Source organism: Pinus tabuliformis, chromosome 2_2 (genome assembly GCF_031772625.1).
Source record: "Pinus tabuliformis cultivar Carrire ecotype Pingquan chromosome 2_2, CPIR1, whole genome shotgun sequence".
Classification (NCBI taxonomy): domain Eukaryota; kingdom Viridiplantae; phylum Streptophyta; class Pinopsida; order Pinales; family Pinaceae; genus Pinus; species Pinus tabuliformis.
Window position 1 is genome coordinate 319841514 of NC_142300.1, and position 72089 is coordinate 319913602.

The 72089-nt window shown below is 38.7% G+C and overlaps 1 protein-coding gene across 1 annotated transcript; it reads left to right on the forward strand.

Annotated features, from left to right (window-relative positions):
- Positions 1 to 3428: 3428 nt before the first annotated feature.
- LOC149192572 (glycine--tRNA ligase, mitochondrial 1-like) lies at positions 3429 to 59006 on the forward strand. Its single transcript, XM_089404646.1, has 9 exons — positions 3429 to 4245; positions 24329 to 24433; positions 56024 to 56406; positions 56714 to 56831; positions 56967 to 57161; positions 57361 to 57585; positions 57694 to 57753; positions 57831 to 57911; positions 58193 to 59006. Exons 1-9 carry the CDS (start codon positions 3724 to 3726, stop codon positions 58829 to 58831), a joined length of 2328 nt encoding a protein of 775 aa, XP_089260772.1. The 5' UTR covers positions 3429 to 3723; the 3' UTR covers positions 58832 to 59006.
- Positions 59007 to 72089: the final 13083 nt, after the last annotated feature.

Genomic DNA, 72089 nt, shown 5'->3' on the forward strand with positions numbered 1-72089 from the left:
TGGAGTCTCTATAAGAAGAACAATTCATTTGGGTTTTCCTCTCAATTTGGAGAGGTTTTAGCCCTGGCTTATCGCCTACATTATGTGTCTCTTGTCTCTTTATTGTTTATGCTATGATAATTGTTTGATGAAGAAGAACACTATAATAATCTAAGTAAAGAAACGATCCTAATCTAAAGAAGTAAAAAAACATTCACAAACAGTTATCATTGATAGAGAAATCTCCTAATTCTGATGCCCTATATTTCTCAACATCCTCCTCATGCAAACCTGTGACCTTTCATCTCCAGTTTCTACTATTTTCCTTTATTTTCATAAGTAAATGCCAATAATTGCCACTTTGCCTTTCCAAAGCCTTTGCCAATTTCCTTAGCCATAATAAACAAGTGATGCCCACTAGGATGCTTTTGCCCAACATTTAACTTGGAATAAGTGTCCCATGACATTGGTCTTATTTTGCCTTTATTACCTTTATTACATGAGATTTTAACCCGTGGCTGTTACATTAGAACCCAAATCTATAGATAGTTTGTGCCTATTGTCACACCTAATCCACAGATCTCATCTAGTTAATAAATTCCTACCATTACCAATTTCCCATGTGATCCTTTTTTCCATAACCTATATCCCTGAGACCACATTTCTCCAAATCATTGACCCACCCCTAGTCAATTTTGATTGTTGTCTTAACCATACCTCCACTGACTTATCCTTTAGGTATTTTAACCTCATGATTGAGCTCCATAAGTTGTTTTCAAAAAGCATCCACCATCCACTTTTTGCAGTAAGGGCTAAAGCAAACAACTCCTAAATTTCTTAGGCACTAGCCTCCAATTTATTTATTTTATTTTATTTTATTCTGATTTATATATATATATATATATTATTTTATTTTATTATTTTATTTTATTTTTATTTTTATTTTATTTATTTATTTTATTTTATTTATTTTATTTTATTTTTATTTTTATTTATTTATTTATTTTGCTGGAATTGCCAATATTTCCCATTTCACCAGAGACAAACCTCTTTTTTGATTATGGCCATTCCATAAAACCAAGAGCTCTCAATTTCCTTATTGACATTAAAACACTTTTGGGAATTTTGGCTTAGATTAGCCAAAAGTTTAGTTGTAAGTTGGTTGCTATCTTTGGGGAGAAGCATAAATCGATTATAAGACCTCCTCTCCATGATTGGACTCAAATCAAGCATGGAAGTATAGCCACTTCCTTCCATGTGAATCATCACTAACATGTCGATTGACAAGAAGCTTTTTAAGGTGTTGGCAAAGAGGAAGCACTGCTACAAGCTTGCATATTCATTGTCTCCTTATTAATAACATGCCATAGGTTTATCACACTATTGTGGTCCAATTCATGGAATTTAAGAACTATTCTAATCCCAAGGCTAGCTTGTTTTCATATCTTACAAGTTGGAAACTATGGTACTTAGTTGCCACAATTTATCTACTTCTCCTCAGTCTTGACAACAAACTCTACTAGAGGCTAAGTTCATAATTGAGCTTGAGCAACAAACTACAATGTAAATGAGTTTGGGTGTATGCATTCATTATCTTGGCAAAGATCGACATGGGAAAATTGAATTTATGGGAACCCTCTCTTGTTTAGAGGAAATTTCTTCTAATAAATGAATGCTGGTTACACCTGTGGACAAGAAAAGGTTTTCGACTATCTAATGGGGTGAATACAAATGCGATGTGGCATGGGAATGATACTCTGCATGACAATGCTATGTTTGCTAGTTTTGAGGGTTGAAACATGCATTTAAGTGCCACAAGATTAACATCCACCAACCAAATAAAAGTCTACACACTGGTGTAAATCAAATTTATTTTGCTAGGAGCTCAAGCCCTTTTGATGCATTTTCTTTAGCTAATTCATGAATATCTTAGGTGATTACACCTTGATCCCATCATTGAATCCATATTTGTATTGTTAGAGATGAATCATCTAGTATGATAATTGATCTTTATCACCCTAAAAATTGGGTTTGATAATGATAAAAGAGAGTCTTTGCTTTCCATCGCATTAAATGAACTTCAACAATGAAATATAACTGATAAATCCACATCCCCTATGATAAAGGAAGGCATTGAGTCATTTGTCTCTCCATGGTGGAGAAATATACTTTCTGGCATGATATATGGTTCCTGTAGCAGAGAAATGATTGTTGAGAAAGTAACATCTTGAGTGACACAAAGCTTGTTGTGGAGCTCAAGACTCCCTAAATTTAATGATCCCATCCTTACACTCGTCAATGAGCTATAATGTGGGAAAAGAAATCTAATCCCAACTTAGAAGCTCAATAATTTTTTCCTCGAAAGCCATTTAGGGGCTAGGTTTGTTACAAAGGTTGTGGGGTCAAGTTTCAAAACTAGCTTTGTGAATATTGTGGGTCTTACTTGATGTCTCCATTATATTAAGTTGTGAAAATTACAATTTGTTGGTTTACTCTAGGTACCATTCTTAGATTAAGGGGAGATGCTTGATAGGTTTCTTTGAAATGTGCATTTCATTGGAAAATATGTTCTCTATCTCACACACACATACACACATGGACATCTCTCTCTCTCACACACATACACGCATGGATATCTCTCTCTCTCTCACACACATGCATGCACACCCAAGCTCGTTAACATCATAAACTATTATTACAATTAGAGATTGCTCTATCAATAAGCCATTCTCCTTTTTGATCTGTCCCCTTCTTCACCTATTAAATTGTATGATAATAAAAACTTAAAATTGCTCGTTCTCCATAATAATTAACCAACCATTACCCAATAACACTATAGGTTTTGATTATTTAAAATAGAAACTTGAAGTTGAAAACAATTTTAAAACCTTGCTTGAGAGATTGCATAATCTTAATTACTAGTACTTTAATCTCAATTTTGTTAGCATTTTTCATTCCCCACAAATTCGTAAGAGACAACAATAACTTCCTTTCCCAGTCCTCAAAGACGGTGCCAACCTAATATGTCCTAAATGACCTTTGGATGCACATTAATATTAAATTTATTTACAAGTTTCCAAATTATTATCAATTATTTTTGTTAATTATTCATTTCTCGGACAATTAATAATTATTTTTTTAATAATAATTATTATGATTTGTATTAAACATAAGAGGTTGCAACCACATTATTTTAGCTTGCTATAGAAATAGTTTTTTTTAAGGTCATTCTTTCTATTGACCCTAATTCATGTGGAGTATTGACCCTAATTCATATGGAGTTGGAGTTTAGGTTGAGAGGAGAGTGATTTTTATAACAATATCTTTTGGTAAAAACCATATAAGAGATATTCTCGAACAATAGTGTGGTTCATCTTTTCGACAAGAAAAAAATAATTTAGAGTGATTTCTTTAATAATTTCTTAGAACAACTAAATTGAGTGGTTGTAAATTTTTTTACATGATGCATCAAAAGAAAAATGCATCAAAAGTGATTAACTGTGCCTCATTTAGAGCTTCCGAGGGGTAGCCAGGGATTCCGATATGGCGATATGTTGCTGCTCTAAAACTCGGCTCACCGATATGGTTGATATGCCGATGGGACCATTCCATCGACTCCCGATATTGCGATGTTCTGCTAGGGGCATAATTCGATATGCTGATATTTAAGAGAATCCAATCTTTTCAAGCCAGGAAGCCCTAGCTCAGCTTCATATACGCTGATGAAGCCGAAGCCTGGGTTGCATGCATCTAATTGAAGCCTCATGTAGATTCTTCAAATTTGCCATCCAAAGCCCACCTCGCACCCATTTTCAGATCCTAAATCGCCTCATCAGAAACCCGATTTCTGGATTTGAGAGGGTTTATAGTACTGGAGCAGCGACAATGGGAACAGCGGAGACCGACGCTGAAACACTGAGAAAATCAGTTATTGAAAAACAGAACATAGTGGACAAGCAAGGCGACGAAGTTCGCGCCCTCAAGGCTTCCAAAGCTTCAAAGGAGGCCATTGAGAATGCTGTCAATCAGCTGAAGGAATTGAAGTTGGAGCTGCAATCTTTTTCCAAAGAGCTTCAGTCTAGGCTCTCGGAGGATAGCGGAGCCGCTATGAGCAAAGAGGCTTTCAGGCAGGCCGTCAACAATACGTTGGAGAGGAGGTTATTTTACATACCCTCCTTCAAGATTTACAGAGGTGTTGCTGGGTTGTATGATTATGGGCCTCCCGGCTGTGCCATCAAGGCTAATGTCATTGCCTTTTGGCGACAGGTTAGTTATCGTTTCTCTGTACGTTAGTTGTTAGGCACGTAACATAGGTTTGATCCTTGCCCAAATGTTCAAATGATGTCCACACTAGCTTCCAAGGAGTGTGGCATTACCATTGATAATAAGAACTGATAAACATAAAAAATCGAATGTGCTATACAAGTCTCATGTAGTGTGCCCTCCACTGATGAAAAATACAGAAATTAGAAACCCATGTGTACACTGAGTTTATCTTTAAATAACTACTGGAGCGGTTGTCGTATCTGCATTTTAAGATGTTGATTTTATTCAGAAGTGGAACATCTATTTTGCTGAGTAATGGGTCAAACACAAACCAGAGACATGCTAAAATCGGAACCCATGTTCATAGTGATGTAGAACCAAAGGATGAGTGAAAGAACGCAAAGCAGTCTCAAAAACAGTACACCACTTATAAACTCGTCCAAAGCCTCCTTCACCAAGGAGACATTCAGGTCCAAAGTTTTTGGTAGTTGCTGCAATCTCCAGAACTGTAAAAGTTTGAGCAACAATATTAGCAGAGGGGTCATTCTTGATAGATAAGGATCCCCTCCTTTTGAGGCACATAACACTTATCTGGAGTATGACTCCAGTCCCTGCCCTTCGACAGAAACCCTGCACTAACTCCCGGCTTGGATAGTCCAGTAGCATGGCACAGCCATCCTGACATGTCTTCACTCTACAGGTTTGCAAAATTTCGAGAGAGACCACAGCCCTAGTATGATTTGAGGTGCAACAAGCTTTGAGTCTGAAATAAAGATCATTACATCAGCCAAAGAATTTGCTCCAGATCTATACATTATTTTTTTTAAGAAAATGCCTTACTCAAAAGCAATGGATTGGGGTATGGCATTCTAGATCTAGCCACCACCACCACGGCAGATTCCTTGAGCGTCTCCTCCTTTTGGAAGTTGATTACACTTGGGAGGTTGAGGCATTGAGCTATTTTGAGGAGAAGAGCTACTTGGAGGGTCTATATATATTATAGAGGTCTGTTCACATTTTCGAGGCATCATCCCTTTTCTTCAAGCATATATATAGCAAATCACTGTCATAACTGGCAGGGTGATGGAAAGAATAGATATTGCGTTTCTTCTCTGGCACTATGTTTTGGAATTTATCACAACAAATATCTGACATACATTAATGGTTGTTTGTACATTGTTTCCAGATTTACTAAACTAAAAAAAATCAGAAAACCACAAGAGCTTCCCATTTTCATTGGCACTTCGATTTGCATATTTCTCTTCCATTGAATCTAACCCCCATGCATCTCCTACATGGGTCTCCTCAACTTTAGTTCTATCAGTGCAATCTTTGTTGACTTCATTGCCCTCATGATTGTCGATAGTTTCAATTGTGTCAATTTTGAACACAGATGTCATTTGTTACTCCATCCTGACCCCCTTTTTTTTCGCAACATGAAATACAAATTATGTAGTGGGGTTATGACACATATAGAAGCAATTTGTCTCTCCAAGAATCAATGCCACTGGTATTGAACAGAATCACATTGAAGTCCTCAATATATCTGTTTTCCTAATAACTAAATTTCCTGATAGATAATCTATGAAAGAATTAGATATTGAGCAAGGAACCATTTAGAAGTCAATGCAAAATGCCTTCCACTAAATACCTTGTTGAACTGACCCACAAGTGAGAGGCATTTGTCATGTAATGTATAAGTAACATTTGGATTGGAAAACTGTGCTTCCTTTCTATAGTGCACAAACACCAAGTTGTCAATTCAGATGGGAGCCAAGGGTACTATACGAAAGGTTTGTCTCTTACTGTCATGACCTAACTTTCCATTGAGGTTTTTCCTCACAGAACCCATGAAGAAAATAGATAATAGAAAATTGTTGCATTTGTCAAACATGAAGACAAAACTTCCAAGAAAATTTCTAGGAATTAGAAGTCGGAAGCTTCCAGAAAAAATTGTCCACTGTAGCAATGAGAAGGATCACATTTACTAATCTTCAAAATAATGCTTTCTTCTTGTGATTGGATTGACTAGGGAAGAAGAAGTTGTCATGTTAACATGAAATCCAGTCACCCGATGAAAATTTGGAGACAGAGGTTTATCATACCCATTCTATGATGTAACGAGTCTCCCCTAACTTGGATCTGCTAGCAGAGATATGCTTAGTTTGCCAAACCCTACTGCTTTTAGCCTCTCTTGGCAGAGGGAATTTGCATTGGCTGCATCTCTGTGAATCTTGCATCAACTGAGATGATCATTGGACCTGAAATATTTACAGAACTCTAATTGCTAAGGATTAGGTTCACTCCAAATTTATCTTGGCATTCCCTAATAGTTTTAGCAAGGTTTTAGCACTAGGTAGGAACACTAACTTGTTATGAGTGCACCTCCATGCCTCCTATTCCATTCATGCTGATATACTATTGTGTGAAGTACTGAAATCTTACTCCAATGCTATATAAAACCTCATAATACTGGCTGTGGATAATTGCTGATCCAACACAAGTATTGTTTCATTTACTAAGCATCTCCTTAAACTCTTACTACATCGTACTATTGATAAGTTTCAGCTCAAAACCAATAGTTTAAGCACTGTTAAACATAATATTTCTAATTTATATTTTGTTGTCCTTGAGATCTGATTTATAACAGCAATGACATCTTTTATACTGAACTATAAATTTGCCACATCTCTGAGTTATCATTACTTGTTTCATGAGTATGATGAGAATGATAAACTCCTAGCATAGTTTCATGGGATACTTCTACCACTTAAGGTGGCTAAGCAATTTTATTTTATTGCTTGCCAAATGTATAATAAGCAAGTTCTACGTTTCATCTCACTTGTCACTTTAATCCTCCAACAAAATAACAAGGTACACAACACATGTCATGCTCTTTAAAGACTTTTTAAATTGGAGTGGAGTATTGCATGCCTCATTTGTATTTGAATTTCAAGAGACTAAACAACTCAATCACTTGTCAATCCAAATTAAAGCGCTTTGAGTTTGATTAGTTTAGGGTTGTGTTGCACCTTTAATCTTTATTCCTTTCGTGATAGAGTCCATTAGGTCCACAATGTTGAACATGAGGGCTCTGATACCACTTGTAACATGACCCCCTTACATAACTAGGGATGTTAATTACGTTAACCCGAGAATCATTGTGTGGTTAAGAGAACGATCATCAAGAGAGAGGTGGTTACTACGAAGAACTGATACCCAATGTACCACAAGACCCGTGAGGACCAAATGTACCTCCCTAATTGTTGGACCATAATAATTGGATTGTAGATTTTATGATTGTCCAGACTACTTTATAAAATTTCCATAGTGAGAAGAGACTCATGCTACAGGATGGTCATCAGGACCATCAAGAATGTACTACGGAGGGGTACTAGGACCCATGCAAGAAGGTGCCTTGACAGAGGTACATTGAGAACCTTTCATTTCAAGCATCAAAACCATGCACCATGACACTAGCTTGAGTAAATAAACCATGCAAGTGCTTTACATGAGGTCATTTTAATATGTCAAGTCATTATTTGTCATCTGGTGGCCCAGGCTTATGGAACATTCAACTTTCATTTCCTAGGAGCAGTATTGTCCCAAAGGTCTACATGTTGTTATTGTCCCAGAGGTTTGTATGCTATATACCATGGTGTGTAAACCATCCGACTTGTGGATGCACATTTAGCATATGGGCTAACAACTATGCCTAATGTATAACATTGTCTATGGCTATAGAATCCACCTCCACCTTGCATGTGATTGTTCAGCTATAAGATTGTACTGGGGTTCTAGAGATAATTCTCCTCCACCCAACAACTCCCAGGAATTCCAAAGATTCCTGAGATTTGATGTAACAAACAATCCAAGTATGTTTGATTATCATAGACAATACGTCCCTCAGTATTGTAGAATTTAGGATGGGCACTGTGGCACAATTGACGATTCCTTGCCCAACCATTGACAGACTGCTATTGTAGTTGTCATCCCTTAGCTCATGAAGACTGTCCCAATGACTGAATATTAAGGGATTCTAGAGATCTAATTCGACCTCCTCCCTTTTTAGCTTAACAATGTTCAAGTACAGGGATTCTAGATCTAATCCGATCTCCACCCTCCTGGCACAACAATGTTCAGGTAGAGGGATTCCAGAGATCTAATCCGATCTCTACCCTTCTGGCACAACAGTGCTCAGGTACAGGGACTCCAAAGATCTAATCCGATCTCCACCCTTTTGTCACAACAGTGCTCAGGTACTGGGACTCAAAAGATCTAATCTGATCTCCACCCTTATGGCAGATCAATGCTTAGGTACATGGACTCCAGAGATCTAATCTGATCTCCACCTTGTTATCGTTCTGTGATTTTGAAGATTGGCAAGACAAAATTCAAAAGATACATCAAACCGCTTAGGAGTCTAGGATCTAGCCCTCCTAGATTCAGGGAGGTCTCTCTTTGTATTTTTAGGATTTGACTTTATTTTCAGTGTTCTAATGTGTTAGGCTAGATGTAAAAATGAAGGAGATTTATTAATTGATTGCTTCGTTGGGGTAGATCATATATGAATCCTTTCCATTGGGCTATGGAGTCAAAGGCTGGGTGGTAACATCAATTTTCCAGAGCATTTACAAGGCAAGCTAACTGTTTATACTGGATCTAAAAGTAGAATGAGAAATGAGATGACAGAAAAGTGATATCAGTAATGATTAAAAAGCAGTTAAGTATTTCTTAATCATACATCAAAAGAAAACATTTAGATTGTAAACACAGATAGAAATAAGGTGCTCCAACAACATATCTTAATCTATAATTTCTGCTTTACAATAAGACTTAATGATGCATAAATGAATAAAACATAGATACATTCAGCACAGAAGGGAAGACATCACCAGGTCAAAATAGATCAAGTATCTTGCAAACGGTCCTTTTTTATTGATGCTCTAGCTCAAGATTACAATACTCCAATGAGAAAAGATAGTTCAAATGACTTGGGTCCAACCCCTAATACTTCCAATGCATGAAGTATTTAACTCAAAACCTACAACGATTTGCCTTATACACTTGGCAATATGTTATTAATTACAACAAAAGAAAATTGACTAGTGTAACCACGAAGTGGCCATGCTGAGAAAACTGGGACACCTGGTCCTCTTTTTCAGGGATGCTGTTGCTGAGAAATTAATTTTGTTGTAGTGGCTCTGCTGACATGGCTGGTGCTGACTTAGATTTATGTTGTCACTTCAATCATCTTTGTCTCGTTCCTCCTGATAATCACACAGGTCACTCCACGCTTCTTCATCTGGAATCTTGATCTTCATTAGCCTCCTGTATATTTCATCAGCTTCAGTGTATTTTGCAAAGGTGGGTTTAACTACAAAAACATGTTTCAGCTCATGCTCAATGTAGATTTGATTGCTGATAGCTTCCAACAATGCCTTTCCTGTTATGCTGCCTTTGATGTTGGAAAGATTTGCAACATCCGTGGCTATACCTTGGAGTTTCTTGACATAGTCCTCTCTGGCCATGAGTTTGTCATTTATGACAAACAGAGAGGGGAGACCTTTCTGATTTAAAGGCTGAATTCTGTTGAAGAACCTGTTCACTGTTAGCTCCAGATTTTGACATTTTTCTTCTAGCTACACATTCAAGCTCTTCTTAGTCAGCACCTTCTTCACTTGAAGTATAGTCTCTGTCTTGTCTGCTACTCCCAACTCTTCTAGCTCATACTTGTTTCTTGAATTTAAAAATTTGATTATCCTGTTAGCTGTTGTTGGCATGTCTCCCAGCTCTTCATTAGTAGCTGAAATAGCTTCTCTAGCCTTTTCAACTAATTCCTTCTGTTCAAAGATAATTTGGATGTTGGGCCAAATTTCATTCATACCATTGATTATATTATTCCAAATAATCTCCTTCACTCTTCCTAGAGTGTTCCCAATAGATGATTCTTTCTTTGATTTTTGTAGCCTTTCAATCAAGGTCCTTGCCCTCTGCATCTCTACTGAGTGGTCACTTTCGGCCCTTTTGATTTGATCTTGCAGCACATTAACTTGAGTTTCCAGTCTTTTAATCTCCTCAGTCTGCAGATTCATGCCTTCCATTGATCTGGCCAGTTGTTCTGTGCTGCTTCCTGCTCCTGTGGCAGCACTTGCTGGAGTGGTTATGGGAAGAGCTGTTAGAGGAAGGGCCTCTATTGTTGTGTTGGCCATCTGTGCTGCCTTTTCTTTCTCTTGCACCATCTTCTCCATCTCTGCTTCCATTTGTTTGATCTAGAGAGACTGCTCCACTATTAATTTCATCATATCAACCTTTTGGCTCTCTGTTTCCTCTATCTCCTTGGTCAGTGGGTCATGTGTAGCAGGCATCTTGAGCTGCTTCTTCAAAGCTGCTATATCCATCTCTTTTTCTTTATTATTTCTTCAATTGCTTTCACATATGAGGGATCATACCCAATCTTCACTACTAAGTCTTCTAATGACCTTTGATTGTGATGAAATCCTTTCCAGCTTTCACTGGGATTGAGCATTTGATAGGGCCACCTACATTTTAAACAAGTTCATAGAAGTTTTGGTTAGAGTAGATGAAATCATTTCACATGTATGCTTGTGCATTTCCAACTGATCAATTGGATAAACACTTCTGGCATCAAACTCAAAAGAAGTTTGCTTGTAATTTGCTGGAATTTAGGCTATGTTGTTTGTGCTTCCAAAAATGCCATATGCATTTTTCCTTTTTCTGAATCAAAGGTAGAGAGAAGTCTGCCTTGTGCAGTTGCACTATGTTTCCAAAATTGAGCATAAGTGTTCTTTTTCAATATCTCATTCCTGATTTTAATCTCCATGAATGTGTCAAAGACTGTCTCTTCCTTTTCTCTAGTCACATTTGTAGATGATGACACTTGAAGAGACTGCTGCCTTTCTGAAATCGGAGTGGCAGGAAAGGATTGCCCCCCAGTTGGGGATGAATCTGGAATATCAATGATATTGATGATTGTTTGCTGTGGTGATCCTTTGTCTATGTCCATGTGCTTTCTGGGCTTTTTCCTGTATTTCAACTTGAATTCCCTCATAGAAGTATCAGTCCCTGGTGACTGATCTTCTCTAGGCCTTTTCCCGGTTATTCCCTGTTCTTGTTCTTTTCCCTTTTCAGTTCTATCTTTAGTGGTCTGTTTTTCCTGCTGTCTTGGAGTCTGTGCACTGGAAGAAGAAATCACTTGTTCCTCAGCCTCCTGCAATGTATCAGGCATCCACTCAATCTGGTTCATGTATTTTTCAATTTCAGGCCTTTGCGTGTGAATATAGGCTGTTGACTTGTTCTCCACCCTTTTCTTGGAGATGATACCCCATGGGTCATAGGACCATGTAAAACTGTGGGTGAAATTCATTTCCTTCAATCTTTTATCTGCCTCCTCCCCTGCTGCTCTGCTGTTACAAATGAAGGGACCAATCTGAGATTTGATCCTGAACTGGGACTTTTTCTTAGCTGCTACAAAATGCACTTCATCTGCATTAATCATTTGTCTGATGTATTCAAGTGCAAAGATCCTCATGGGGAGGAACTTTGGTAGCTTATAAGGGGCCAACTCACAGCCATATACTCTTAATTCAGTGTAATTTTGGTACAAGTACCAGTCACCTGTTCTTGCTTGGTCAGTCAACTGCATAATTCTTCTTATTTCTTCACTGATCTTGGGTTCTGTAGTCCCACTGAGGAGGCTCATTGCTGGGTGAACAAACATTTCTACAAATGTCTTGTAGCTGAAGTCCTTTTGGTCTTTCATCACTAATGTTGTCCAGAAAATCACAGATTGGGGTTCACCTTCTTCATTCATCTTGCTCATTGTAAACTGGAACCTGTCTGCCTGAAAATAAACAAACATATACACCAAAACTGAGGAGTATTGAAACACTTCCTCTGTGAAGAAATTGACAAACTACTCATGAATGGCATCTGCTAAAAATTGGCTGAAATTGAAGAGGATAGAGGGCTTGGATTCTGTTGACAGAATAGATAGGAAAGCTATGATAGCTTCATCAAGCCATTGATCTGAATAATAGCCAAGTAAATAAGAAAGAACAGTGACAATGTGTCTAGTTCTGTCAGGGAAAACAGAGGAGGAATAAGGAGGATTCTTGTTTGGCAGAGGTGTGTGCTCAGTCATGAAGAGTTTTAAGGTTTTAGCTCTTTTAGAAAAATCAAGCTTCTGATACATTTCAGTGAGAATCTCATGGGAAAACGGAGTAGTTCCTTCAATAACAGGAGCCTGCATCATCTGCATAATGGACTTGGCATCAATGGTAAACAATATATGTCCTGTTGGGGCCATCACTGCCCTTTGCTGTGGATTGTAGCAGGAGTGGCATTTCCTGATTAGTTCTAGGCAACTATGTGTTTTAGGAAAAATGTAAAAAGGTAGATTAGTGTCCCAGAGGCTTATGTCATCCATCTCCTCCACAAATTTATCCTCCCACCAGCAATATATGTCGAATAAATCGAACTCTGAGAGTGTTTCATGTATCTTAAAATCCCTGTCTGCAAGTGGTATGTGATCCAAATCCAATGGTGGGTGCACCATTGGATTAAATACTCCTTGTTCCTTTTTCTTTGGTGCCATGGTTGTCTTCTAAAAAAAAACCTCTAAAAACTGACCTGTGTTGAATTTGTAACAGAAGGGGATAAGAAGAAAAGGGAATTCAGAGAGGGAGAAAGAAAAGGAGTAAACCAAAAGTGGGATTCGAGAATGGGAATGTTTGATCACTGTAGAAAAATAGATCTTTTTGCGACTATACTGTTGTTTTTGTATGCACTGTGCGTTCTCTGTGTATGTCTAGAGGGAGATGAATTATGCCTGCAAACAGTGAGAGCTCATTAAAATTTGAAATGGATATGAAATGGTGCTTTTGTAGCTTTGGAGTGATGCCGTTGGATTGGCCTTAGTTGGCGCGGGTCCATTGGCTAACGGTCTAGCCAATTAAATGCAGAACGGTGGGAACAAAGGTGATAGGCGGATGGGACGGGTTGGCGTCGTGAGGTGGCGGGAGCGACAAACGGTCACAACGGCAAAGTGGTTTGACTAATGGCATAAACCATTTTTTCGGGGGGCCTGGGGAGTGGTAAGCGGTATGAGAGGGGGGGTGCGAAATCATGAGAGTGCGACATGTCAGAGGTTTGAAACCACTGATTTCGGACCCCCCCGGGATTAACTTTCGGAGAGTTGGGGGGGGGGAACACACGGGCCGTCGGATCATATGGAGTGAGCGGGGATTTGGTAAGAGATGGGGGTAGGTAAGATGGGATGTGACGGGTAAGCGCGTGGTGGGGTAGGGAAATAAAGAGGGGGGCGGACTATAGGAAAATAGGGGTATAGAGTAAGGTTAAGGGATATGATATTGGAAAATAACTCCTTCCCCTTTTAATTTCTTCTCCTAACCTTAGAAAAACAATGGGATATTTCTTCCAACCTTAAAAGAGAGTTTCATGTTTTTCTTTCTTTGAATTTTCTCAGTCTACCTACCCTTATTTTCTAGTCCAACATTTTTTCTTTTTCATTTGCAGGGTGCATTTGTTCTTGCAGTCCCGTTCACTTTTCTTTCATTTCTGACTTACTCTATCACTTATTTCTCCCATTTGTCCAGATTAAACAGTTGAACCAATTTTATTTCTACCTAGCTACTGATTTTATTTCTTCCCCTCAAAGAGCATAGCGAAGGGTTCTCCCTTTCCCGTAGCGATAAGGTTATCCCATCATAGCCAGTAGCTACGGTTCCAGTCCTATACTAAGTAGAATATCCAGTCCCAGCAGCATAGCCAGCATCTTAACCAGATCATGATCCAAATCCATAGCCTGTTGAAGCACTACCTGTAGAAGCACCAATTTTTTAAGCACCATTACTAGTCGTAGCATAGTTTAGTTCTTTTGATCCATATCCAGTGCCAGTAGCTTATCCAGTAGTATCAGTAGCAAGAGCAAAGCTAGATACGGAGGTAGAAGCAACAGGAAAGGCAACAAAAGCACATGTCCTAGCTAAGGTGGTATGGAAAGGCCAAGATTACACTGTTGGGCAGATCTTTATTTTCTACCCTATCAACAGAAATTGAAATTTGTTCAATCATCCTTAGACTGTATGATTTGAACAACATTTGGGGTTTTCTTTTTGTTCTTATTTTTTCTCTTTTGTTCTTTTTCCTCTTTTTTATTTTATATACCCTCTTTTCATTTCTTTTCTTTTCTCTCTTTTCTTTTTATGAAATCAATTTAATATTGAAATCTGTGAACAATTTGAAATCTGCAGATTGTGAAATACTCAATCACCTTGAGATCCTATAAATTATAGGACCCTAACACACCCTTCTAGCACATCAGTGCTCAGGTACAGGGACTCTAGAGATCTAACTCGATCTCCACCCTTTTGGCACATCAGTGCTCAGGTACAAGGACTCTAGAGATCTAACTCGATCTCCATCCTTCTGGCACAATAGTGCTTAGGTATAAGGACTCTAGAGATCTAATTCGATCTCCACCCTTCTGGCACAACAATACTCAGGTACAGGGACTCCAGAGATCTAATCTAATCTCCACCCTTCTGGCACAATAGTGTTCATGTATAGGGAGTCTAGAGATCTAATCCAATGTCCACCCTTCTGGCACAACAATATTTAGGTACAGGGACTATAGAGATCTAATCTGATCTCCACCCTTCTGGCACAACAATGCTTCAGGTACCGAGACTCTAGAGATCTAAGTTGATCTCCACCCTTCTGGCACAACAATGTTCAGGTACAGGGATTCGAGAGATCTAACCCGATCTCCACCTTGTTGGCATAATAATAACCAACTACAAGTTTGTATAGGGACTCTATAAGTAATCTCCTCCATTCTTATGCTATTAACGACCTCTAGAGGCAAAACCCTCCACCCTTAGGTTGTAGTGACTCCACCCTACAAAGGGAATCCAGAGTCTACTGAAGTCCTCATCGAGGAAGGTTAATCTGGGGTAGCCAATATCCTCTACCCTTTAGCCAATGAGGGGTTCTAGAGGTAAGGCCTCCACCCTCAATCAATTCTAGATCTGCTTATCCACTGAACATAAGTTAACCAACCCTAGTTTAGGAACCAGTGCTCGGACATTCACTTCGATAAATACAATAATGGAAGTCACTCAAGCCGTCTCGTGGAAATCGAGCACATAGTAGTAGTCTAATATCCCAACTACTATAGTGAAGAGGCTATACAATTGTTTGATCTTACGGTTCTGTGTTTCAATGATGTCTCCAACTGGGAACAACGTCATTGCGATAACAACTGATTTAAATGTGCACAAAACTGGTTTAGAATCGTTGCAGTTGGTTTTCTATGTCAAGAAATGCTACAAATGTCCCATTTCTGGCCCTAACCTTGATTTGCCCATCAAGACCACTGTAAAATCCCACCTTGACAAACTTATGGTTTTTCTTCAAAATTTATGAGTTTTTTAGCTTGAGTTTCAGTGAAGTAATTTGTCAGACAGTTTGGTTGAATACTGCCATAGGTGCCTTATCATAGATTTCATGCCCAAAATAATTCACTCAAAATTTTAATATACCCAAACAAGCATAAATGGCCAGCATCAGCCCAGGAAATTAACACATCATGGATATATGGTAATAACACTCACAGGAAATGTAGTTTCTCATTTGGAAAATAAATACATAGTGAGTAAGTAAGAAAGAGTGAACCTGGTCATAGGCAACTGTAGGGATATGTGCTTATATATATATATATATATATATATATATATATAAAGAACACCCCTCTGGAAATAATATATATAAATATCAATCCCTTGATTTGAGGAACGTTGCCCAGGTGTCAACGCTATGTACAATGCCTCTGAAACATGGTTTTGGCTTCATTCATTGCAGAGAAGGAGAGCCACGATGGGATTTATATCACTTCACTGCTATACGCTGCCCATTGCACCCTCAAGAGGCTACAACACTTGCATGCAAACCCAGAAAGAGAAAACAATAACTCGTTCTTAGCTATAAGTCACCTTTGGAGTATCCCCAAACAAAATAGAGAGGAATAATTAATATGACCAATAGAGATAAGCCACATCCTGTCCAGGGGTTATCAACTTATCAACACTTCCCACAGAGAGGCAAACTACCACATTGTTTGTTGAGTACTTCACAAATCGAACCCTTCTACGCAAAATATATCCAACAATGAAACCCAAAAGTATTATATTTGTAGTACAGAGAGAACTCAACTCTCATCAACAGAGATTCAACCCATGAACAAGTGTCTTGTCCAACACAAGAAAGATGGTTTTCCTTTCTCCCTTCCTTGAGAACTTCCAATTTGATTAGCTAGGTTCCCCCCCCCCCCCCCCCCCATAGTTAGGGTTAGTCCTATAAGGTTAAAAGTAATATAGAGCGGAGTATGGTGGAGATGTTGTAGTGTAAATGTTTAAATCTTGGCTCAATGAAAAGTAAAAAGTAATAAAAATAATAAAATTTGATTTGTTATATTACCAACGTAGATTCGTCTTAACCCCTGATCTATCAGCGTCGAGAGGGATCAAATCATTTAAGATGCAAACCTCTTTTAAAGTGAAAAAGAATTGATCCCTCTCGGCGCTTGATAGATCCGGGGTTAAGATGGATATAAACCGGTTATTACTAATAACTATAAAATATTTAATATACGAGTTAAACATACACACATTTAAAAAAACATGTAACACAATTCTTAACCATGGAGATTCACCCCCACTTTACCATGGAGATTCTTGACCCACAAATAGGCTTTGTTACAATACTATGACTTATCAATACTAGATACCTTAAAAACGATAACTCATTTCATATATATATATATTATGTTATGTTAATTTAATTTTTTAACATTTTTTTAATTAAATAAAAAAGTAAAAGAGTAATAACTACTTTCGAGATAATATTCAACATTTCTTAATATTATATAGAGGTTAAATCCATACCATCCACCTATCAATTATTCATAATTAAATTAAAATTTGGGAAGCCCTATGTCAATATAAATATGCTTGTAAACGTAATAAGAAAGATACTAAATTTCAGTGACCTTGTTATTTGCCCACATTTCCTCTATAAAAATAAGGGCTTTCTTCTTGGAAGATGGGGCATAATCTTGCCCTTCAAAACCTTTGTAAGCTTTCTCATGAAGCATTCATTGTTGGTTCTAAGGCGTTTGCAATGAGGCATTGATAATATACACCTTCACTCTCAAAATCTTATGTGCTAATTCCCTAATTTATGATACTATGGTAATAAAATCACACATTCAAACACTTAGGGACTATTATATTATTGTAGTGATTAGTGTCGAGTCTTAATGATAACAAGATGGTGGATTTTGATCCAATTGTGTATATGAGGAGCGCATTGCAAGTATCACATATTCCACGATTACTTCTAAATATCCCCCTGAATCCCTTGACAACTTCAAGGGAATTTACAAACCTTCACAAAATTAAACCCTACTTAATAAGAAGAAACTCAACGTTCCTCACCATTAAATCTAACCATTGGATAGAATTTAATATTTCTAAATATATATTTAACAAGTATAAATTAATTAAACCAACCTAGATCTATCTTAACTTCAGATCTACGAAGTGTCGAGAGAGATCAAATCCCTCTCTTGAGGTGCAAACTTCTTTTAGCGCTTCCGGAGTTAAGATGGATCTAGGCTGGTTTAATTACTTTTAAACATGCCACATTAGAAAATAATAGCATGGGAAAAAATCATAGGTTAAGAATACCATAGGGAAAAAACCATAGGTTAAGAATAACTGGAAAAAACCATGGGTTAGGAATACAATGGGAAAAACCATGAGTTGGACTTTGAAAATGTTAAACAAGACATTACAACATCTCTACTATAAATTTTTTATATTTTATATTTTATTTATTTATTTATTTTTAATTTTATTTTGACTAAGTCAAAATATTAAACATTACAATATCGCTACCATACTCTGAGTCGCTACCATACGAGAGACTCTAGAAAACCTTATGAACCATGATTACAAAATTGATATTCAAGTGGTAATTGTTTTTGTGTAAAGGGGTCATTTCAATTCTATTAAAAATCCAATATTGCGACTTATCAGGTATCTAGAATTTAAAATAAATATTATAATTGTTGATAATAGACATATTGGTCACAATATGATGAGAGATACAGACGACAATACATTGAAATTGAAACTGAATGCTTCACGGTTGAAAATTTGCCCCATAAATAAATAAAAAAATGCATTTTATCTAGTGTTCTACGGGGACTCGCCCCCCCCTAGGGGTCGAGTTTCCTAGCTCCCCCACGCTCCGGGGACTTGGGGACGAGAGGGGGTCGTTTCCCCACGCTCCCAAAAAACAGGGTACGCAGGGGGATGTGCCAGGGGGTCGTTTCCGTAAAAGGGGTCGTGGGGGGTCCGATTTTTGTAAATGATTTTTTTTTTGTTATATATATATATATATATTTTTTTTTTTTTTTTAATCACAAATTTAATTTTTGTTTATTGCAAGGGTTTCATTTAACTTTTAAGTGTGTTTGGCATTTGCTGCCCTCCCTCCCTCACTCCATTCGCAACAGACGCCATCACGCCGCCGAGCAACACTCCTCGTCGTCATCCCGTCGCCATCGTTGCTGGTCCGCTGGAAGGCTGAAGCCACGCTGCACTGTCACCATCATTGCTGGTCCATTCGAAGGCCGAAGCTGCAACCTGCACCTGAAGGATGAAACTTCAAACACCGTGGATGCCTGTCACCTGAACCGTCCGCTGACGCTGGTCCGCTGAACGCTGAAGCACCGTGGACGCTAGTCTGCTGAACGCTGAAGCACTGTGGATGCTAGTCCGCTGAATGCTAAAGCACCGTGCTGACTGTTGCCCGACCACTGCACCGTGTTCACTGTTACTGCTGCTTGACTAGTGACCACCGCACCGTGCTACCGCTGCCTCCCCACCCCCCATCGACAGTCCTGAGTCAAGCTGTAGCCTGTAACGGTAAGTACCCACAGTCTAAATTTTTTCCATTTTTTTGTAATTCTCAATCTTGTAGCTGCGTTATTTTTTTTTAAACTTGACTGTGTTTTTAAAAAAAAATTGAAACTTGACTGTTTTTTTTCATTTTTTTGGTTGTAATTATTATTATTATTATTTATTTATTTATTTGTTTTGGTTGTTGTTGTTGTTGTTGTTTTATATTTTATTTTATTTTATACCTTGTTGTTTAAATTTTTTAGAAATTAGTTTGACTGTGTATTAATTTTAGGCTGCGTTTTTTAAATTTTTTTTTTCTTTTTTTTTTTTTAAACTTGACTGTGTTTTAAAAAAAAATGAAACCTGACTGCTTTTTTCATTTTTTGTTGTTGTAAATTTTAATTTTTTAGTTTTGACTGTGTATTAATTTTAATTTTTTTCTTGTAAATTAAAAAATAAAAATAAAAATTCAGTGTTCAATTGTGTGCTGTAGCTTGTTAGTATTAGTCAATCTGTGTAATGTTTTTAAATTTTTTTATTTTCATTATAGGCTGCAGCCTGCAACCTATATTTTGATTTGTCATTCAACTTAGAAAGTTACAACTATGAGTCAGAGTCAAACTTCTTCTGGGAACAATGAGAACAGTGACAGCAGCTACAGTGGTAGTGAGCCACAAGATGTACAAGAAGAAGTTGAAAGCGGTCACAAGGAGGCAAGAAACCAAAATAGGCATGGTGTAGATTTTGGAGGCCCACCAAGAGAGTTGGAAAAATTTGCAAAGGGGACATTTAATCCTCTAAAACCACTTCTAATCTATGCAACCAGACTGCTGAAAAAGAATCCAAAAGTTGGTGGTGGCTCACGTGATTGGGTCTGCAATATTTGTGGGCGTCAATTTGTTGGCAGATATACCAGGTGAAGCAACACATTTTGGCTATTACACGTAAAGAAGTCAATATGTGTCCCTCAAAGAACCTGAATTCAGCTCAAAGAGAGCAACTTTGGAGGTTAGAAAGGGTAGCCACTGGAAAATGATTGTTTTCTAGTAGACATGTTGATCCATCCACAAATATTCCTCCATCCAGTGCTTCATCAAAAAAGACAAATGTTTCTACTGGTGCATCTTGTTCTTGTGCAATGAGTGGTACAGTGTCTGGGATGTACAACATTTTAGATCGAGATGACATAGATGATGCAATTGGCAAATTTCTTTTTTCCAGTGGAATTCCCTTCCATGTTGTTCGTTCTCCTTATTACAAGGAAATGGTCCAAGCAATTGCAAGAATAGGGCCTTCATATGTACCACCTGGAGAACATAAACTACGAACAACAATTTTAGATAGACAAGTGTCTAAAATTAATGTGCAAAAAGAGAGAATGAGACAAACATGGTTGAGGTTTGGTTGCTCTATTGTTATGGATGGATGGACTGACATCCGAAAACGCCCACTAATCAACATCATAGTGACATCTTCAGAAGGTCCATTCTTTCTTAAAGTTGTTGACTGTTCTGGAAAGCGCAAGGATGCATCTTTCCAATTTGAGCTTCTTCGAGAAGCTATAGAGGATGTTGGGCTTGATAGTGTGGTGCAGGTTGTGACAGATGCAACAAGTTACAACAATTTGTAAATTAGTTGGGTTATTGATTCAAAACAGGTATCAACATTTTTTGGACTCCTTGTTGTGTGCATGCACTCAATAATGCATTGAAGGACATTGGCAAGATTCAATGGATATCAGACTTGGTGACAGCTGCAAGAGATGTGCAGATGTTTATCTGCAACCACTACACCTCCTTGGCTCTATAAATTGCTTACAAGAGGAAGGAATTCCTCAAGCCCATTGATACTAGATCTGCTAGCTATTTTCTCTTATTGGAGAGGATGCTAGAGGTACAAGCACCTCTACAATCCTTGGTTGTGAGTTTAGAGTGGGGAAGGTGGTTAGAATCAAAGACAAACATGGGGAAGAAGGCCAGGGTTCAGGTGTTGGACAATGATTGGTGGGTAGATTGTTCTTATTTGGTGTCATTCTTGGGCCCTATTGTGGGGGCCATTCATTATACTGATTCAGATGTTCATAGTCTTGGAGAAATGTATGAGACCTTTGATAGCATGTTGGGTCGTGTAAAGGTAACCATTCAACAGAGGGAGCCCTCATTAGAGTTTTATACATCCCAGATTCGACCCATCATTCAGCGTAGGTGGGATCGCATGAACACACCTTTGCACATGGCAGCATATGCATTAAACCCAAAATGGTATGTTGAGAGACCTAGGAGGGTGCCTCCTATTGATGATCCTGAGATAAAGAATGGCTTCCTAGATGGAATTGCAAAGATGTACAATGAGGAGGAGGGGGCAAGATTTCGAAGACAGTTTGTTCAATTTGCATCTCTTAGTGGCCCCTTCAACACACGTGGTGCTCGGGCAGATCGCATAGATCTAGCCCAAGATGACCCGATTGGTTGGTGGAGGATGCATGGGGATGGTGCTCTAGAGCTCAAAGATCTAGCTATGCGTTTGTTGTCTCAGATTGCTAGTTCCTCTGCAGTAGAGAGAAATTGGTCCACATATAGCTTCATCCACTCTATCAAGAGGAACAAGCTTACCTCTAAAAGAGAGGAGAAGTTAGTTGCTGTGCACAGTGCCCTACGTCCTGAGCATAGGAAGACACCTAAGTATTTGAAGGGACCGACAACAGGATGGGATGTTGATCCAGAGGATGATACACAGGTAGATATGGAGGAGAGACTTGATGAGAGACAGATGGGGTTGGTTGGTGTGCCACCTAGCATGTTTGAGAATGTTAGTGATTCCGATTCAGATGGTGATATGGTTGATCCTGATTTATTCATGCAGCAGCTGGATGCAGAGACTAGCGGGGCATTACCTTGAGGCTTGAGTAAAATTATGCTCGTTTATCTTTTGATATGTTAATGTTCTTATGTTATTCTGACTCTATAAAATTTTGACTCTTGATGTATCAGACTTGACTTTTATAATTTTATGTCAATATTCATTGTTCAGTATTCAATGTTCATAGCAGGAAGTGGAACATCACTATGGTTGAATCATAATGTTTGATGTATGATTATAAATTAGAATTTTAAATTTATATGATAATGATATTCATATCAATGATCATGCTTTGCAGCTTTTCAATTAAAACTTAATTGTCATAGTGGACTCAATTTATAAATTATATTTTATATTTATAAGTTTTTAAGACTCTGACGTCCCCCCACATTTCCTAAAAATTGGTGGGGAGCTTTTGGATAGGCCGCTCCTGCGTATCCTCGCTCCCTCACCCCCACGTCCCAGAACCTTGGTGGAACATTGATTTTATCACTTCCTGACTTGGAATAATCCCACACCACGATCCATCCTGAGCACTACCCGACCAAAGGTTTGGTGCTTTACATCCACCCCTGATCCCTTACTAAACCCTAACATACTAGGAATGGAGTTATAGGCCAATAAGAGAATCCAATCTTTTCAAGCCAGGAACCCCTAGCTCAGCTTCATATACACTGATGAAGCAGAAGCCTGGGTTGCATGCATCTAATCCAAGCCTCCTATAGATTCTTCAAATTTGCCATCCAAAACCGACCTCACACCCATTTTGAGATCTTAAATCGCCTCATCAGAAACCCGATTTCTGGACTTGAGAGGGTTTACAGTACTGCAGCAGCAACAATGGGGACAGCAGAGACTGACGCTGAATCACTGAGAAAATCAGTTATTGAAAAACAAAACATAGTGGACAAGCAAGGCGACGAAGTTCGCGCCCTCAAGGCTTCCAAAGCTTCAAAAGAGGCCATTGAGAATGCTGTCAATCAACTGAAGGAATTGAAGTTGGAGGATCTGTTTCCAAAGAACCTCACTCTAGGCTCTCAGAGGATAGCGGAACCGCTATGAGCAAAGAGGCTTTCAGGCAGGCCTTTAACAATACGTTGGAGAGGAAGTTATTTTATATACCCTCTTTTAAGATTTACAGAGGTGTTGCTGGGTTGTATGATTATGGCCCTCCGGGCTGTGCCATCAAGGCTAATGTCATTTCCTTTTGGCTACAGGTTAGTTATCATTTTTCTGTTCGTTAGTTGTTTTAATGTTTTGTTTGAGTTCTATTCACTCCCCCCACCATTTTCTTCGTAAATTTGTTTATAATAATTTATCGTATCACAGAGCCTGATTTTTATTTCCAGTTGTATTGCTCTCTACCCCAGCTTTACCCTTTCAAAGGCTGTCTATTTAGTGCATGATTGCTAAAGAAAAAACTTCTATGTCCATTCCCGATGGGCCTATAAGCAAAAATATAACTGCTAAGCAATGAGGGTCCCTATCATTTATATCAGTGGATCTCTCATTCTTAGTGCATTAGATTGCTTAACTAAGTCTTCTATGTGCCTAGCTTCCTTTGTTTCACGCTGATTATAATACTGCCTGTTTGTCACTATTGTCAGTCATTCCTCTGCTGTTCTAAGGTCCTAACGTCTCTTAGTTTCAGTTTTTAAATTTATTTAAGATAAAATTATTTACTCTTTATTGGTTCATTTGACGAGATGCTTCTTTTTATACCTATGCTGCAAATATGCCTTTCCTTAATCCCGGTTTATTATGATGGAATGTAGTAAGATCCCTTTGTTTGAGAAGCCATGTCTGGGCTATCTATTCTGCCAAATTCTGTAGGATTGCACCTGGTTTCAATCACACAAAACAGTGAGCTTTAGTGGGGTCTAAGAAATGCCCCTGCTTTACAAACTAATAAAGACTGGTGACTAGTAATTGTCTGTCTACTGTTTGTCTGGGCTATTTCTGGCTCTTGCTAATCTTATCACAGGCCTACCATTCTCTCACTCTTATGCCAGTCAAAGTTTGGGTTCTAGTTTAAAGCTTAGCTATCTAGCATGGCCACAATATTGTGATAAATTAGTTTAAGCTGGTAGCTGGATGTGCCCCGTAGTACATGGATGTATCTTGTAACAATTGCATTTTCAACAGTATAACATCAATTTTACTGCACGTTGTTTAGAATCTGAAAACAAATATGATGTGATTTAATTTTGCAGCACTATGTCTTAGAAGAGAACATGTTGGAGGTTGATCGCCCATGCATCATGCCCGAAGTTGTCCTGAAAGCATCTGGGCATGTTGACCATTTCACAGATCTGATGGTGAGATGAGAAAACAGGAATGTGTTATCGGGCAGATCACTAGTCCCTACCATATAACCTTGCTGGAATCATTACTTTAACTTCATCTTGCATCTTCCACAATTATATCAGTCTAGTTGTAAGTTGGTTGCTATCTTTGGGGAGAAGCATAACTTGATTATAAGACCACATCTCCATGATTGCCCTCAAATCAAGCATAGAAGTATAACCAGTCTCTACCATATAACCTTGCTGGAATCATTACTTTAACTTCACCTCTCCTCTTCCATGATTATATGAGTCTAGTTGTAAGTTGGTTGCTATCTTTGGGGAGAAGAATAACTTGATTATAAGACCTTCTGTCCATGACTGCCCTCAAATCAAGCATGGAAGTATAACCAGTCCCTACCATATAACCTTGTTGGAATCATTACTTTAACTTCACCTCTCCTCTTCTATGATTCAATGAGTCTAGTTGTAAGCTGGTTGCTATCTTTGGGGAGAAGCATAACTTGATTATAAGACCTTCTCTCCATGACTTCCCTCAAATCAAGCATGGAAGTATAACCAGTCCCTACAATATAACCTTGCTGGTATCATTACTTAACTTCGCCTCTCCTCTTCCATGATTATACGAGTCTAGTTGTAAGTTGGTTGCTGTCTTTTGGGAGAAGCATAATTTGATTATAAGAACTTTTCTCCATGACTTTCCTGAAATCAAGCATGGAAGTATAACCAGTCCCTACAATATAACCTTGCTGGTATCATTACTTAACTTTGCCTCTCCTCTTCCATGGTTTAATGAGTCTAGACTCTAGTTGTAAGTTGGTTGCTATCTTTTGGGAGAAGCATAATTTGATTATAAGAACTTTTCTCCATGACTGCCCTCAAATCAAGCTTTGAAGTATAACCAGTCCCTACCATATAACCTACTGGAATCTGTTAAACCCACATGGGATGTGAACAGTCATAAATGATAGAATGGTGAATTACATTTCTTATTAACTCAGATTTACATTTATAATACATTAGAGTGACCGTTGGATTCCATATTTCAAGGTCTCTTGGACTCCTTTTGACTGTCCAACTTGCACACAAACCCTTAGGATTAGGTGTCCAACATCCCCCCCTTAATCCGAAAGGGTATGTGTGAGTCCAAGAAGAGTTGTAATATAAACTATGCAAAAATATGGATCACAACACTATGTTGAATGTGCTCTCTGAAATGTTGGTATGAGGGGGGTGGTTTAAGGATGATCACCAACACTGGAACGCTTTGTGTAGTTCCCGAAACTCTTCCAAGTCTGGCAAGAAGCTGAAATATTCTGCTAGAGGAAGTGTCCCTAATGCTTTGGAGAGGGAGACCTTCAACTTGAAAAAGGGAGGTCTACAACCTGCGGTGGTTTAAGGATGACCACCAACTCTGGAATACTTAATGCAATTCCCTGGAACTCTTCCAAAATTGGCAAGAATCTGAAGTCTTCTGCTAGAGGAAATGTCCCCAATTATTGAAGAGATGTCTCAACCCCGCATAGATGGTTTAAGGCTGATCACCAACCGAAGGCATGCTCAGGGGCATCTTTGTCTCTGGCTACAACTCTAAATCTGGTATGGCAGGTTGTGGCTCAAGGTCGCTTGATGTGGCTTTGAAGCTTGTAGATGACCATCACTTCCCCCCCTGTTAGATATAAGGTGAGATGATGGAGAAAACTCAACTACAAGACTGTTCAATACTCTAGAACAAGTTTTGACATATGACTACAATATCTTCTTGGTTGTTGATGCCAATTGCCATGAAGCGATCCATCCAAGATGAATCTTTGTTCTTGCAGGAGACTTGTTTTTGAAGCATCTGTTTGAAGAATGAGTGGTTTTATGACAATGCTCAGATGGATGAAGATCAAAACAATGATCTTTCATATGCCCAACTCAGTCATTGTGTTGGCATTTAACAACTTTTGGTTGTGAATGTGGAGGAGCAAAATCTGGAACATTTGAAGGTGAACATTCATGAAGAAACCCAACACTCTGAAATTTGATGGGCTTTGAGTAATCTGGAATATGAAAGGACACATCCTTTTCATATCCAAGACCGGTTCTGTGCTTGTTATGGACAAGCTCTTCCCAAGGTCTGATGATGGGCTTGGGAAGTGCAGACTGAACTTCTACATCTGCATGCAAATATGCTCTGGAACTGGGCACTGAATCAACCTCAACTTTATATTCTTGCTGCTGATGGGAGTCTGTCTCAATGTTCTGAACAGAAACAGGTTCAGAATGATGACTCCACTGCTGTAATTCTTCTTGCTGAAGATGAGATTCAAGCTGCAAAAATTCTATCTTTTCTTGTGCATTTTGTATACATTTTTGAATGTCAGCAATAATGTCTTTATTGATTTTGACTGTGCTGTCAGTAGTGGATATGATTAGAGTTCTCAATAACTCTAATATTCTTTCAAGCTTAGCCATTTTTCTTAACAGCTGGCAAATAAAGAGTGTGAGCAATTATGCAATATCTTCTTCTACAAACAATATCAAGCCTTGATGGTAGGCTTTGGAGCAACCATTAAGACCAACTTTCAACATATACCACTTAAAAATTGGGCTAAAAATAGTGAGCTTAAACTGTTGGAGAGAAACTCAAAAGGTAGATTCCCAATGCAAAATGGTACATGTAAAGACATAAATAAATTCTACCTCAACCTGTTTAAAAAATTGAATTCATGTCATGTTCATGAGAACCTCAACTGGAGCTAATCCTTCCTCGCTCACAAGGCGCAACTGTTATTCTCAGTCCCTTGTTTTTAGTTTTTGTCAATCTACAACATTGCCTTCTTGGAGCCAGATGCCATCGTTCAGGCATGGGCCTATTGACAACTTCAATTTCCTGCACTTTATTAACATGAAGTAACCATAACAAGCAAAATGCGTTACTTTTTGAATTGTCTCGGGGTCTTTATACTTGTGGGCGGTTTAGGAGGCCTGCGCAAGAGCACCCAACTTTCGGAGGTTAAATGTAAATGGGCTGAAACACAGTGCAAAAGCCCTTAAGAGATTGAATCTAGAGCATTAAAATCGAGTTGTGTGCTTTTATGGAATTGCACAACCTTCCAAAAAGCACGTATGCTAACACCCATCTAAAGCAGAGAGCACAATCTCGACGTGCGTGGCTTAATCTTCTTGACATGCGTGGCTTAATCTTAGAGAATGACTATTGATAGGATCAACGTACTTCATACAACTGGCAACGTTTTACGCAACCCTTCAATTCGTGTAAGAAATGCCACAATTGACTAGATTATATTGAAGATACACCTCTTCCTCAACCAAAAACAAAAACAACACTAGGCTCAAAATAATTGACTTCTTGGTTCTCGACTTGTTGGGTCGGACTGGGACACGTGTTCTTCAAATGTAAATATGATGGACGCTTGTTGGATCTCGTTCAGGGTTTGGATCTCACTTACCATCATCAACTGGTTCGCAACTAGATCATGGAATTTGGAAAGCCACAAAAGAATGCTCCGCTGCCATGTGTTTTCTTTATAGAGGGATACACTATTCACTTCTCAGATCAGACTAGCTATAAACTCACATACTTTACAGTTGAATCGAACAACATGTCTTTGTGACAAAACGACTTGCAGAGCTGTATCTTGAAAACAGAAAGAGACCGCGGCTTGAACCACCATTCAACATGACAGTTGCATTTCCAGTTCTTCTCTCAGCGTTACCACACCACGCTGAGATATCTTGCTTGCTGTGATTTCAAAATAAAACAATCTTAGCTCTCAATGGCGGGACAGGAGGAGCGACTTCAATGAGAGGAAACTCAATGGCTGCGTAAATCTATAATTTCAGATTTGATTGCAGGACATGTATGAAGAAATGTACTGCGGATTCTTTCAAAAAAATGACAGAGCTTGTGTGAGGCAACCAGTACAACAAATGAGACTACAATGCAGGGAGATGGGCCTCTAATATCATCTCAGTGCAGATAGACGCATATAGGCGTTTTCTGCAAGCACCACAGAGAAAAGAAACCACTCCAGTGGAAAGTCATAGGTTTGTCCCCTACTTGGCGCACCAAAAAACACTCAAAATAGCCTACTCATTCATCAGATAGGACTTCAAAGCAGAAGCGTTATTAGGGTCGATGAGACTGCAAATAAGGGTAGAGCAGCATAAACGTTCACACTGACAGTCAGAGCACGAATAGAAATTGGCATGTATAAAGCAAAATTCTGATAAACCAAAATGCTCAAGATTATTAGAAACCGTGAGCTCTGATACCATGTTAAACCCACATGGGGTGTGAACAGAGATAAATGATAGAACAGTGAATTACATTTCTTATTAACTCAAATGTACATTTATAATACATTAGAGTGACCATTGGATTCCATATTCCAAGGTCTCTTGGACTCCCTTTGATTGTCCAACTTCCACACCAACCCTTAGGTTTAGGTGTCCAATAGAATCATTACTTTAACTTCACCTCTCCTCTTCCATGATTATATCAGTCTAGCTGTAAGTTGGTTGTTATCTTTGGGGAGAAGCATAACTCGATTACAAGAATAGGACCTTCTCTCCATGACTGCCCTCAAATCAAGCATGGAAGTATAACTAGTCCCTACCATATAACCTTATTGGAATCATTACTTTAACTTCACCTCTCCTCTTCCATGATTTTATGAGTCTAGTTGTAAGTTGGTTGCTATCTTTGAGGAGAAGCATAACTTGATTATAAGACCTTCTCTCCGTGACTGCCCTCAAATCAAGCATGGAAGTATAACTAGTCCCTACCATATAACCTTGTTGGAATCATTAATTTAACTTCACCTCTCCTCTTACATGATTATATGAGTCTAGTTGTAAGTTGGTTGCTATCTCTGGGGAAAATCATAACTTGATTATAAGACCTTCTCTCCATCACTGCCCTCAAATCAAGCATGGAAGTATAACTAGTCCCTACCCTATAACCTTGCTAGAATCATTACTTTAACTTCGCCTCTCCTCTTCCATGATTATAAGAGTCTAGTTGTAAGTTGGTTGGTATATTTGGGGAGAAGCATATCTTGATTATAATACCTTCTCTCCATGACTGCTGTTAACTTCACATCTCTTCCATGATTTTACGAGTCTAGTTGTAAGTTGGTTCCTATCTTTGGGGAGAAGCATAACTTGATTATAAGACCTTCTCTCCATGAATGCCGTCAAATCAAGCATGGAAGTATAACCAGTCCCTACCATATAACCTTGTTGGAATCATTACTTTAACCTCTCCTCTCCTCTTCCATGATTATATGAGTCTAGTTGTAAGTTGGTTGCTATCTTTGGGGAAAAGCATAACTTGATTATAAGATCTTCTCTCGATGACTGCCCTCAAATCAAGCATGGAAGTATAACTAGTCCCTACCATATAACCTTGCTAGAATCATTACTTTAACTTCGCCTCTCCTCTTCCATGATTATAGGAGTCTAGTTGTAAGTTGGTTGCTATATTTGGGGAGAAGCATATCTTGATTATAAGACCACCTCTCCATAACTGCCCTTAAATCAAGCATGAAAGTATAGCTAGTCCATACCATATAACCTTGTTGGAATCATTATTTTAACTTCACCCTCCTCTTCCATGATTTTTTTCAAAATTCAAAAGAAGAAACATACTTTTGATATTTTTGGAATAGAAATAAAAAAGTACAAGCTCTTGGTTTCATAACAACTCACTTGATTTCTTAAAAAGCATTGTATCTTAGCATCCAAAATATGCTTCAGGCATTGTTAATTTTAGTTAACAATGGTATGTTCTATGCTTAGCACAATTACTTCAATGTTCCTTAAGCAACCCAATAGCAATTTCAATTTAGATTTCTAGTAGCAATCACATTAACCATTAATCACATTGATAGTAAAAGTAGATAGAACATAAAACAATATGCAAAAGACAAGCCAAGACAAGAGGACACCAGATTTGGCGGATGCCAGGGAAAAAAATCCCAATGTGGGGAAAACCCTTTGATCAATTCTTGTTATTATTATATCAAAAGTTCAACAAAGAGAGAGAGTACAAAAATCAAATTGACTTGCCCAATTCAAAGTCAAAACAGAGTTGTCAATTTCTGTAATCAACTGCAATCAAACTTCAGCCCTAACCAGAAATTCAACGTTGGTCAAATCAACAATGAATCATCTTCAAAATAGCTCGGTCTTCCCTAGTCAAACTCAGCTTGATCAGGAGGTCAAAGTCAACCCAAAACAACTCAGTCAAAATCGGTCAAAGGAGAGAAAAATTGCTGTAATTTTCTGCAGTCTAACTGCAATCAACCTTGAAATGAGCACTGGTCAAACTGCCCAGATTCCCTCAATTTTTGTGCCCAGAAATGCGGCCTAAGGAGACAAAAAATCCTCCAAAAATTGCAGTCAAAGTTGGTCAACAATCCCTTGGTTAACACTGGTCAAACTTGGTTTGCTGCCTGAAATTTCGGTCTTGCAATTCAGCCTAGAAAACTCGTCCTTCTTGCCACATGTGTGTGAGAGAGAATCTTCCTAATAGCTGTACGAACCAATGAGAGAAGGAGAGAGAAGAATGTGTGAGTGATGATGATGCCAAATGAGATGTGAGGTCACTTATACCTATAGAATTCGTTGTGGGTGAAGAGACACGTTCATTGGGCTTCGTGAACCTACATGTTGATGTGGCTGACCTTGACAATTTGCACATGTGTGGGCATAAATTCAAAATCACAGTTATGCTTGTCCAAATGAGATGATCTTTATATCAATTTTGGTCCTCTTTAAAAGAGGAATTTAATGCAATCATCATCTCCATCAAATGAACTGTCCCAAGGTGGAATTTGGCCCTAGTTGCTAATTTTAACACTCCCTCTTAACTAGGGAGAATTCCACCTGCCAATCCATTTGCCGTCATCGATCATCATGCCATCCTGTTGTCATGAAACATCTCTGTCATGTCATCTTTGCTCTGCTGAACCATGATGTAATAATGAAGAAGAATAGATCGAGAGTGAGTCACAAGACCTTACCACTCTCCACTGACAAAAGTCAGTGCAGAGGTAGAACCCCAGTTAATCCCAGATCAAGTTGTTGAACACCATGAATCCTAGACATAGGGAGTACGACAGTACACGATTTGTCCATCAGTAGTGCTATGGTCCCTATCCACTTTTCCCAACTCACTGGCGAGATGAGAGGTACTTCCCATGAGTTTCAGTCTAGATGTATAGGATGTATGCTGGAGCATCAATAGGAGAAGGTGAACTATTCCTCATCCTGCTCATATGCCATAGGAGAAGGTGAACCACTCATCCTATGCATATGTCAATTGTAGGGGAAGGTGAACCACTCATCCTATACATATGTCAATTGTAGGGGAAGGTGAACCACTCACCCTACATACATGTGTCTGCAATCGTAGGGGAAGGTTAACCACTCACCCTATACACATGTCTACCATCATGGGGTATCACAAGGGAAGGTGAACCACTCACCCTGTACACAACACACCAATAAGGGAAGGTGAACCACTCACCCTAAGGTCGCTCATAGCTCCAAGGAGTACCCCAAGACCTCAGGAGCTCCTAGAGCTCAATGTCCAACTTAAGCGTTACCTTCATAGGGGGGTCTTTCCACGACTCCAAGTCTCTCTCAGGAGGCTAAGAATTTGACCTTCCCTAAGGGCTTCGCGAGGATGTCTGCGACTTGCTCATCAGTTCTGATGTGTTGGAGCCTTATTGCTCCCTGCTATACCATATCCCGGATAAAGTGGTACCTGATATCAATGTGTTTGGAGCAGTTGTGGAACATGGGATTGTCTGAAAGGTGAATCCCACTCTGGTTGTCACAGAAGATTACAGTGGTATCCAACACGTGCTCAAATAGCTCATTGAAGAGCTTCCTCAACCAAACAACTTCACAACAGGCCATACTAGCTGCAATGTATTCAGCCTCGACGATGCTTAGAGCAACCGATTTCTGCTTCTTGCTCATCCAAGAAATTGAAGCAAACCCCAATGAGAAGCAACATCCAGACATGCTCTTACGATCCACCACATTGCCAGCCCAATCAACATCAGTATATCCATGTAGCCTCAAATTCTCGGCAGTGTATCTCAGTCCATAGTTGATTGTGTCACTCAGATATCTCAAGAGTTTCTTAGCAACAATCCAATGTATGTGATGAGGCTCGACCATAAATTGACTCAACGTATTCATAGCAAAGCATATATTTGGACGAGAGTTTACAAGAACACTAGGGCTGCCACAAGTTGTCTATATTTGAAAGGATTTGCGAATTCGGGCCCAACAACACTTCAACATAGCTTCTTGAAGTTGAGTTCCATCAGAGTAGACACAAACTTGCAATCCACCATCCCACATCTCTTGAGCAACTTCACAATGTATTTTCCTTGAGAAAGGAAAATATCACTTGGCTTTTGCCAAACCTCCAGGCCTAGGAAGTAGTGCATCAAACCTAGGTCCTTCATCTCGAACTTGGAAGCCAACTCCCTCTTGCATTGATAAATGAGAGGGTTTGCACCTGTCAGAAAGAGATCATCCACATAAATGACTAGAATGAGAGGCCTGTTCTTTTCAACCTTGAAATATAGGTTAGGGTCAGCTTCACTCCTTGTAAATTCTAGCTTCATAGGATAGCTATCAATCGTTTCATACCAAGCCCTAGGGGCTTGCTTCAACCCATAGAGGGCTCTCTTCAACCTACACACGTGTGTCCTTAGATCTTGTACTTCAAACCCCTCAGGTTGTTCTATATAGACTTCCTCCTTAAGTGAGCTATGCAAGAAAGCAGTCTTAACATCCATTTTGTGTAGGCTCCGTCCTTGAGAGGCGACAAGAGCAATAATAGATCATATAGTGGTGTATTGGGCAACCGGTGCAAATATCTCGTCATAGTCCACTCCTTCCTTTTGAGAGAAGCCTTGAGCAATGAACCTGGCCTTGTATTTTTCAGCACTCCCATCAACTCTATGTTTGATTTTGTAAATCCATTTAGAAGTGACCACAATCTTGTCCTTAGGTCTAGGAACCACATCCTAGACATCATTCTTCATGATTGATTCATACTCCTCATTCATCGCATCTTTTCATACTTGGTGTTTCACGGCTTCTTTGAACGTGCATGGCTCAGATTGAACAATGGTACTCATAGCAACTAAGTACCCTTGGTACCTGTTCCACTTCTTACTTTCACGAAATGTCTCTCTTGGAGCAATATGTCTTTCAGCATCTTCGAGAGTGTCTTGAAATCCAATGCTTTGATGCGGGCTTCTATTTTGAACATATATGACAGTGTTGGCAACTTCTCCCCATAAGAACTTCGGTAGGCCTTGGTCATGAAGCATGGCAGGAGTGGCTTCTATGATTGTTCGATTCCTCCTTTCAGCAACACCATTTTTCTCAGGAGTGTATGCAACTGTTGTCTCTTTCTTAATGCCAGCCTCTCTGCAAAAGTCATAGAAGATGTTTGATTCATATTCGGTTCCATTATCGGTCCTCAATATTATGATCTTCTTCCCTGTTTGATTTTCAACCAAGGCTTTGAAAGAACGAAACCATTTGAACACTTCGTCCTTCTTCTTCAAGAAATAGATCCATGTTTTGCGAGAGAAGTCATCCACAAAAATTGCATAGTATAAGTATCCTCCTAGTGATGTTATGGGCAATATGCCAGATAGATAAGAATGGACCAATTGAAGAATGTTGGTAGTTTGACTTTCACTTAAAGGGAATGGTCCCCGTGTATGTTTTCCAACTACACAACCCTGACAAACAACTTCATGATCTATATTGAATTCGAGCATACCTGTGACCATCTTCCTTACCCCAGGGAAGGCTTTGTAATGAAGGTGAGCAAATTGTCGGTGCCATAATTCGGCTTGAAGAGAAGTATCGCAAGTCATAGCTCCCAAAGGACTTCCTTCAACTTGATAGAGACCTTCAACCCTAAATCCAAGTGTAAATGCATCGTTAGGGTTTCTTTGCCAAATACCTACCTTTCCATTAGTAAATGCTACCTTGAAGCCTTTATCTTCCATTGCAAAAATAAACAACAGGTTCTTTTTCAAATCAGGTACATACAATACTTCTTGTAGATGAAGGACTTGACCTTGATTTAAGTGAAGAGTGATAGTCCCTATCCCTTTCACGGGGTAGGTGGCATTGTCTTCAAGTAGGATCTCCAAATTAGTCTTCTTTTCAATTAAATTTGAGAGGGCCTCCTTATATCCAGTGAAGTGCCTTGAGGCACCACTATCAATCAACCAATTATCCAAAGTGTCCGGAGGAGAGGCAGTAGTGAGGGCAAAAATAAGATAAAATTCTTTTTGTTTTTCTACAACATTAGTTTCCTCATACCTGGAATTTCTGTCCTTTTGGGAGGTCGACCATTACCATATCGAGTAGTGGGAGCATTCCTCTTTCCTTTGTTGTTGAACCTGTTGTTCCTTTGATTGCCATTGCCTTTGAAATTGTTGTGGTTGTTGTTGTTGTCGTCATCCCGTGGAGTATCCTTCTTGTGAGGACACTCTCTAGCATAGTGGCCAAACCTGTTGCAATTGTAGCACCTTCCTTTTCTTCCTTCTTTGAATCCTTGCTTGAATCCTTGACCTTGTCTCTTTGGACCAACATTGTTCTTCCTCTTTGCATGAGTGGAGAAAGCAGTGGGTTCATTTCCATTTGAAGGCTTGTCTCTCTCCATCATCCTTGTCTCTTCTTGTGTGCATCTATCCAATAATTCATTGAAACTAGGAATCCTGTCATTGTTAAGAATAGTGGTGTTAAAGACATCCCATGCTCTTGTGAGACCTCCAAGAGTAATGAGAGTGAGCTCCCTGTCAGCAACAACTTCTCTAATAGATAGAAGATCATTCTTGATTTCCGTAATCCTCATGAAGTAGGATTGGATAGAATCTCCTCTATCCATCTTGATGTACTTCAACTTGTTCTTGAGAAAGAGGATTTGATTTGCACTGTTTACTTTGAACATCTCAACTAGCTTATCATACATCTCCTTAGATGTTTCCAAATCAAAATATAGGCAACCAAATGCTTTTGAATGGAATCGATGATAATTCTTTTAGCTTTGACCTCACCTTTCTTGTACTTTATTTTTGCAGCAACAAGTGCATTTGAAGGAGGCTCCATCACTCTTCCCTTTACATATTCCATAGCATCATTCTCTTCCAAAGTCAAATCCAAAGTCATCTTCCATGCATGATAGTCGGATTTGTCCTTGAGCTTATCCTTGGATTTGAAGTATGATGTAGTTTCCATTGAAGCTAGACCAATATTCTTGTCCAACAACTCTTTTCTTAGTGATTGCTTTTCTCTCTCTTGCTTGGGCTTTGTCTTCACCTGCGCTCTGATACCATGTTAATTTTAGTTAACAATGGTATGTTCTATGCTTAGCACAATTACTTCAATGTTCCTTAAGCAGCGCAATAGCAATTTCAATTTAGATTTCCAGTAGCAATCACATTAACCATTAATCACATTGATAGTAAAAGTAGATAAAACATAAAACAATAAGTAAAAGACAAGCCAAGGCAAGAGGACACCAAATTTGGCAAATGCTAGGGAAAAAAACCCCAATGTGGGGAAAACCCTTTGATTAATTCTTCTTATTATTATATCAAAAGTTTAACAGAGAGAGAGAGAGTACAAAAATCAAATTGACTTGCTCAATTCAAAGTCAAAACAGTCTTGTCAATTTCTGCAGTCAACTGTAGTGAAACTTTCCCCCTAACCAAAAAGTCAACGCTGGTCAAATCAACAATGAATCATCCTCAAAATAGCTCGGTCTTCCCCAGTCAAACTCGACTTGATTAGGAGGTCAAAGTCAGTGCAAAACAACTCGGTCAAACTCAGTCAAAGGAGAGAAATTGCTGCAATTTTTTGCGCTCTAACTGCAATCGACCCTGAAGTCAGCGCTGGTCAAACTTCCCAAATTCCCTCTATTTCTGTGCCCAGAAATACGGCCTAAAGAGACTGAAAAGATCCTCCAAAAATTGTAGTTAAAGCTGGTCAACAACCCCTTGGTCAACGTTGATCAAACTTGGTCTGTTGCATGATATTTCGGTCCTGCAATTCAGCCTAGAAAACTCGTCCTTCTTGCCACACATGTGAGAAAGAGACGCTGCCCAATAGTTGTACGAACCAATGAGAGGAGAGAGAAGAATGTGTGAGTGATGATGATGCCAAATGAGATGTGAGGTCACTTGTATTTATATAATTCGCTGTGGGCGAAGAGACACGTCCATTGGGCTTCTTGAGCCTACATGTTGATGTGGCCGACCTTGACAATTTGCACATGTGCGGGCATAAATTCAAAATCACACTTCTGCTTGTCCAAATGAGATGATTTTTATATCAATTTCGGTCTTTTGGAAAAGAGGAATTTAATGCAATCATCATCTCCATCAAATATCAAGGTGGAATTTGGCCCTAGTTGCCAATTTTAACAGGCATACATAAGGAAGAAAGACTAACTTGTCACTAGGAAAGAAAGATTCAAGAGATTAAAGGAAAATAATGACGATAAAACACAATTGCGGAATTCTGCACAGATGCAAATGCCAAAATCCAAAAGTAAGCTTCCTTTGAGAGCAGATTTGCTAGAACATTGTGCTCCCTGTAATAGTGAAGGATTTGAAGATCAACAAATTGTTGTTGTAATTTGGGTGTATGCGTTCATTATCTCGGCAGAGATTGACATGGGAAAATTGAATCTATGGTAACCCTCTCATGTTTAGAGAATTTATTTTCTAATAATTGAATGCCGGTTACACCCGTGGACCAGAAAAGGTTTTCGATTGTTGAATGGGGTGAATACAAATGCGAATGTGGCATGGGAATGATACCTTGCATGATAATGCTATGTTTGTTAGTTTTGAGGGTTGGCACATGCATTTAAGTGGCCACAGGGTTAGCATCTGCCAACCAAATAAAGGTCTGCACACTAGTGTAAATCAAGTTTATTTTGCTAGGAGCTCGAGCCTCTTGATGCATTTTCTTTGGCTATATCATGAATATCTTAAGTGATTACACCTTCATCCCATCGTTGAATCCATCTTTGTATCCCCAGAGATTAATCATCTAGTATGATAATTGATCTGTACCACCCTAAAAAGTGGATTTGATATGGATAAAAGAGAGTCTTTGCATTCCATCGCATTAAACGAACTTCAACAATGAAATAAAACTGATAAATCCGAATCCCCTATGATAAAGTAAGGCATGGAGTCATTTGTATCTCCATGGTGGAGAAATAGACTTTTGGGCTTGATATATGGTTCATGTGGCAAAGAATTGAAAGTAACATCTTGAGTGACACAAAGCTTGTTGTGGAGCCCAAGACTCCCCAAATTTAATGATCCCATCCTTACACTTGTCAATGAGCAATAATGTGGGAAAAGAAACCTAATCCCAACTTAGAAGTTTGATATTTTTTTCCTCGAAGGCCATTTAGGGGCTTAGGTTTATTAGAAAGGTTGTGGGGTCAAGTTTCCAAACTAGCTTTGTGAATATTGTGGGCCTTACTTGATGTCTCCATTAGAACAAGTTCCGAAAACTACAATTTGTTGGTTTACTCTAGGTACCATTCTTAGATTAAGGGGAGATGCTTGATAGGTTTCTTTGAAATGTGCATTTCATTGGAAAAGATGCTCTCTTTCACACACACATACACACATGGACATCTCTCTCTCACACACATGCATGCATACCCAAGCTTGTTAACATCATAAACTATTATTACAATTAGAGATTGCTCTATCAATAAGCCATTCTCCTTTTTGATCTGTCCCTCTCTTCACCTATTCAATTGTATGATAATCAAAACTTAAAATGGTTCTTTCTCCACAATAATTAGCTAACCATCACCCAATAAAACTATAGGTTTTGATTATTTAAAATAGAAACTTGAAGTCGATAACTATTTTAAAACCTTGCTTGAGAGATTGCATGATCTTAATTACTAGTGCTCTAATCTCAATTCTGTTGACATTTTTAATTCCCAACAAATTCGTAAGAGACAGCAATGACTTCCTTGGCAAGTTCTCAAAGACCTTGCCAACCTAATATGCCCTAAATGACCTTTTGATGCCCCATTGATATTAAATTTCATCACTCTTTTTTGGTTGGTTTCCAAACCTATTGCCAATTCTTTTTGTTAATTATGTCATTTCTTGGGAAATTAATAATTACTTTTTCAATAATAATTGTTATGATTTATATTAAACATAAGAGGTTGCAACCATATTTTTTAGCTTGTTATAGAAATAGTTTGTTTTTTTTTTTGTTTTTGTTTTTTTTTTCCCTCTCTTCTCCAGGTCATTCTTCCTATTGAACCTAATTCATATGGAGTTTAGGTTGAGAGGATAGTGATTTCTTTAATAATTTCTTAGACCAACTAAATTGAGAGCTTGTAGGTTTTTTTACATAATGCTTGCAAAGAAAAATGCATCAAAAATTATTACCTATTCCTCATTTAGAGATTTCAAGGTGTAGCCAAGGATTCCAATATAGCGTTACATTGCTACTTTATAACTCGAGTAACTGATATGGTTGATATGTCGATGCGACCATTCCATTGACTCCCGATAAGCCGGTTCCCAATATTGTGATATTCTGACAGGGGCATAAATTTGTTGATAATTTGATATGGGCTTAACCCTTTGGATTCGTCGATATGCTAATATTTAATATGGAAATGATAGGTTATCAACATTTCCACTATAACTGAAAGTCATTGGAAAACACCAATAAGTCGACAGGGTAGTGGCCAACTTAGTGTGCCACCTAATACCTCAACTTTCCAATCATAGCCTAACACATGTTAAAAGATGACACCACCTTTGACATGTGGCACATGATGATGTTTCCACCATCACATGGCACTATCTACGTGTGCCATGTGTCATTCATATTCATACAGTTAGCATGTCAAAAAGGCTATAACTAGGTGACATGTTACATCCACGTGGCATTGCCACATCACTAGTCGCAACATCATTGTGACATCATCCCTCTAGTTCCTTGATGCTTTGATACTCAGTGATCCCGAGGGCGTTAGTTGATAGCCCTAGTAGAGGGGGAATAGGGTTGTCATTTGATGGTTTGTCGCTTAGGTTGTGCCATATAGAGGAATCTTTGAAACACATTACATGCATTACTAAAATCCTTGAGGCTTGATATCTTCATAAGCCCCTTTTTGTAACTAGCTCCCGATACCATCTCCTATTAATCCATGTGAGCGGGGGCTAAGGCCCCAACCTCCAAAATTTTAAAGAAATGCGGGAACTCTTCCTAGTTCCTTTTTTGGGCTCTTCATTTTCTTCCAAGGCTGAAACAAAGTTTTCTACCTTTAACTAGGTCAACTTTAGCTCAATGAAATCGCCAATAATAGAAGGTCAAATCGTCACATTAATATCTTGTTATGGGTGAAATCGAAAGAATGATGATTTGGGTACCCAAGATATATTGACCACTTCTAATATTAGATCTTGATTTTCGTTAAATAAATTTAATTCTCCATATACTATCCTAGCCATATAAATTAAATCGCTGGTAAATGGAGATAAGCATCAATCCATGATAAGCATCAAAACACTTGCCTCATGATATATATAATAATAAAAATCAACTAGATTATAAATTTATTATAAATTATTGTGCCGAGAGGCGCTCTACAACCCAGTATGGGGTAATGGTAACCGTAAATGTTTAACATTTAACATTTAACAAATTTAATCTAATGTCAATGTTGACCCTAATTAAAAATCAATATAGAGGTAGACGTGTAGGCTTAAATGTTTAACAATTATATGTCGGCTCAATTAAAAAGTAATAGAAGTTTAAAAGTAATATAGAGCCAAGTATGGTAGAGATATGTTATAGTGTAAACATTTAAATCTTGGCTCAATGAAAAGTTAAAAGTAATAAAAATAATAAAATTTGATTTGTTATATTACCAACCTAAATCCATCTTAACCCCGAATTTATCAAGCGCTAAGAGGGATCAAATCATTTATGATGCAAACCTCTTTTAAAGTGAAAAGAGATTTGATTCCTCTCGGCGCTTGATAGATCTGGGGTTAAGATAGATCTAGGCTTATTATTATTGTTAACTATAAAAGAATTAATATGAGTTAAACATACACACATTTAGAAAAACATGTAACACGATTCTTAACCATGGAGATTCTTGACCCACAAATAGGCTTTGTTACAATACCATGACTTATCAATGCCAGATACCTAAAAAACGATAACTCATTTCATAGTCAATATATATATATATATATATATATATATATATATATGTATGTATGTATGTATGTTATTTTAATTTAATTTTATAACATTTTTTTAATTAAATGAAAAAATAAAAAAGTAATAACTACTTTTGAGATGATTTTCAACATTTCTTAATATTATATAGAGGTTAAATCTAGTGTTCCACAGGGATTCGCCCCCCCTAGGGGTCTAGTTTCCTCGCTCCCCCGCCCTCCGGGGACTTGGGGACGAGTAGGGGACGTTTCCACGCTTCCAAAAATCAGGGTACATAGGGGGACGTGCTAGGGGGTCGTTTCCCTGTCCTGAGGGGACGTTTCCGAAAAGGGGGACGAGGGGGGTTGTGAGGGGACGAGAGGCGACGAAAGCATGCTTTAAAAAAAATGTTTAAATTACCAGTTTTAAAACTAAACTAAAGTTAAACTTTAATTAATTTATAACTAAAATTTAATTAATTTAATAGACACGTAGGGTTTTAAGTTATAACGCATAGGACATCTATGCTTGACGTTAGATCGAGATGAGAACTTGGAGAAGAGAGATGCCATCAGCTTGTAAATGATTAAAACTGCTTCTTGGAACACTGGAATTGACTACTGGACTGCTGCTACAAGCTGTGTATGTTGATAATTTGGTGATTTGAATTTTGGACGACAAAAAGTTCTTTGTTTTATGTCAATGAAGTTAATGAACACTAGAAACCCTCAGACTGTACACCTGTGGGAGCTAAAATAGGCAAAAATCTGCACAAAATAATGAGCGCAGTGAAGATATTTTTTGTTGTTGGTTTTATATAGAAAAACATCTGGAGTTTTTGATTGGGCTTGTGAGTCTGAATTGCTGAGCTGTGAAAAACTTTGCGATACTCACCAGTTAGATAACCTGCAAGTGCTCGCATGTGTATTTTCTTGCTGGTAAGTTAGACTCACTGTTAGCTAGTCTAGCCTGTAGCTGTTTCATAATGGCTTGTTTCAGCAGCTGGGCCGAATTTGACTCTCGAGTCTGAGCCAAACTTGCCGGGATTTTCTGCTGGTTTGGACCCAATCTACTGTGTTAACTTTTTGCTCCAGAAGACCTTGTTTTTTCTCCAAGCAATATTATCTCTGTTAGATTAGAAATTACTTAGAACTGAATGCTATCTCTTGTGGTTCTTCTGGGTGCAACAGATGACTAATGTGTGATCTATTACTGTGTCTATAGAATATACATCTATGAGCTCCTATGAATTCATATTACTGACTGATTTACATCTTCTTACACAGACACACACTAATACACACATTAGTTACTTCAAATCACACCACAAATAAGTGGAAGAGAAAACTTCAGCTAAAGTCTAGAATAAAAACTTGCCCTTAGGGATCATCACATTGTCGTGTCAAGTTATATTGATAAGTCAAAGCAAATTGGTTGGTATTGAAACCGTATTTTGTGTGGTTCATGGTAAAAGATCTTTGCGGTTAAAGACCTTTCAATCTCATAGTAAATTTCCTCCTTGTTGATCATAAAATTTAATGATATTTGAAGACACATACCCTCAACGTTATATGTTATCTTTAATCTTTAAATTTATATGATATTAGATAATGATATTCATATCAATGATCATGCTTTGCAGCTTTTCAATTCAAACCCAATTGTCATAGTGGACTCAATTAACAAATTATATTTTATATTTATAAGTTTTTAAGACCCTGACGCTCCCCCACGTTTCCTAAAAATTGGTGGGGAGCTTTTGCATAGGCCGCTCCCGCGTATCCTCGCTCCCTCGCCCCATCATCCTGGAACCTTGGTGGAACATTGGTTAAATCCCTACCATCCACCTATCAATTATTCATAATTAAATTAAAATTCGGGAAGCCTTTTTTTCAATATAAATATTCTTATTAACGTAATAAGAAAGTTACTAAATTTCAGTTACCTTGTTATTTGCCCACATTTCTGTTGAAAACTGTAACTAGTGTCGGTCTTCATAATTGTATTTCATTTGAGTCATGTTGTAAAGTATTTGTCAAAGGAAAGACATAAATTTTATTATAAAAGAAATTGACTTATTAAAGCATGGGTTTCATGCTTGAGTCAATGGTTCTTAAGTCAAAGCCTCCATCGTAGGCTTCTAGGGTTTATATCAAGTGTCCTTGCCCAATGCATAATGTAAAAGACCCTTCTTGGCCTTTGTCAATCAAGAAAGAAATTTATTTTTATGTAAAATTGGTCATTTAGGCAGAGGCCTCCTCCACCAAGTCAGCCTCAACCTTGACAAGTTGGCCTAATTAGAGAGGCAGAAACCACTATAAAAGTGTTGAGAAATCTAGGGAATGGATGGTTAAAAGATTTCTTTGCTTGATAATTGCTTGTGATATACTTTTACTTCTTAGCTTATAGTCTTTTATTCTTTATGTTATTATTGTGTTCTCTTCATCAAGACAATTACCAATATGCACAATAAAAGACAAGTGACAGTATGTAGGTTTCTTAGCTAGGGCCAAAACCTCTCACCTCTTGAGAGGAAAACCCGATCAAAATTCTTCTTCTAGATCTTCAATTGATAAGTACCAAGACCATGACACAGACCCTTGACTCTAGTATCCTCCCAAGAACCTTGTCACTAACCTTGATGCTCTGCTTCTTCCCTTCCTCGCCTTTCTTCTTGATCTTGAACTGCTCTCCTCGGCTCCTTCTAGAGAAATTTAGTCTCTATCCTTCACACTGCTTCTTGACTTCCTCTAGAAAAACTCGGTCTCTATGATATCACTGGCTTCCTCTAGAGAATCTCGGTCTAGATCTATATCTCGGTCTCCTAGAAGAATCCTTCCTTCGCTGCCCTAGGAGAAACTTCTCCTTCGCTGCCCCAGAAGAAGCCTCCTCTTTGCTGCCCCAGAAGAATCTCTTCTTCGTTGCCCAGAAGAAACCTTCTTCTTCGTTGGTCTAGAAGAACCCTTCTTCGCTGCCCTAAAAGAATGTGTTTCGCTGCCCCATAAGAAACTCTTTCGCTGCCCTTTCTTCGCACTTCTCTTCTGCCACTTCTTCGCACTTTTGTTTCACCTTTACTTCACACTTTTCCTTCACCAAATTGAAGTCGAGTTGCTTGATCGAATGTGTGTCTTCAAGTGATGCCGAGTTGGGCTATTTATACACCTCCACACATGTCCTTTAGGCCGACATGTTCACTTGAGGTTAGGTCGACTTCATTTAACAGTTTTCTCCCATCGTTTTAGGCCAACTTGAAGAGGATAGGTGACAAGGCCTTGGAGGATACTTTACATAGACAAGATTGACTCTTTTACAAAGCGTAATATGACTTCATTACATGACAATGAATCTAACATTTTATGATTAGATGACAAATAAATCCTAAAGACTCTCAATAGGAGTCTTGACTTAAAACAAAATCCCTTGCACATGAAACCCATGAAGCAAATCAATATAATAAATTTACTTTTCTTATTTACATCTCATTACATAAAATCATATTTACATGTCATTATGAAGACCGAACTTAGTTGCACTTTTCAACAAAAAGGGCAGCAACTCGACTCATTTGGAGCACATCCACAACAAGTTCGATCTGCAGTTGTTGGAGGCAGAAAAATGGTGCGAAATTCAAGGAAGAGGAAGGAAACCCTAGCGAAGGAGAAGGAAGTCTTTGTCAAGCATAAGAAGTCAAATTTTCTCTCTTTGTCTCACACGTGCAAAGTTGCTTGGTTGTTGGAAGGGTCGAAATTATAGAACTGTCGTTCAGCTGAAATTCTGGAGTAGTTGGGCCGAAATTCTGGATTGTTGCTGGGCTATAGTTGTTGGACTAGAAGAGACTACTGAAGTTTGTTGAATCGTATTGGAAGGCTGACTTGGTGGAGGAGGAAGGTCTTTTGGTTAGGTCTAAGGTCTTGGTGTATCTCAATTTGATTAGTGGAAGAGTTTGATTGGGTTTTTCCCCTAGAGATGGGTTTTAGCGCTGGCTAAGTGCCTACATCTGGTGTCGTTGATCTTCATGTTTTGATTTGATGATTGCTTGATGAAAAGAAGATAAAAGAAGAACATAAAAGATACTAAGAATATCACAAGTAATTATCAACATAAAAAAAATCTTTTTGCCTTTCTGATTTTCTAACAGTTTCCTCTATAAGAAGATGGGGCATAATATTTCCCTTCAAAACCTTTGTAAGCTTTCTCAAGAAGAATTCATTTTTGGTTCTAAGGCCTTTGCAATGAGGCATTGGTAATATACACCTTCCCTCTCAAAATCTTGTGTGCTGAGTTCCCTAATTTATGATACTATGGTAATAATTGTTAATTTTTCATCACTTGTTCTATGCTGCAACTATTACATCAACAATATTTAATAGCATTCAATATCTCAATTTCACTTCTTCAATTTTTCAATGACAGTAGAGCAATAGTAGATAGAACAAATAAACAAATGCACATAGAAAGACAACCAAGATACAAGAGACACAAATTTGGTCAATGACCAGGGCAAAACCCACTTAGGGGAAACCCTTGCAAATATTCTTCTTATTAGATTGTCTTCAAATATTCAGCAGAGAGAGTACATTATCCAATTTCAATTCAATATCCAAATAGTGTAAAAATGCCAAGCAATGGAGTCAACTGTAGTCAAATCTGTTTTGCCTGTAGTCTGCTCAAGTCAACAACAGTCAACCGCTGTCAAAGAATGCCCTAACCAGAGATATTACAACAGTCCAATAATCATCAAAGGAGCTCAGTCTTGGAGGGATTTATGTGGCCTTCTTTACTGAACAAAATGAGCCCAAAATAGTCCGAATTAGAATAGTCAAACCTGGTCAATATAGAGATGCGGTCAACTTCAACAATTTAGGGCTTCGGTCAAGGAGCTTGGATTGCCTTGATTTTGACACCAATGTCTGCGGCCTACTAAAACAGAAGGAAGTCACCCAAAAACACAATCATATCATGCTATTTAAGCCCAAGTCAACACTGGTCAATGTCCTGCAGTCAACCCTGTAATTCGGCCCAATCAGAGACAACTACTTGTACTTCGCATGAGAGAGAGAGGTCTTCCACTTCTGAGCTGTACGAACCAATAGAAGGAGAGAGAAGATGTGTGTTGAGTGCATGAGATTCCTAATGAGGTTTGACGTCTCATATATTTATATGAATCCCTGTGGGTGAAAAGACAAGTCGAATGGGCATCATGAGCCTACATAAATGTGAGGCCGACCATAACAATTTTACATGAGTGAGAATAAATTAAAATACCAACTTTTGCTTGACCAAACTGGGTGATCTTTAGGTCATTTTTGGTCAGGAATTTAATGCAACAATTATCATCATCAAATGAGCTGTCCAAAGTGGAATTAACTCTAGTTGCATAATTTAACAATAAGATCACACACTTCAAACATTTTAGGGACTATTATATTATTGTAGCAATTGCTGTCGAGTCTTAATGATAACAAGATGGTGGATTTTGATCCAATTGTGTGTATGAGGAGCGCATTGCAAGTATCACATATTCCACGATTACTTTGAAATATCCCCTTGAATCCCCTGACAACTTCAAGGGAATTTGCAAACCTTCACAAAAGTAAACCCTACTTAATAAGAAGAAATTCATCGTTCCTCACCATTAAATCTAACCATCGGATAAAATTTAATAATACTAAATATTTTTAACAAGTATTAATTAATTAAACCAACCTAGATCTATCTTAACTCCGGATCTACCAAGCGTTGAGAGAGATCAAATCCCTCTCTTGAGGTGCAAACTTCTTTTAGTACTTTCGGAGTTAAGATGGATCTAGGTTGGTTTAATTACTTTTAAACATGCCACATTAGAAAATAATAACATGGGAAAAACTGTAGGTTAAGAATATCATAGGGAAAAAAACCATAGGTTAAGAATACCATGGAAAAAACCATGGGTTAAGAATACAATGGGAAAGGTGTTAATTTTAGACAACAATGGTATGTTTTATGCTTTAGATCAATTTCAATTTCTTTATGAGCGCAATATCAATTTCAGTTTAGCAATCGCATAAACAGGTAAGTAAAATGTTGATATTACATAAACATAAATAGTAGAAGAGAAGCCAAGACAAGAGGACACAAGATGTGGCGCCAACCAAAGATAAACCCCAATGTGGGGAAACCCTTGATCAATTCTTCTTTTAGTCTTCAATAGTTGAGCATAGAGATAGTACAATTTACAAATTATGATAATTTATAACAGCAGCAAAAGAGCCATAACCAGAAAAGTCAACGCTAGTCAACATGGTAGATTTGATCCTCAAAGATTCGGTCAACTTCAGTCAACTTCGGTTCCAAACAACAAGATGAAACAACCCTTAAAACAATGAAATTCAGCCCAGTCAAAGTCTAGTCAAATAGTGAACTTGCGGTTAGCCCTAACCACAGTCAACGTTGGTCAAACAACCTTGGATTTCGTGCCCAAAACTGCGGCCTGCCCAAACAGAAATTCCTCACACAAAACCGCAGTCAAAGGAAGGTCAATGCTGGTAGAAAAGACCTCGTGAAGTTTTCGGTCAAATCTGGTCAACACAAGGACAACAAGAAAACAACCTTTCCTTCACACATGTGGGAGAGAAACTGCCCAAAAATCTGTACCCAATCAGATGAGGAGAGAGAGATGTGTGAAGATGAAGTGTGTCCAAATGAGGATGAGGCATCATGTATTTATATGATAACGTTGAGGATGAATAGATGTGATTGTTGGGCTTCTGAGCGTACACGAGTTTGTTTGCTGATCTTGACAATTTGTCCATAATATAAATAAATTCATATATTCATTTGTATATGTCAGAATCGAATGACCTCTAGATCAATCCTACACCTCTCGTAGAGAGGAATCCAAGAAAAATATCAGCTGTCATAAATAAGATGACTCATGTGGAGTTTGGCCCTAGTTGCCAATTTTAACACTCCCTCTCAACTAGAGAGAACTCCATCTGCTAATCCATCTGCCAATTTGTGCTATCTCTGCCATCAATGCACTGCTCTGCTCTGCTCTATTGAACTATGAAGAAGAAGAAGTGATCGAGAATGTATCATACCATTCTCTACTGACCCGAAGCCAGTCCCAATCAAAAGAGAGTGTCTCATACCACTCTCACTGACCCAAAGTCAGTTCCCATTAATCCCATATCAATATCGGACATCCTAGCATAGGGAGTACGGTAGTACTATGGTCCCTATCCTCATTTCCCTACTCATTGGCCAGATGAGAGGTACTTCCCATGAGTCCCAGATTGCATGGGTAGGATGTTTCGACAAGAGAAGGATGAACCACTCGTCCTACTCACATGTCGCTAAGCGGTATCACAGGGGAAGAATGAACCACTCACCCTGTACACAACAAACCACTAGGGGAAGGCTAAACTATTTACCCTATGGTTGCTCATTGCTCCAAGAAGTACCCCAAGCCCCCCCCGAGCTCCCAGAGCTTAATGTCCATCTCATACAGGACCCTCATAAGAGGGTCTCTCCACAACTCCAAGTCGTTCTTGGAAGGCCAAGAATTTGACCTTCCCTAGGGGTCTGTCAAAATATTGGCGACCTGCTCATCAGTCCCAATGTGATGGAGCCTTATTGCTCCTCGTTGTACCATATCTCGGATAAAGTGGTACCTGATACCTATATGCTTGGAGCGATCATGAAACACGGGATTCTCTGATAATTAGAGCCCACTCTGGTTGTCGCAGAGGATCATGGTGGTATCTAGCACATGTCCAAACAGCTCACTGAAGAGCTTCCTCAACCAAACAGCTTCACAGCAGGCCATACTAGCAACTATGTATTCGGTCTCGGCGGTGCTCAAGGCAACCGATTTCTACTTCCTGCTCATTTAGGATATCGAAACAAAACCCAAAGAAAAACAACATCCAGAAATGCTCTTGCGATCCACCACAGTGCCAGCTCAATCAGCATCTGAATAATCATGTAGCCTCACATTTTCGACAGTGTATCTCAGTCCATGAGTGATTGTGCCTCGAAGATTCTTGGCGGAAATCCGATGTATATGATGAGGCTCAACCATGTATTGGCTCAATGTGTTAACTGCAAAACATATGTTCAGACGGGAGTTCACCAAGAACATCAGTGTTCCTATTAGTTGATGATACTCAAAAGCACTTACCAATTCAGGTCCAACAACACTAATGCATAACTTCTTAAAATTAAGTTCCATTGGAGTAGTAATAGGCTTGTAGTCCACCATCCCAAATCTTTCCAATATCTTCATACCATATTTTCCTTGAGAGGAAAGTTTCACCTTGCTTTTGCCAGATCTCCAGCCCTAGGAAGTAGTGCATCAGTCCTAGGTCCTTCATCTCAAATTTAGAAGCTAACTCCCTCTTACATTTGTGAATGAGAGGGTCTGCACCTGTCAGAAAGAGGTCGTCCACATAAAGTACTAGAATGAGAGGTTTATCATTTTCAACCTTAAAGTAAAGGTTCGGATCGACTTCACTTCTAGTGAATCCCAACTTCATTAGATAGCTATCGATCCTCTCATACCAAGCCCGAGGTGCTTGCTTCAATCCATAGAGAGATTTTTTCAACCTGCATACATGAGATTCTCGATCATGAACTTCAAACCCTTCGGGTTGTTCCTCATAGACTTCTTCTTTGATTGAACCATGCAAGAATGCAGTCTTGACATCCATTTGATGTAGGTTCCATCCTTGCGAGGCAGCAAGGGCTATGATCAAGCGGATGGTGGTGTCTTGGGCAATAGGTGCAAATATCTCATTGTAATCTACACCTTCCTTTTGAGAGAAGCCTCGAACAAAAAAGCGAGCCTTGAACATTTTTGCACTTCCATCAACTCCGTGCTTGATTTTGTAGAGCCACTTAGAAGTGACAACCAATTTGTCTTGGGGTCTAGGGACTACATCCCAGACATCATTCTTCATAATTGACTCGTATTCTTCATTCATAGCATCCTTCCATACTTGTTGCTTCACGACTTCTTCAAATGATGAAGGCTCATTTTGAATGATAGTGCTCATGGCGGTCAAATATCCTTGATACCTGTTCGGCTTCTTGCTTTCATGGAATGTCCCCCTTGGTGCAATGTGCCTCTCAGCATCTTCGAGAGTCTCCCTAAGCTATGAGGGTCTCCTATTGGAGGAAGAAGGCTCATGAGGGAGTGGATCAATAGGATCCATAGGTTCATTAACATCAAGCATCGTTTCGTCCTCTTTTTCGCCTTGATTTCCTATGTCAGCTTCTGTGTCCTTGCTTGGGGTGGGAAGGTTGTTGATCTTCCTTAGGGCCATATCTTTGTCGAAGGTGACATCATGACTTATCTCAACTTCCTTTTGACCAGCCACATAAATTCTATATCCCTTAGAATTTTCACTATAGCCCACAAAGGTTCCTTTCTTCCTAGATGCACCCAATTTGCTTCTTTTCTCTTTCGGCACATGAAAATATACAGGGCTTCCAAAAATTCTAAAATGAGAGACATCGGGTTTCTTATCAGTGAACATTTCTTCGGGAGTCTTGGAGTCCAATGATTGATGAGGGCATTGGTTTTGAACATACACGACAATATTTGCAGCTTCAGCGCATAAAAACTTTGGAAGGCCTTGATCATGAAGCATGGCACAAACAACTTCTACAATAGAGTGATTCTTCCTTTCAGCCACACCATTCTGCTCGGGAGTGTATGGCGTTGTAGTCTTCTTCTTAATGCCAACTTCTTTGCAATAATCTTGGAATTCATAGGATTCTAACTCAGGCATACTTGTCACCATCTGTCTTACATCGGGTAGGGCCTTATAATGAGGATGAGCAAACCTCTGGTGCCATAGTTCAGATTGTAGAGATGTGTCGCAAGACATGGTTCCCATTGAACTTCCTCCAACTTGATACAAACTGTCAACCCTAAACCCAAGAGTAAAAGCATCTTTGAAATTTCTTTTCCAAACACATACCTTTCCTTCGATAAAAGCCACCTTGAATCCTTTATCTTCCATTGCTAAAATGGACACTAGGTTCTTCTCGAGATCGTGTACATATAATACTTCTTGCAAATGAATCGTGTTACCTTGATTCAATTGAAGGGTAACATTCCTGACTCCCTTCACGGGATAGGTGGTATCGTCTCCAAGGATGATCTCCAAGTTTGTTTCCTTTTCTATCAGATTAGAGAAGGCTTCCTTGTATCCAGTGAAATGCCTTGAGGCACTACTATCAATTAGCCAATTTCCCAAAGTGTCCGGAGGAGAGGCAGTGGAGAGGGCCGATATAAGATAATACTCTTTTTGCTTATTGTTAACAACATTGGATTCATCATACCTGGAGTTCCTTGATTTCTTGGAGGGTTGACCATTTCCTTGATGTCCCACATTCCTTTTTCCTTTGCCATTGGACCTGCCATTCCTTTGATCGTTGTTGTTGAAGTTGCCCTTGGAGTTGTTATGATAGTCATCATCTCGAGGTGTATCCCTTCTATTAGGACACTCCCTTGCATAGTGGCCAAACTTATTGCAAACAAAGCATCTTCCCTTCCTTCCATTTTTGAATCCCGGTCTTCCTTGACTTTGCTTCTTTGAACCTACATTGTTCTTCCTCTTGGCATGAGCGGAGAATGCAGTGGGGTTGCTTCTATTAGAAGGCATTTCTTGCTCCACCATTCTTGTTTCTTCTTGAATGCATCTCGACATCAATTCTTCAAACCCTGGAATTCGATCATTGTTGAGTATAGTGGTTCTAAATACATACCACTCAGGTGGGAGTCCTCTAAGGGTGGTGAGAGTAAGTTTCTAGTCAGGAACGACTTCTCCAATTGAAAGTAGATCATTCTTGATCTCAGTAATCCTCAAGAAATAGGATTGAATGTCCTCGTCCTTGCCCTTCTTAATATCCTTCAACTTATTCTTGAGAAAGAGAATTTGATTAGCATTACTAACCTTGAACATGCCGACCAACCTGTCGTATATCTCCTTGGAGGTCTTCAATTCGGAGATATAGGCCACCAGATGCTTGCCAGTGGAATACCTGATAATCTTCTTCGCTTTTACTTCAGCCTTATTGTACTTGGGCTTTGCAGTAGCCAGTGCATTTGAAGGAGGCTCATGGATTTTACCCTGCACATAATCCATCACTTCTCTTCCAAGGTCAATCAAGAGACATCTTCCATCTATGATAGCCAGATTTATCATGGAGTTTGTCTTCAGCCGGGAAGTAGGATGAGGAACCCATTGAATTTTTTTGTCCTTGTCCAACTGTCTTTGGTGATTGCTCTCTCACTCTTGTCTGGGCTTTGTCTTCACCTCAGCTCTGATACCATTTTAATTTTTGACAACAATGGTATGTTCTATGCTTTAGAGCAATTTTACTTCAATTTCTTTCTGAGCCCAATATCAATTTCAGTTTAGCAATCGCATAAACAGGTAAGTAAAATGCGGATAGAACATAAACATAAACAGTAGAAGGAAAGCCAAGAGAAGAGGACACAAGATGTACCAGCCAAGGACAAACCCCAATGTGGGGAAACCCTTGATCAATTCTTCTTTTAGTCTTCAATAGTTAAGTAGAGAGAGAGTACAATTTACAAATTATGATAATTTATAACAACAGCAAAAGAGCCCTAACCAGAAAAGTCAATGCTGGTCAACAGGGCAGGTTTGACCCTCAAAGATACGGTCAACTTCAGTCAACTTCGGCTTCCAAACAGCAAGATGAAACAGCCCTCAAAACAGTGAAATTCAGCCCAGTCAAAGTCTGGTCAAACAGTCAACCTGTGGTCAGCCCTAACCACAGTCAACGCTGGTCAAACAAAGGTCAAACAGCCTCGGATTTCGTGCCCAGAACTGCGGCCTGCCCAAACAGAAATTCCTCACACAAGACTGCAGTCAAAGAAGGTCAACGCTGGTCAAAACAGCCTCCTGAAGTTTTCGGTCAAATCTGGTCAATGCAGGGACAGCAAGAAAAAGGCATTTCCTTTGCACGTGTGGAGAGAGAAACTGCCCAGAAATCCGTACCCAATCAGATGAGGAGAGAGAGATGCGTGAAGATGAAGTGTGTCCAAATGAGGATGAGGCATCATGTATTTATAGGCTAATGTTGAGGATGAATAGATGTGAGTGTTGGGCTTCTGAGCTTACATGAGTTTGCTGGCTATCTTGACAATTTGTCCATAATATAAATAAATTCATATCTTTATTTGTACATGTCAGAATCAAATGATCTTTAGATCAATCCTACACCTGTTGGAGAGAGGAATCCAAGAAGAATATCAGCTGTTATAAATAAGATGACCCATGTTGAGTTTGGCCCTAGTTGCCAATTTTAACAAAGGCCATGAGTTGGAGTCTGAAAATGTTAAACAAGACATTACAACATCTCTACTATAAGAATTTTATATTTTATGTTTTATTTATTTATTTTTTAATTTTATTTTGACTAAGTCAAAGTTTTTAGGCAAAGCTATTTATGAGAAGGAAATGTTGGCAATACTCCATGCACTTAAGAAATGGCGACCCTACCTAATGGGAAGACACTTCAAGGTAAAAACGGATCATGATAGCCTTAAATACTTTTTAGAACAAAATATTAAACATTACAATATAGCTACCATACTCTGACTCGCTACCACACTCTAGAACACCTTATGAACCATGATTACAAAATTGATATTCAAGTGGTAATTGTTTTTGTGTGGAAAGGAGTCATTTCAATCCTATTACAAATCCAATATGGCAACTTATCTGGAATCTAGAATTTAAAATAAATACTATAATTATTGATAATAGACATACTGGTCACAATATGATGAGAGATACAGACGATAATACATTGAAATCGAAACCGAATGCTTCACGGTTGAAAAATTGCCCCATAAATAAATAAAAAATTTCATTTTATCACCTTTTGACTTGGAATAATCCCATGCCACGATCCATCCTCAGCACTACCTGACCAAACCTTTGGGGCTTTACATCCACCCCTGATCCTTTACTAAACAGTAACATACAAGGAACGGAGTTACAGGCCAATAAGAGAATCCAATCCCTTCAAGCCAGGAAATCCTAGCTCAGCTTCATATACACTGATGAAGCCGAAGCCTGGGTTGCATGCATCTAATCCAAGCCTCCTGTAGATTCTTCAAATTTTTCATCCAAAACACACCTCACACCCGTTTTCAGATCTTAAATCACCTCATCAGAAACCCGATTTCTGGACTTGAGAGGGTTTACAGTACTACTGCAGCAGCAACAATGGGGACAGCGGAGACTGATGCTGAATCACTGAGAAAATTAGTTATTGAATAACAGAACATAGTGGACAAGCAAGGTGACGAAGTTCGTGCCCTCAAGGCTTCCAAAGCTTCAAAAGAGGCCATTGAGAATGCTGTCAATCAACTGAAGGAATTGAAGTTGGAGGTTCAATCTGTTTCCAAAGAACCTCACTCTAGGCTCTCAGAGGATAGCGGAACCGCTATGAGCAAAGAGGCTTTCAAGGCAGGCCTTTAACAATACGTTGGAGAGGAAGTTATTCTATATACCCTCTTTCAAGATTTACAGAGGTGTTGCTGGGTTGTATGATTATGGCCCTCCGGGCTGTGCCATCAAGGCTAATGTCATTTCCTTTTGGCTACAGGTTAGTTATCATTTTTCTGTTCGTTAGTTGTTTTAATGTTTTGTTCGAGTTCTATTCACTCCCCCCACCATTTTCTTCGTAAATTTGTTTATAATAATTTATCGTATCACAGAGCCTGATTTTTATTTCCAGTTGTATTGCTCTCTACCCCAGCTTTACCCTTTCAAAGGCTGTCTATTTAGTGCATGATTGCTAAAGAAAAAACTTCTATGTCCATTCCCGATGGGCCTATAAGCAAAAATATAACTGCTAAGCAATGAGGGTCCCTATCATTTATATCAGTGGATCTCTCATTCTTAGTGCATTAGATTGCTTAACTAAGTCTTCTATGTGCCTAGCTTCCTTTGTTTCACGCTGATTATAATACTGCCCTCAAGGCTTCCAAAGCTTCAAAGGAGGCCATTGAGAATGCTGTCAATCAGCTGAAGGAATTGAAGTTGGAGCTGCAATCTGTTTCCAAAGAGATTCAGTCTAGGCTCTCGAAGGATAGCGGAGCCGCTATGAGCAAAAGGGGTTTTGGGCAGGCCGTTAACAATACATTGGAGAGGAGAGGAGGTTATTTTACATACCCTCCTTCAAGATATACAGTGGTGTTGCTGGGTTGTATGATTATGGCCTTCCGGGCTGTGCCACCAAGGCTAATGTCATTGCCTTTTGGCGACAGGTTGGTTATCATTTCTCTGTTCGTTAGTTGTTTTAATGTTTTGTTCGAGTTCTATTCACTTCCTCCACCATTTTCTTCATAGATTTGTTTATGATAATTTATCATATCACAGAGCCTGATTTTTATTTCCAGTTGTATTGCTCCCCACCCCAGCTTTACCCTTTCAATGGTTGTCTATTTAGTGCGTAATTGCTAAAGCAAAAACTTCTATGTCCATGCCTGATGGGCCTATAAGAAAAAATATAACTGCTAAGCAACGAGGGTCCCTAACATTTATATCAGTGGAGCTCTCATTGCTAGTGCATTAGATTTGCTTACCTAAGTCTCCTATGTGCCTAGTTTCCTTTGTTTCATGCTGATTATATTACTGCATGTTTGTCACTGTTGTCGGTCGTTCCTCTGTTGTTCTAAGGTCCTGACTCCTGACGTCTCTTAGTTTCAGTTTTTAAATTTATTTAAAATAAAATTATTTACTCTTTATTGGTTCATTTGACAAGATGCTTCCTTTTATATCTGTGCTGCAAATGTGCCTTTCCTCATTCCAGGTTTATTACAATGGAATGTAGTCAGATCCCTTTGGTTGAGAAGCCATGTCTGGGGTATCTATTCTGCTAAATTCTGTAGGATTGCACCTGGTCTCAATCACACAAAACTGTGAGCCTTAGTGGGGTCTAAGAAATGCCCCTGCTTTACAAACTAATAAAGACTGGTAACTAGTAATTATCTATTTACTATTTGTCTGGGATATTTCTGGCTCTTGCTAATCTTATCATAGGCCTACCATTCTCTCACTCTTATGCCAGTCAAAGTTTGGGTTCTAGTTTAAAGCTTAGCTATCTAGCATGGCCACAATATTGTGATAAATTAGTTTAAACTGGTAGTTGGATGTGGCCCATAGTACATGGATGTATCTTGTAACAGTTGCATTTTGCACAGTATAATATCAATTTTACTGCTTGTTGTTTAGAATCTGAAAACAATTATGATGTGATTTAATTTTGCAGCACTATGTCTTAGAAGAGAACATGTTGGAGGTTGATTGCCCATGTGTCACGCCTGAAGTTGTCCTGAAAGCATCTGGGCATGTTGACAAGTTCACAGATCTGATGGTGAAAGATGAGAAAACAGGAATGTGTTATCGAGCAGATCACTTGCTTAAAGATTACTGTAAAGACAAGCTTGAGAAGGATTTATTATTGTCACCAGAGAAGGTAATTGAATTGAAACAAGTGCTGGCAGTTCTAGATGAGCTTTCTGCTGAAGATTTGGGTGCAAAGATCAAAGAATATGGAATAACTGCCCCAGATACAAAAAATCCTCTTTCGGATCCCTATCCATTCAATCTTATGTTTGCCACCTCTATAGGCCCATCAGGCTTGAGTCCAGGGTAAGCGTTGTCCGTGATGCTAACCTTCATCAATTTATTACAATTTTGGACTTATTGCTTCAGTGCTCTGTGTTTTGCATACTAGAAAATACATAAACACAATTAGATTCTTTTTATGTTGTATTTCAGATGCAATAAATTGAGTAGTGCCATTCAGAATCAGGGTAGATCTATTATTTATTAATAAGAAAATTTGAGAAACCAGTAATCTGAAGTCTAATGATTCCCATGTACTTCGCTTTTTCTTAAATGTCAAATGAGATTCTTTTTAAAGAGGTATGTAATAGCTTTGGGTTTCATTCTGCAGATATCTACGTCCAGAGACTGCACAGGGCATTTTTGTGAACTTTAAGGACCTTTATTACTACAACGGAAACAAGCTTCCATTTGCAGCTGCACAGATTGGTCAGGCCTTCAGAAATGAGGTATACCGTCATTTCTATTATTTATCGATTTCTCTTCAAATCTGGTTTCTCATGCATCATTCAATTTCTCTTCCTGTGTGCATTTACTGTGCATTATAATTGCTTTGGAATGACTATCAGTTGTAAACCTTACAGATATCACCCCGTCAAGGGCTCTTGAGAGTACGAGAATTCACTCTTGCTGAGATTGAACACTTTGTTAATCCCGATGATAAATCTCATCCAAAGTTCAAAAATGTTGCTGATTTAGAATTTTATATCTATTCTAGAGAAGAGCAAATGGCTCTAAAATCACCCTTGAAGATTTGTCTGGGGGAAGCAGTCACAAAGGTTAGATTTCTTTTGATGTCAACGTGTATACAAATCACAATGGCATTCAATATTATAGTTAATCAGCTCAGATAAGTAAGTGCAGCATTGTCAAATGCTTGATAAGTCTCTAGTTCGTAGCCTGCTATGACAATGATATCTCAAATTGTTTCTTTGTCATGCTCCGATTGAAAATATCAAGTTGCCTTCTTATGGACAGGGCACTATTAACAATGAGACGCTGGGGTACTTCATAGGAAGGACCTACTTGTTTCTAACAGCACTTGGAATTGATAAGGAGCGTCTGCGTTTCAGGCAGCATTTACAGAATGAAATGGCTCACTATGCTGCAGACTGTTGGGATGCAGAAATAGAGTGTTCCTATGGATGGGTTGAATGTGTTGGTCTTGCAGACAGATCTGCTTATGACTTGAAGGCACACACTGTAAGGTTTAAAGTAAATTTTGAGTTCTGCAATAATATATTTTTGGAAGTCACAAGCTTTAAATGCAAGTTATAATCAGTTAAAACTTGTAAAACTGTAATGGAACAGGAAAAAAGTGCTGTGCCTCTTGTGGCCCATGAAACGTACCCAGAACCCAGGGAGGTAGAGGTGAGTAATAGCAATGAATGCCCAAGTTTTGTTATATATTTTTGTATAGACAGTTTATTGCCAGTCTTTTTGTGCAGAAATTAGTTATAACACCAGCAAAGAGAGAGTTGGGGCTGGCATTTAGGAAGAATCAAAAGATGATTGTTGAAGCGTTAGAGGTGAATACTACCCTTACGTTCTCTCCTGATTTTTATAATAACATGTTAATGGTGCATGCTGCAGGAAGAAAAAGCCAAAATGGTAATTTATTTCTTCCAGGTTTTATTTACCTTGCTTTTTAAGCTTATGTGGACTTTGAATCTTCTACCTATCTAAAGTGTTACATGAATTCATTGTATCTTATCATCTCTTCCATTCTTCTAAAAGTTTGGGTGTGCTGAATGGAAGAGCTGGCTCATCTTGCTTCTGATGGTTATCTTTTGTTGTAACATCCTGCCAGGCCATGAGTGAAGCAGAAGCTATGGAACTTGAAGCTCATTTGGAGTCTGAAGGGAAGGCACCATTTCAAGTTTGCACACTTGGCCAAACTGTCACTCTAACGAAGGACATGGTATCTATATCTAAAGAAATAAAAAAGGAGCACCAGAGAGTTTTCACACCTTCTGTGATTGAGCCATCATTTGGTATTGGTAGAATCATTTATTGCTTGTATGAACATTGCTTTTATACACGACCAAGTAAGGCTGGGGATGAGCAATGCAACGTTTTCAGGTTCCCACCACTATTAGCACCAATAAAATGTACAGTGTTCCCTCTGGTGCAAAATGAGAAATACGAGGTAACAGCTCAATTTATTTCAAAGTCATTGACTGGAGCAGGTATATCACACAAGATAGATATAACAGGCACCTCCATTGGGAAGAGATATGCAAGAACGGATGAGTTAGGTGTGCCATTTGCAATAACAGTTGACTCAGAAACATCAGTAACCATTCGAGAGAGGGACTCAAAAGAGCAAATACGAGTTTCAGTGGAAGAGGTGGCTTCTGTTGTGAAGGAGGTGACAGAGGGCCAAAGCACATGGGCAGATGTGCTTTGGAGATACCCAACTCACACAGCCAACACTACAAATGATTAATTTCATTGTAATTTTTCAGGGGATCTTGTGGAAAGGTTCCTTCCTCTCCCTACACTTATGTATCTACTTTAATTCAAAGCATGCATCGTGTATTTTTTAGGTGCCCTCCGATATTATCTGAACATTATCTATTATTATCTTGACTGGTAATTACTGGTTCATTTTGTCTGGTGAAGAGTTTGATGAATTTGTGAAGTATTCTTTAATATTTTTAGGATTGATATCCTCAATTAGTAGTATTAGATTGTCATTGTCTTTTTTAAACAGTTATATATAGAACAATAACCATCTTGTTTAAAACATGAGACCCTTCTACTTAGTTTTTTTGCGGGACACTAGGAGGCAACATTACTGTTTCATTTGATTCCGAATTAAAATTAATGGTTATTCATGTTGGATTTGACATGGACCAGTCAATCTTTACCATGTTCTGTACAGTAACATGTTGGAGTAAATGTATTTGAGTTGTACATAGTGGTTATGGTGGTGATTAGACTTGTCTTTTGGCATTGCATTTTATTTTAAATGCATTGTGGTGGTATGTTGTCTCAATACATGACATTGTTTTGTTGATCTATTTATGAATTATTCTTTGATCTTTGTAGGATTGAGAATCCTCGATTAATGGTTTTAGATTGTCATTCTTTCTTGTTTTAACCATTTATAGAGTATTTCTTAATCTGTTCAAAAAATAATTCACTTTGTTTTAAACATGAGACTCTTTTAGTCAGTCAACATAACTGTTCCATTTTGACTCTGAATAGAAGGAAATGATGATTATTCATCTTAGATCTGACATGGACATTCGCTACTGTAACATGGAGTAAATGTTGGTGAGTTTTACATAGTTGTTATGGTAGTGATTACACTTGTGTTTTGGCATTTCCCCTTATCGTTTCAATACAGGGCATTGTTTTGTTATTTCATTCGTGAATTATCTTATCTAAATTTGATCTTAGTACTGGATGAGACACTACAGATGCATATCGACCAGAGGCTTTTTGACAGCTGCCCCTTACGTGTTTGGGTAAATATGGTTGAGGTGGAGATGCATTTGATTAATTTCTGAGTTGAAAATGTTACTATATAGGGTTTGTCATGGTTATGGTGCAACAGAGAAATTACAATCGATATGTTCACGTGAACAAAAGATTTGAAGTCTGTTTTTGTCTTGGTCTAGAAAATGCGTGGGTTTTATGAAGTCCGTGTTCCTAGGGTAGCCAGGTAGTTATGATTAACAAATTATTGTGCGAAGAGATAATTGAAGTTTGTGCTATTAGTAGCATGATTAGCAAATCACTATACAGAGAGAACAGGAGGTGTAGATTAGTTGATTTGTGTGGTGTTTAGTCCCTATTAGGTCACTGGTTCAAATCTCAGGGGGAGGGGTTGAGGATGGAAGCCACCTATGGTGGATAAAAACTGTCCGCCATGGGGCTTATAGACTTGAATGAGCCTAGCATGATCTTGGTGAGAACATGACACAGATAGGCTGATTGTTCTTCCCTCCAACATTGGGGCTGGCCCTGTCATAGGCTCAGCCTAGTTGGAAAAAAGATAAAAAGAAGAAAACATAAAGAAACAAAAGAGAGAACTTAGCAACAAATACAAGATTATTTGAGTTGGTGTTGTAAATTTGAGGTCAGTGGGAGCATTTCTTTTGTAGCCGGAGTTCAAATTCTGTTGTTTACCTACAATACATTTTTCTTGGAATTACTATTCCAGGTTTTAATTGCACTCTAATGCTTCTATGGAATATTGCTTGTTGGGCAGCTTGTCATTGCTTTTGGCAAAGGGGCAAACTCCGTCAATTTTGTGGTCTTTTGCAATTTATTTTACTATTGTCTGAGTTAAAATGAAAGAGTGTTGGGTTTAACGAAACACATGATGTCATCATCTGGGATAATCCTATTTCTCATGTTCATTTGACACAATTTTTCCCAAAAATACACATTGATGGGTGTAGTTACTAACCCAAATTCGCATGGTCACTTGCAGTTGAGAGGTTTTGTGTGTTTTTTTAAAATAAAGCAATCTTCTCTTTTTTTTTTGGCTGAATCTAAACATATTTCCCATCAATGTAGGAGTACTACTTGGAAAAGGTCACCCCCAGATTCCCAGGAAGATGCCATAAGTACCAACGGCGGGGAATTGAATCACGATACTCATCTTTCTTTTTGTTGTGCCATGTTTGAATTAGTCTTTGCAGGATTGTTATCTTTGGTGAGTGGTTTAGATTGTCATTATTTATTGTGCTTTCCATTTTTTGAACTTATAAAGGCTATTTTTTAATGTATTTTAAAGCAGTGTTGATTCACACTTGATGAGACCTTTTTATTTATCGATGTTACCCTTCTATTGGGCTTTGTTGTTGAATAGGACACTGATCACTAATTTAGAATTTGAAATGAATGGTTAACGCATATGAAGTTTTGTTAGGTTTCAATAGTGTTACAAATGTAACACCCTTGCATCTATTATGACGGGTATACACATATTTGTATAATTGAGCATCTCAACCTATTATTTCGTTACTGGTAGAAACTCTATTTTATTATAAAGAAAGTTATTATGAATGAAATTCATTCATAGGGCCAAATTGTATGAATGCTTTATTATTATTATTATTTTGATGTTAATCATGCATTAACACTTTAATTAATATTAAATTAAAATAAGCATATGCTAATGCTTGAATGATGTTTTCATTAATAATTATAATAATAATAATTAATTAATATTTAAAATAAATTGATTATGGGTTAATGTTTTTATTAATAATTAATTAGGAATTATAATATTACTAATTAATTAATGCTTGGAATTAATTAATTATGAATTGAGGATTTAATAAAGGTGTAGTCTAACTTATAGGTGAAATGGTCTTTTTTATGACATTCTTTGGGTTAATTTTAATCAAATTATGATAGATTTTAAAAACTTGAATTTAAGTTGTTTAATCTGTAGAATTTGAGTGCCTTGGGAGTTTTTTAGGGTGTTGAATCTATATATGCATTCAAAAATATTTTATAAACAACAAAAAATCACATTCTTTCTTAAATTTGTTTTACCAGTTTTCGGTGAAAAAAGTCTATTTCGTCTTTAAGTTACACTCCCTTTAATAAATAATTGATTAATCCTTATAATATTAACAATTAGTAATTATTTAATGAGGAAAATCGATGACATGCTAGAGTTACGTGGGGATGGGGTCTAATGTGAACCACCATATCCATCTCATCTAAATTTAATGTAGAGTTTCCCCAAGATTGGATAGGCCACTCTAACCTGATTTGGGCATTAATGCGAAAGGGGTGTTGTTCCAAATATGTTCCCTTCTCGTAAATTTAAAGGGTAATGTGTTCCAGAACGTAGTGCAAGGGAAAATAGTGTCGTCTCGGCCTCACTTTGGAGGTAGTTCAAACTGCCATAAATATACGAGCAAATTAAAATAAGGGTTTGATTTGCTCTTGCAGGAAGTCTGGAGGAAAGACTAGTGATAGTAACTGTTGAAAGAACTTTTCTTTTGCACTAGATTGTTTCCACTGAACTTCCAGTTTTTCTCGATATTGCCAAGCATAAGTGCAGATTAAAATTCAATGTGTATTGGGTTCTTGGTAGGACTTATAAACAACAAGTGCTTGTTGCGGCTGATAAACCATTGATGCTTGTCTCTGACTGAGAAAGCACCGGCACAATAAGTCACTAGTGCTTTATGGGATTGGTAAACCATGAGTGCTTGCTACCATTGAAAAAACACCTATGCTTGTCCATGGTTGGTAAACCACTTGTAAGTGATTTCACTCCCTCAGCTCAATTGACATATTGCTCAGAAACTATTATTTAGCCTTCACACTGATCCAGGGGATAAAAAATGTACTAAAAAATAAAAGTGCTCAAATTCTTCCAAAACTAGCGCGAAATCATAGATCTCGTCGTTCTGATTCCAATTACACTTTAATCCCTTGATTCTGACACCGTATGAGGAAGTTATCACGTTCTGAAGTTTTTGGCAAATAATAAAAAAATCCACTGGCAAGGTTGACGTGCAGTGTACGGATGCCACGTGGTAGTCTGTAACTACATGGTGTTGACGTCAGCAGGTTGACTGTGCAGCATGGAGTCGATCAGAATTGGACACGTCGCTGAATCGTACAAAGACATTTGGCATGATTTGATTGATTGGTGATTTTGGTTGGGCCAATTGCAGGCCACCACGTGGCCCAATCAATAATTGACATGTGGCCTTGGGCTTTGGTTCGTTGGTTAAAAATTTGTTTATTCAACCGACCTCCCGGGGGTTCGACCCAGTGACCTCCGTAACACAAACTTCTGTTCCACCACTACACCACACGTTGGTTCTTATTATACATAGCGGGTGAGTTTTATTTAAAGACTGACTATTGGCGGTTTGGGGAGGGCGCTGGCCCAACTCCAAGTCATATGATATGTAATGTGAGTGTGTGCCAAGGAGGGAGGGGCGAGGCACAAGGCCCTAGCCCTAGGCTCCATTGATTACCACGTAACCAATGATGCAAGGTGCAAAGAGGGGTGGGCACGTGGAACCTTGCTCGCACCTAGCCCATGGTCTTTTTACCCATAATGTGGGGTGGGCACGTGGAACACTGCCCGCACCTAGCCCGTGGTTTTTTTACCCATAACGCGGGGTGGGCACGTGGAACACTGCCTGCACCTAGCCCGTGGTCTTTTTACCCATAACGTGACTAGGAGCAGGGGCCGGCGGGTGCATGGCCTTTGCCATGCGCCCCACGGTCACATTGGATGCCGTGTGATCGACCAGAGGGCGGAAAATAAGGGTGTGGGAGTCAAATTAACTGTCCGACAAATTGCCCCCGACATGGCGAGTTTCATAGCCGAACCCACACGAAATTGTCGCCTTGCATATCCGCTAAAGAAGAATTTCGTTGCCAATTTTGAGGGGCAAATTTGCAGAGCAATTAGTAGAGATGGAGAATGAGGCCTAACTTGTTAAATTTTTATCCATTTTGAGCCCAAGAAGAGCCTAAACATGGGCTTTTGGCTGTTCTGGACATAATGGTAGTGTTATTTTTGCAATTTGAGCATTGTATATTGATGTGCTTTCACATTTGAGCATAAAATTTAAAGGGCCAACATTGGAAGCTGGACCCAAAGATGTAACCTAGAAGGGGTGAACTCCGTCATCAAATTGCTATTTTGTGATGCTACTTGTGAGCTATTTTTCACTGTTAAAATCTACAAAATTGAACTTCGTTTATGTGCTTTTGCAATATCGGTCCATTGCCCATAAGACATAAACTAGCTTGCAAACTTTACATGGAACCTTCAATTTTTAATTTCAAATCAGTTTGGTATCAGAGCATGGTTGTTGTGAAGGTTTGACAGTATTTGCAAGTGTTTTTTTGAATGATTACAATGTCTAAATTGAGAAGAGGAGGAGTGTTTGAAGAACCAAACCCTCAAATTGGTTCAATGAGGTCACAAACTCCACAAACCCCACCAGTCATGGCACATGAAGAAAGATAGACGCTGATGTCTGAGGATGGGAGAGCTTTTAGAAATGGTTTCTATGATACATATGAGATGGTGAAAGTGTTGCATAATGAGAGGACAAGAAGGTTGCAAGGAGAAAGTTCAAATAACCAAAAGTAATGGTGGTGATGAGAGCAAGCCTCCACCTCCATCTTCACCTACTTTGTCACCTCCATCTCATAGACTTACTCCTCCATCTCTAAAAGGACATGATAAGTCTCCTTTGATCAAACTTGATGTCAAGTTTGAATTGCATAAGTAAACGCTGAAAAGTTGGATAACTGGGTTCGTCAAATTGAAGTTGGATAAATGGGTTCATCAAATTGAAGTTTATTGCAGGATTCAAAAGATTGATGATGATGTTACTAAGATCCAACTTGCTTCCGTTCATTTGGAAAGTGCAACCCTCATCTGGTAGGAAGCCAAAATTTAAGAAGATTTGAAGAAAAGTGATAAAATTATCTCTTCCTGGAATGATTTTATAGCTGCGTTAAAAAGACTATTTTATCCATTAGCTTATATGCAAAAAACAATTATGGATTGACAAAATTTTAGACAAGATAAAAGTCAGAGTGTCCAAAGTTAAACACAATAATTTAAAAGAAGAGATTTAATCTTGGGTGTTGATTTGTCTTCACAAGATACTCTCCTTAAATATATAGGTGGATTGCATAGTTATTTGAGACATACTGTACTTATGTTTAATCCCATCAATCGAGATGAACTATGTGTTTAGGCAACTCATTTAGAATCAAGAGGCAAGAATGTTCCTCAAGAGACTAGCATGAAACCTTCCAAATATGGAGACAAAAAAAAGGGAAGTTTAAAGGCAAAGGCACAAATAATGCTACTGTCAATAAAGAGAGATAAATACTTACCTGTAAACATTGTTCAAAAGAAGGCCATGATGAAGACCACTGTTGGAAATTACATCCACAAATGAGACAAAAAAAGTTCAATAACAAGGGGAAACAAAACACTGCTGCTACAACTCAACAAGATCTAGGATTTGATTCAGGTGATGAAACCAAAATCACAGCCATGGGAATGAAAGGTATAACTTCTAATGCAATTACTTCATCAGGGTCATTACAAAACATAAAAAGGTTGATATATTGTTTGATAGTGGATCCCAAGTCAATCTTATCTCTGAAACAATTGTCAAGAAACTTAATATAGAAACTACACCTCATAATAAACGTTACCCTTTGAGTTGGGTATGTGGTGATGCCAAATTACAAGTGACAAAAAAGTGTAAACTCAAATTCACCATCACTGCTAACTTTATAGATGAGGTAGAGCTTGATGTTGTACCACTTGATATTTGTGGGATTGTTTTAGGGAGTCCATACTTGTATGACCGAAAAGCCATATTCTATTGTCATGAAAACAAAGATCATCTTTTTAAAGATGGAGTCGAGTATGTTGGAAAATACAACAATAAATTCTCAATTTGATTTTGCCTTGATTAAATTGAGAAAATTCGAATTTCCACATCAACAAACAACTTGAATGATGTTAATTTGTGTGACATGGCTTGTGTAACTCAGTTTACATAGTAAATTCGAGTTGAAGGAGTTAGAGTTTAATTATGCATGTGTGATTGCTAATTTGTAGCAATCATGGTTAGTTATCTCAGGTTGTTTTTAGTTAAACTAGTTCCAACTTTTGGAGGAATTAGTGGAAGGTAAGTTCAGCATTGTGACTTCAATCAAACTTAGTGATCATCAAATTAACTGATCAATCAACCCAAAATAGCTAGTGCATGCAAAGAATTTGAGTTACCTAGTTGAGGTGGAGATTCCAAGACAGTGTAACTTCAGTTGTAGACTAGTCTTGAGTGTATAAGTGTTGCATGCAATCAGATGATCAATTTAAGGAATTGCGCAATTCAATTTGAGGATTTTTCTAAATAATATGGGTCTAATTCCTCAAGGAACAACGCAAGGAAATAGCATCCCAAGCCGAGGAAAAAATTCACTGAGTCTGGGTCAGAGGTCTTCAGTAAGCAGAGAGATAGGTTATGCACTTTTAGGGTGTGCTCAGTTGAACAAAACAATTGTAATAGATCTCTATTCATTTGATTAATGCAAGCAGGCGTTGAGGTTTTTAGCAGATTGTTTTCCCCAAATAAAATACTTGTTGCATGTATGTTATTTCTTCTTGCATGTCTGAGCTTTTCATTCTAAATTGTGAATTAATGTCCGCAAAGCAGTAGAGTAGGTTTGTGTTTTGTGATATTGATCAAAAATTCATTAGAAACTACAAATTTACAACCTATTTTCTACATGGTATCAACGTTGGATTCACATTCGAGGAGGAAATTCAAAAATTTTTCTCAGAGGTTCGATTTTGAAGATTAGTTTAGCAAGATTTCTTTAGAGATGAGAAGATGGCCTTCAATGGACTAAGGCTAGAATATGCCTTGGAAGGCACCTCAAATTTTGTTGCATGGAAGGACTGCATGGAGACAGTATTGGATGATAATGGATTGCTTGAATATGTCAAGACACATATTCCAAGACCACCACCAACAGATGTCCAGGACCTTGCACAATGGAAGAAAGATGTAGCCAAGTTGAGGAGAATAATCTTGGAGGGAGTACGAGATCATATTGTCTCGAATCTCCACGGAAAAGAAACTACGTTTGATATGTGGAAAGCACTGATGAAATTGTTCGAGAATAGTAGTGACCACAGGACGCTGACGCTCAAGGATAAACTTCAAAATATCAAGATACAAAGGAATGACACCATAAAACGATATCTGAGTAGGTTCACACAATGTCGTGATGCACTAGGCGGGTTCAGTGTTACTATCCATGAATATGATTTGGTAAGCCTAACCCTTCTGGGACTTCCTAAGTGCTGGCATATGTATCAAGATTCGGTTAATGAGAGGGAGAAAATACCGAATTGGGAGCGCTTATGGCTTGATTTGGTACATGAGGAAATAAGGCAAAATACCAGAGACGAGACATCATCCAAGGGCGAGGATGTATAAAACTTTGCATTGGCTGGAAAGGCAAAGAATAGAAAATGGAAGAAATCCCAATCCAAACAAGAATCTAGTCAAGGGGGAAAGAAGACAAATTTGTCAAAAATTAAATGCTTCCATTGTCATGAATTCGGGCACTATGCCACGAAGTGTCCACATAAGAAGATAAACAAGAAGACCTCAGGAGGAGCAACAAGTGAAGCTTTGGCTTCACAGTTTGAGCTTGAATTTACCCTCATTGCATGCATGGCCAACACAATGATGGGGAGCGTGTGGTACTTGGACTTAGGTACATCATTCCATATGATAGGGTGTAGAGACTTTTTAGTGACCTGAAAGAAAAAGATTTGAAGATGCACATCGAGATGGGGGATGACGGAAGGTATAACACGAGTAGGATTGGTACAATCACCTTTCAGAGGGAGTTAGGCTCCCCCCTCAAGTTCAAGGATGTCATGTTTGTTCTGGGCCTAAAGAAATTTTTTATCTCTGTTGCAGATTTGGAAGATCGTAGTTATGATGTGATATTCAACAAAGGGAATGCATTCCTGAGATACATAGCCATGAGATAGGTGAAACAGATTGGGGTTCGTGTGAAGAACCTGTACAAGCTAGATGTGGAGGATTGTGCTGCATTGAGCACAAAGGCGGAGAAGGTGAAAAGCCACGATGTCGGTGAACTTTGGCATAGAATACTTGGCCATTTGCATCATGGCGCTTTGAAGATCATGCAATAGATAACCACATGCCTTCCCAAAGGAGCACTTGAGCAATAGGATGTATTCAAAGGATGTACTTTGGGGAAGTACAAAAAATCCACTTTCCATGATCAGGACAACAAAGCACATGCAGTCCTGGAAAGGATCCACTTTGATGTCTGTGGACCTTTCTCGACAACCTCCACTGCCAGGCACAAATATTTTGTCATTTTTATTGATGACTTTTCACGGAAGTGTTGGATCTTCTTCATGTGGAAGAAATATGAAACATTCTCCAAGTTCGTAGAATTCAAAGCACTGGTTGAGAAAGAAACAGGCAAGAAGGTGAAGTCTCTCAAGAGCAATAATGGAGGTGAGTATGTGTCGAATGAATTTAAAAATTTTTGTGCAAAAGAAGACATTCGACGAGAGTTGACAACACCCCACAACCCACAACAAAATGGGGTGGTTGAGAGAAAGAACCGTAGCATTGTGGGAGCAGCGAGGGCGATGTTGTATGACCAAGGCCTACCTCTGCATTTGTGGGCTGAAGCATGCAACACAACAGTCTATTTGTAGAACCAGAGTCCTCATCAGATTTTGGGCATGATTACACTGGAGGAGGCTTTCTCAGGGAGAAAGCTAGATGTGTCACACTTCAGGATTTTTGGAGCCTTTATTTACTGCCATGTCTCCAAAGAATTAAGGAAGAAGCTAGAGATGACAATAAAATTGGGGGTATTTGTGGGTTACACAAAAACTCCCCACAACTACCGTGTGTACTTTCCATCCCTCAGAATGAAAATTTTGCGAAGGGATGTAAAATTTGATGAAGATAAAGCGATGTAGTGCTCTTTTGAGAGGGAGCTTCAGAGCCCACCAGAAGAGGAGATTTTAGCTCCAAAGAGCCTGAGGAAGTTGTGGAGCAACCAAAAATTGAGGAGCGCAGAGTGGAGACAACCACTCAAGCATAACCATCCAGAGAAGGTAGGAAAAGGACTAGGGAAGCTGAGAGATTTGTGCGGGATGCGAAGGAGAATGTGGGTGCTCCTTCAAATCAACATAGGTAGAGAAGGTCACCATATCAGTACACTAGCTACATGGCTCTAATGATTGAGCTTGTAGAGACTGAACCATCCTCTTTTGAGGAAGTAGTATAAAAACCTGTATGGGTTGATGCAATGGTGGAGGAATACAAATCCATTGTAAAGAACAATGTTTGGGAAGTGGTCCCAAGAGCAACATTCAAATCGGTTGTGGGTTCGAGATGGATCTTCAAGGTAAAGCGTGCAACAAACGAAAGCATATAAAAATACAAGGCCAAATTTGTGGCCAAGGGGTACTCTCAAGTTGAGGGGATTGACTATGAGGATACTTTTTCTCATGTAACAAGGTACTCATCCATTATATCAATTCTTGCTCTGGCTGCATAGATGGGGTGGAAGATCCACCAGATGGATGTAAAAACAACATTCCTCAATGGAGTTATTGAGGAGGAGGTGTATATCAAGCAACCATAAGGCTTCAAGACTTTTTATTGAGAGTCTCATGTGTGCAGACTCAAGCAAGTGTTGTACAGTCTCAAGCAAGCACCCTATGCTTGGTACATTAGGATTGATAACTATATCACCAGTTTGGGTGATGAGCCCCAAAAATGGGTAACTTATTGGGCTCATTTTGCCTACTGTTCTTCATCGATCCACCATTTTTCATATTTTATGCATGTTTTTTGAGTATATTTATGTTAGTTGAACGAATGAGGGTGGTCACTTTACCAAAAAGGCTAATACGTGGTTATTTCAGGTTTTTGGACAAATTTTGGAACAAGGCCAAGCAATTATGAGCCAGATGACAGCCAAGCATGAAGGAACAAGGGTGAGGATTCGTAGGAAGGGTGTCTCTTGCATTAAATGGCCCTTCCTTGAAATCTCCACCCTCAACTCGGAGCGCAACACGCCACCAAAACGAATCCTAAAGGCACCCGAGTAACTTTGTGAAAAGTGACTGTTTACTGGCAGTTTGAACAGCCGAGCCCCTTAAGTTAAGGAGGGCTGCTGAGGACCCTTGTAGTGCACAAATAGGAAGGCTTTAGCCTTCGTAGGTTACCTTTTTAACTGTTGGGTTTTGCACTATAGTGCTGTCATTTTCTCAGCTCATTTTTGTAGCTACTGCTGTATAACTTTCTTGTGACATGATTATTTTTGAGTAATGAAAAGCAGCTTTATTTGGCATCAGTTCTGAGTTTCTCTTAGGAGCTTATATCTCTTGGGGTTGGGCCCAACCCAAGTGCCAAGGCTTCCTTTGTGTACTGTTATTTGTTTTTATGTCTTTGCAAAATAATTTCTGTTAAGTAGATTAACATCTTGCTGGTTACCTAGGTCATTGTTGATGATTAGAAAGGATTTTTATGTTCAGATTGAGTTGATAGGTTAATAACAGGGAAGATCTTCAAAAAAAGGCCATCAAGCACCTCTGATCTCACCTCTCCCTCAGTGGGACCATGAGCTGAGACCAAGGTGTCCTTGCAGCTACCAAAAACACTGTCTTTGCTTCATCATGCAATTATTAGTGTAGGTTCTCATTTGCAGAAGTTGATACCAGTTGTGGTTACGCGTTCAGGATCATGATTGCTTAGTTTGCATAGCTATTTCACGTGATTTCATTGCAAATAAACTTATGTTCATTTCCTTTGTTGTTACTTAGGTCAGATTAGAGTAAAGTAGCTAGGTCATTGGTTTTCCAAGTCATTGTTTGTTCAGTTTGAGAAATAACTTGCAGAGCGCCTGTAATACCTCTCCATCTACCCGTACTCCATCAATCCCATCTGCTCCATCCCCCAACTCTGATTCTTGCCTCACATTTGCTACGTTCCCTCACTTTGACCTAATTTCCATATTTTTGTGCAACATTGCTCTACTCCTCCTTGAACAAATCCAACCATCCTCATCACTCCTTAGCTCCATCCACCAAGTCCTGTACCTCCTCACACCCTTAACCTAACCTCATACTCACTTCTCCACCTTTCTCTCTCCATCCACCCTCCAAAATCCCATTTCTGAACATCCAGTAGAAAATACATAACATCCTGTAGAACCCCTGCAGACTTCCTGTAGAAGCTCACGAAAGCGGTTTTTTGATAGCCAAACTCTGTGAAACTCTCTGGAAGGGTGCTAGGGACCCCTTAGGCCCTCTGCCAACCTTTCCAACCTCCTGCAAGCATTTCCTCTCGCCAATCCACCTCTGCACAGTAAAAAAACAGTTAAAGCACATGCGTGACAATTCTGACACTTTACTAAAAAATACAAAAAGATGTTTTTTTTTTTACTAGATTCTACTGTAAAAGTAGCTTAGACACATGCATTTCACCTCCTTAGAAGTCAATGGCATCTATTTCAGTAGCTTTCGTCCTCTTTCTTGCATTAGTAGGATTAGCTGGTAAAATTAGGGTTTGCTAGGGTTTGCATTTCCTTTTAGCTTTTCAGTTTCTTTCTGCAAGTAGATTAGCCTCCTTTGAGTTAGCTTCCATCCATCAGCGAGAAAGCTTCTTCTCAGAGCCCATAGAAGTTGGCTAAATCTCCTAGCGGACTTGTGCCAGCTGACCAAGTGACAGCTGCGACAAGAGCTAGTACTTGTGCATACATCACCGTCGTTTCCAAGTTTGTTACGAACTACCGGGTTGATAAGAGTAAAGAAGGGACTCCCAAGAGTTGCAACATTATTGCTGAAATACTGGAGCCCACCATTGGACTTCACCAAAAGTGAAGTGGATGAAAACCTTTGTCATATCTTGGTAGAAGGTAAATTTTTGATTATTGTCTTATATGTTGATGACTTGATTTTAATTGGTGATGACAAACTGATCAAATCTTGCAAGGAGGACCTTGGAAGAGAGTTTGAAATGAAGGACATGGGTCTTATGCACTACTTCCTCGGATTGGAATTATGGCAATGCGATGGGGAACTATTTATCTCTCAGGGAAAGTATGCCAACAAGATATTTCAGAGGTTCCACATGGATAGTTGCAAACCC

Excerpts from the sequence above, each read along its gene's own strand:
- LOC149192572 (XM_089404646.1), top strand. The coding sequence starts at position 3,724 with ATGCATCTAATTGAAGCCTCATGTAGATTCTTCAAATTTGCCATCCAA. Across the intron at positions 24,434-56,023 it reads ACCATTTCACAGATCTGATG|CACTATGTCTTAGAAGAGAA; the intron begins GTGAGATGAGAA and ends TTAATTTTGCAG. Across the intron at positions 57,754-57,830 it reads CAGAACCCAGGGAGGTAGAG|AAATTAGTTATAACACCAGC; the intron begins GTGAGTAATAGC and ends CTTTTTGTGCAG.